Source organism: Nicotiana tabacum, chromosome 7 (genome assembly GCF_000715075.1).
Source record: "Nicotiana tabacum cultivar K326 chromosome 7, ASM71507v2, whole genome shotgun sequence".
NCBI lineage: Eukaryota > Viridiplantae > Streptophyta > Magnoliopsida > Solanales > Solanaceae > Nicotiana > Nicotiana tabacum.
The window spans coordinates 127,774,259-127,846,347 of NC_134086.1; the positions used below are offsets into that span (position 1 = coordinate 127,774,259).

Genomic DNA, 72,089 nt, shown 5'->3' on the forward strand with positions numbered 1-72,089 from the left:
AGATGAAGACATGATAGTACGAGGAAGAAGCAAACAAAAATTCAAGAATTGAATATTCAGAGAACTTTATGTGATAAGGACAAAGGCGAAAAACTATATTTACACTAAGAAGCAACCGTCAAAGGAAAATGTGCAATGATGGAAAAGTCATAATGAGAATTGCCGCCTCGTAATTGGTGAAACTATAAAAGAGCCTTAAAAAGCGTTGCAAAGTCGCAGAACCAATAAAAAAATGCCATGTGTGATAAGCATTAAATGAAAGTGACCATTGAAGCGTCGATTCTACAATAGCATTAATGGCGGCAAAATTCCTGCTTTAATAAAATCCACTTCCCAAATATTCAATTGATGAATAAATGGCAAGTGGGGGGACTATCTGTATTGGAAAAAATTGAGTTTACATATTGAAGTGATGGAAAGATGACGTGTCATGACACAAAGGCTGGTCAAAGAATGATGATTAGCAAAGATACACGAGTTGCAACAGATACGAGCAGAGGTACAAGTAGAGGCACGAGCTGTTATTCAAAAAACTCAATGCTCGTCCCTATTTATACCCAAAAATCAAGAAGAATGAATCTGACAATACAAGAGAGTATAGATACAATATTTAATACTAAAAACGTTAGAGAATCTGTATTAAATTACAATGATTATGTAACGTAACTTTAATGCCTTTAATTGTCTATAATGGCTTTATTATGACAAAGGCAAAATGTATATCTTTGAGATAGCTATAAAAAAGGAGAGAATGGATCATTTGTAAGGACATCATCTGAATATACTGGTTTACTTTTTTTCTTCTGTCTATCTTATTGTTAGCAAAATCACTTTCTTTTATTCAGTTTTGATTATCAGTAACCCGTATTCTTCTAAATTAAAGCTTTGACCGAAATTACACTTTTTGGTTAAACACTAACTTCACAACAATAGCACATTGGGTTTGTGGTGTTGTTATGAAGTTAGGAACTCACTCTTAAATTTATTTTGAGGCTAAAAAACGTTTCATGCCTTACAGGAACTTTGTAAGCCTCTTTGCCTTACAAGAATTATTTCATGGAGTCGAACTTTTACATTATAAAACTATAAAGTGATATTTGAAAACAAGTCCTCAAAAATAGTGTTACAAGTTGTTGGGCCCGTGTATCTAGTTTATTTAGAAACGGGAGAGCCTATATTATTATAAAAGAATGAATATAATATTAATAGATCAAAATAGCCCTAAAATATTAAACAGAAGAACTCATAGGGAAAGGATATAATTGTAATAACTTATTTTTTTGGACTATAATAACTTCTATGTTAATTTTTTTAATATTTAAGATTTTAAGATTAATACAATCTTGTCTATTGAATTCTTATTAAAAATATGTAGGAAGGTTTTATAAAATCAATTTCATAAGAATCCTCCATATTAGTAATACATTACCAGTCTATAATATTTAATACCAAAAAAATAGAATAAATGCTAAATGGGCAGTATAAAGCGTTAAAATTGAGAAAAAAATTCCTACGATAATATATTATTATATTTGTCACGACCCAAAATCCACTAAGGGCCGTGACGGTGCCGGACACCGCTGTCAGGCAAGCCAACCAAAATACTTAATTAAATTCTCGTTTTAATAAATTTTAAAAACTATGATTTTCCTTCAATTTCAATAGCCAAAGATAATCATTTCAAATCAAATATGAATGTTAAGAAGTTAATACAAGATACCCCATAATCATCCCAGAACCCGGTGTCACAAGGGCATGAGCATTTACTAGGGAATGAAATAAAATACAGTAACTGTCTCGAATACAAAGTGGACAGAAATGAAAATACAGTAAAATACTCTGAAGGGGACTCTGCTGGCTGCGGGTCGTCTCAATAAATGCAGCTCGCCTAAGTCTCTGTATCAACCTTGCCGCTACGCCACTAGCCACATATGAACCTGTGCAACAAAAAGGCACAGCAAGTGTAGTATGAGTACGAAAACAACGTGTACCCAATGAGTATCCCATCTGATCTCGAAGAAGTAGAGACGAGAGGTCGACTCGACACTTACTAGTGGTCCAATGATAATGTAGTACAAGTGTGAGAAATTCATGGATTTCATAAAGCAAAATTAAACTCATAAAGCCGGAAAACAGGTAAACAACTTTTCAAATAATAAAGGATTTCCAAAGATTTACTTTTCATTATCTTTATCAATTTATCACTGGCCAGAAAGGGCAATTATCAGCATTTATAAATCTCAAGCAGCAATCCAAGCATGCACATATCATGCCGAGGTCGTACGACCGATCCAACATAAATGTAAAATGTGCACTATCGAGGGTCGAACGGCCCGAACCATAGATGCATCTATTACCCCGCTCGCGAATTATACATGCGACGCGGTCAACATAAATAAACAAACACCCTGCTCGCGAATCATACATGTGACGCAGGTACACATACAAATACATGCTCACACAACAAATGAAGAATTTATCGGGGAATTTTATCCAAATAAAAGCCGATTTTCTTTTAGAGATTTAAGAAAATGAATTTTAATCCTTTTAGAAATTCATTTACCAATTCGATAAGATTTAAGCAGTTCAACTGCCAACAAGATTACAGATATTCCAAGTATAGCATGCTTTTGGGTCCTAGACTACCCGGACTTACACATATTAGCAGCTACGCATAGACTCTCTTCACATTGTACGTACGTAGCCCCCACAAATAGGAGCACATAACCAATTATTTCACCTACGGGGACAATCCCTCTTACAAGGTTAGAAAGGAGACTCACCTCGCTCCGAAGATCCATAACCGGCATTCCACACTCTTCCGAAGACTCGAATCGATGCACAATGCTCCAAAACTAGCCAATAATTATGCAAATCCATTAATATATGTTCAATTACTTATTACAATCCAATTTATAACAATTCCTAACCCCGATCGAAAAGTTGACCAAATCGCCCTCGGGCCCACGTGCCCGAATTCCAAAACTTTTTGAAGATTAAATTTTCCCATAGCCTCACAAATTCAAATATATAATTTACTCTCAATTTCATACCCAAAATCATGGTCAAAATCCAAAATATTCATTTTCTAGGTTTTTCCCCAAGCCCCAAGTTTCTTCCAAATTTTCATGCTCAAATCTGAAACAAAACCATGTATTTAACGTCTAATAAGTGGGAACAACTTACCTTGACATAGATGAAGAAAATCTCTCTTCCGAAAGCTCCAAAATCGTCCAACCCGAAGTGAAAATGGGTGGAAATGAACCAAAACTCGATTTTTAAAGAGAGCTCACTGCCTCAATTCCCTTCTTACCTGCAGTCTCTTGACCGCTTCTGCGCTCCCGCAGGTGCGGACCAATTTCCGCTTCTGCGGTCCGGGGTTCCCAACCCATTTCCGCTACTGCGCTCCTTCTTCTGCAGGTGCGGTCCCACTTTTGCGGTGACCTGACCACATCTGCGGTCCCAGCCTTCACCCTTCACCACCGGTTCTGCGTCCTTTTGGTCGCTTCTGCGCCTCTACACCTACAGCCAAAACTTTGTAGGTGTGGTTATACCAGATATCAACTGATTCAGCTATTCTTTCCAACCCCAGTTAAATCCGTTAACCCCGTCCAATCATACCAACCAGCCCCAAAACAAATTACGGACTTGTTCGAGGCCTCAAATCATATCAAACAACGCTAAAATCATGAATCGCCTCAAATCCAAGCTTAATGAACTTTAGAATCTCAAACTTCTACATTCGATGCCTAAACCCGTCAAATCACGCCCGATTGACCTCAAATTTTGCACACAAGTCATATTTGACATTACGGACCTTCTCCAACTTTCACAATTGGAATCTGACCCCGATATCAAAAAGTCAAACTAATGTTCTAAACGTCAATACCACACAAGAGGGGGTGATTTGTGTGGTACCCAATTTTTCGATCTAGAAAAACCTGGTTCTTCTAGGTGTTCTAACTACTACTGTTGCGGAATTAAAAGTACAGAAAATAAAGAACACGGAGATTTTTACGTGGAAAACACCTGGCTCAAAAGGTGAAAAAAACCATGGCCTACTACTCAGTAGGATTTTTCCAAACATCCACTAAAATCACTAAGCCAAAACAGCATTTACAAAACCTCTTTGTAAACCTAAGGATTAACTCTAATCCCTGTGTAGCACACAACCTCAACTGTTGCGACAACTTCAAGTTAGCCTATAACTTGAACACTCAAAGTACCTATTTCAAATGCTTCTATGAAAGCTGAAAAGGTACAACTTTAAACCATCTACTACAATTGAACTAGAACAAGAATAAACACAACGGAACTGGTTCTTCTATATCGTTCAAGTAGCTTCAGGTGTGCACACTTAAATCTCACATAAATTGCTCGCAAAATTGCCTTGCTCGTTTGCTCTCAATTTAGGTTAACTTCTGCGTATGTGCAACACCTGTAAAAGAAAACAATCACTGTTATTTAATGAGTTAGTAATCAGAGTTTGATTGAGACCCAATTGCTGATCTTCCATCGAAGTTGAGTCCTTGTACAATACAAACTCCAACCCTATCCTTTATCCGGATTGTGTCCTCTTCCCATCAGGATACTTTCTCTTCTCATCCAATATGCAACCTTTTCGATCAGTTCAGGAGATATTGCTGCTTGATCACTGAGACTTATCTCCTTCACGTGTATCTCATATGTCTAGGTTGATAAATATTGTGCCTCACATGATGGACCTGATCCATGACTGAGTTCATTTGTCATTCTTCAAAACTTCACCTGAACTTGGGCCAACAAATTCCCCTTTTTTGATGTTGACAAACTCTATGCTTTTACTAATCAAAGAACCTGTAGGAACTCAGTTTGACCATCAACACATTAACTTAGAATTTTAACTTATCATCAAGGACCAGGTTTAATTAGGTTATAAATATCACATTATTCAGAATAAAGAGTAAAGGACAATATCTCTTCCCCCTTTTGGCATTATTGAAAAGTTGCATACATTGTGAATCCCAGATTTTAGTAATTACTCATGGCCACTTGGGCAACCGCAAGTGAAAACATGGATGAAATCATCAATAATCACCAAACATATTCAAACTATTAAGAGTAGAATCTTCATAGAACAAGAGAAACAACAGTTGTCATTGATAAGATATGTTTCCACCAACAAACCACAAAAAGAAAGAAAAACTTCCAAAATATGAGAAAAAAACAGAAAAAGTCCCTAATCTGGGTCCCTGGGGGTACTAGACTGGTTCAGAAGACAACAACTGGACATCCTAAGGTTTGGAGGAACTAGAGGGCTGGGTTTGGAGAAGGTTGAGCATATTCTGAAGCATCCCATCACTCTTCTCCTTTTCTTTTGCTAGCACAGTTCTGAGGCCATCTCTTTCAGTTTCCAGTTCAGCTACACGAGCCTGGAGCCTAGCAATTTCAGCATCCTTAGATCCACACTCTTGAACCAAAGCCCTAACCTTGCTGTTCACAGGTGTCTTCAGAGATGAACCAGGTTCAACTGGGGTGGCATTGACTGGATAGTCACAAGCCAGAAGAGTCTTGACGCCAAAGTGTTCCATGCTTGATGCCATCTCCCATTTCTTCAAAGGCACATTTAGCCTGTCCAGAACAGTAGTCAATATAAACCCATATGGGGTGGCATGAGCCTTGGAGCCATTTATGACCCTGTCCAGTAATTTGACAATAAAGGCAGGCCAATTGATTTGCATTCCTCTCACAAGGCACTCCATAAGAACCAGGTCCATGTAGTTGGCAGTGTGCCTCCTCTCCTGTCTGGGCAGCAGGCACTTGTTAACAAATTCAAACAAGACCTTGTGCTCAGGCCTCATCTCACTTTTATGCACAAACTTGGCTTCAGGCACATCTTCAGCAGTTGCGGCATCACAAAAATTCCTAGTGATTTGAAGAGCAGTAGGGAGAGAATCTAGACATGGACACCTTTGTCTTGTATAATCATCATACCCCACACTAGGTATGTCTAGAATCTTACCCAATTTGAGTGCATCAAACTGCACCCTTACTCATTTCACCAGACTGGTGACTACCCCATTCTTCATTGTGGCATTGGCCATAAACTCAATCAATTCTTTCCTAGCCAGCCTCCCATCCATTTCAAGGACCATGTCCTTCCAACCTTGTGCAGCTAAGGCATCCACCAGTCTTCTCATTCCTAGCTCATCCAGGTCTTTCAACAGTCTTCCTTTCAAAAAATTTCTTCTGCCAAAGATGGCAAACCTATCTTGTTCCTTTTCAGATTCCTCTTCTTCTTCTTCTCCTTCTCCACTGCATTCTTCTTCTTCCTCAGTAATGTTTACTTGCTTAGCTTTCACTGCAGATCGGGTTCTTTTGGCTAAAGAGGGTTCAACAGATACAGGTTCAGAGGAAGACTTCTTGGAAGAAGCCTTGGCCCTTTTTGGTTTGGGTGTAGGAACTTCCACAGTTGTTCCCCTTTCTTGATGGACCAGTTCTATCTCCTCTTCTTCTTCTTCTGCAACCTCAAAACTCTCCACAACCATTGCTTTTCCCTTCTCCTTCTTTTTCTTCTTGCTTTCTTCCAGAGCTTTCTGTAACTCAGCTTCACTTTGTTTGACCCTACTTCTAGTGGCTCTTCCCTTAGGTACTGAAGGTACAATAGGTTTTAGGGATGACATTTTGATTTTCTTTGTTGGCTTGAAAGTAGTTGGAGCCTTTTGTGTGGAAGCTTTATGCTTCTTTGGATCATAACTGGCCCCAACCCTCTTCAGAAGATTAGCTAGTGTTTTCTCAGCACATGAACCAGGTTCACCTTGTTGCTTGCTTAGATGTACAAGCCCTTCAGCCGCCTCCCCAGAACCACTTCCCCCTGACTTGTTGCCACCTTCTTCAACACCTCTACAGATAGCCAGCACTTTTTGTTTCCTATTTTCCCGCTCATCACCACTTGCTCCCTCTATCTCTTTTTCTTTCTTTTCACCTCCACTTCTACTAGATTCAGCCCCCTTTACATCTTTGACAGGACCAACCAAGACAAATCTATTTTCTATATTTTGAACCACAATAGAGAATACCGCACAAGAACTTACCTCACCAGGGGTTTCTTGAATTTTTTCAGTATCAGAAGACCCATGTTCTTCACCTTCGCTAGCAGAAATAAAAGCTTCAGACTCAGAGCTTGAGTCAGATTCTTGAGTAGGACTTTCCTTCCTCTGGCTAGCCTTCAATTTCTTATTTAGACCTTTTCTTAGAGCTCCAGAAGCTACAATTTTTCTGGCCAACATTTTCTACCTATGAAACGTAGGTTTTGGGTTTCACTAGGGGGTGTAGATGAGGATGTATTAGAAGGGGATACTGGTGGGGGAGTTCCAGGATTATCTTGAGGGTTAGTCATGGTGGATTGTTTCTTGATAAAAAATTGGGAATTTTTGGAGAGAAGAAGGGCGATCAGAACTTGAGAAGAGTTTTGACGGTTATGGACTAATGAAGAAGAGGTGTGGTGTATATTTAAAGATAACTAGAATTAAATGCAGTAACGACAGCTTTTTCAGAGGTCAATTAGAAGTCTAATCAAGGTATAATTCCTGTCTCTTAGTGATTATTAGGCATTGCTAGATTTTAGGCAAAAGTCCCAGTTTTTAGAGTTCTAGGGGAACGAAACTGGTTCAATGCTCAACGGATAGAATTTCTAGGAATTTGATGAATGTAGGACTTCAGCTCATGATTGGAAAAATAATCTTTCTAATTGTGCAGAGTATAGAAAACATACCTGAGCTTTTCATATGAACACATACTGATGAACCAGGTTCTTTATATAGAACTCTCTTGAACATGCCTCAAATGCCAAAATAGAAGAAACTTTGTAAGAGATCAGTGAGTCATATGTCACAGGAGTATACTAATTAAAGTATGAAACTGAGTAAGAATTGATCTAGATATTTACACAAAGTTAGAACTCCTAATCAAAAATTTTATTTTTTTATTTTTTTTAATATTGTGCATTCTGAACTGGACCTATTAGGTGATCTTAACCATCCCTAATTTCAACTTGTTCCTCTCAAAATTTTTTCTACTCAGTGATTTAGTGAAAGTCTCAGCTATTTGTTTATCAGTAGTACAGAATTCTATTGAAATCAATCCTTTTTCATAGTTATCTCTTAAGAAGTGGTGTCTAACATCTATGTGCTTAGTCCTTTTATGATGAACAAGGTTCTTTGTCATACTTATAGCACTAATGTTATCACAGAATATTGGAATACATTCCACTTCAATTCCAAAATCTACCAGCTGTTGTTTGATCCATAACAATTGGCACAACAAGAAGCAACAACAACATACTCAGCTTCAGTAGTAGATAGGGCCACAGAATTTTGCTTTTTGGTAGCCCATGACACAAGACATGAACCAAGGAAGTGTGTCATACCTGAGGTGCTTTTCCTGTCCACTAAGAAACATGTATAAACAACATCAACATATCCTACTAGATCAAAATTACTACCTTTAGGATGCCAAAGACACAGATCAGTGGTGCATTTCAGATATCTCAGTATCCTCTTTACAGCAGTCAAGTGGGACTCTTTTGGATTTGCCTGAAAATAAACACAAAGCCCTACACTGAAAACAATGTCAGGTCTGCTTGCAGTAAGATATAAGAGTGAACCAATCATACCCCTATACAACTTTTGATCAACTGATGAACCAGGTTCATCAATATCTAATTTAGTGGCAGTTGCAATGGGTGTATCTATTTCTTTAGAATCCTCCATTTAAAACTTTTTGATTAGCTCTTTTGTATACTTCTGTTGATGGATCATGGTTCCATTTGGACTTTGTTTGATCTGCAAGCCTAAAAAAAAAGTTAAGCTCACCCATCATGCTCATTTCAAACTCACTCCCCATTAGTTTTGCAAAGTCCTTACTCAGCCTATCAGTGGTAGCCCTAAATATGATGTCATCCACATATATTTGCACAACAAAGAGATCTTTACCTTTTTTCCTTAAAAATAAGGTACTGCCAATTTTACCTCTTTTGTAACCATGCTCTAGTAGGAATTTGGATAGTCGTTCATACCAAGCTCTTGGGGCCTGCTTGAGACCATAAAGAGCCTTGTCTAACTTGTACACATGCTCAGGACATTCCTTGCTCTCAAACCCTAGAGGTTATTTCACAAACACTTCTTCCTTTAGATAGCCATTCAGGAAGGAACTTTTGACATCCATCTGATGAAGAGTGAATTCCATGTGTGCTGCAAAGGCTATGAGGAGTCTGATTGCCTCTAGTCTTGCAACTGGAGCAAATGTCTCATCATAGTCTATGCCCTCCTCTTGGCTGTATCCTTGTACCACCAGTCTTGCTTTGTTTTTTGTAACTGTTCCATCTTCATCAAGTTTGTTTCTGAAGACCCATTTTGTACCAATGACTGATCTGTCCTTGGATCTCGGAACTAGATGCCAAACTTGACTTCTTTCAAATTGGTTGAGTTAATCTTGCATTGCATTCACCCAATCTGCATCCTGCAAAGCCTCAATAAAAATTTTAGGTTCAATAAGAGATAGGAAAGCATCAAAAGCATAAAGATTCTTTAGCTGTGATCTAGTTTTGACTCCAGATGTTGGATCGGTAATAATGTTCTCAATGGGATGAGAACTTTGATACTTGTGAGGTTTCACAATCAACTGGTTTCTTCTAGATGTCTCTCTTATGTTTTGTTGCTGAGGAACAGGTTCCTCTAGAGGGTTTGATTCAATTTCTCCTTGATTAGTTCCCCCTGTCAGGTTGCCCTAATTTGAAGGACCTATTCCATCGCATGTTCCTTCTTTTGATGCCACTTTGACTTGTGCTTGGGATTCAGTCAATTCCTTTACCAATCCTATGACTTCATCTTCATGTTCCTGTCTCTCAGAAAGAATGTTAGTTTCATCAAATACTACATGTACACTTTCTTCTACACATAGAGTTCTTTTATTAAACACTTTATATGCTTTGCTATGTGAAGAATATCCCAAGAACACTCCCTGATCATTTCTGGCATCAAACTTACCTAGGGAGTCTTTTCCATTATTGTGCACATAGCACTTGCAACCAAATGCCCTAAGATGGGATATGTTTGGTTTTCTCCCTTTAAGTAACTCATAGGGAGTTTTCTCTACCAGAGGTCTGGTCATGCATCTATTGATTATGTAACATGTAGTGTTTACGTCCTCTGCCCAAAAGCTGTGGGGCAATTTACTAGAAAGCAGCATGGTTCTAGCCATGTCCTCCAGAGTTCTATTCTTACTTTCAACTACTCTATTTTGTTGAGGGGTCCTAGGGTCAGAGAACTTATGATCTATACCATTTTCATCACAGAATTCAGCAAACTTGGAATTTTCAAATTCAATTCCATGATCAGACCTAATGGATGCAAGTTGATTTCCTAATTGTTTCTGAGTTTTTCTAACAAATGCAATAAACATGTCAAATTATTTATCTTTGGAGGTTAGAAATAGAACCTAGGTAAATCTAGAATAATCATCGACAAGCATCATTACATATTTCTTTCCACCTCTGCTCATGGTTCTCATTGGACCACATAGATCCATATGGACCACTTTCAACAACTTGGTTGTACTTACCATTTTCTTGCTTTTGAAGGATGATCTTACCTGCTTCCCCCTTGCACATGCCTCACAAACTTTGTCTTCCTTGAACTTGATATTAGGTAACCCTATCACTAAGTCTTTGGAGACTAATTTGTTTAGCTGATTTAGACTTGCATGACCAAGTCTTTTGTACCACAGGAGGGGATCATTAACCAACACACTTAAGCAAGTGAGTTCATTTTCTGAGAGAGTAGACAAATCTACAATGTAAATATTGTTAACTCTTTTTCCCTGCAAAACAATCTTGTCAGTGGTAAGGTTAATCACAAAGCATTTGGTAGAGGTAAAAGCTACAAGATTACCTCTGTCATACAATTGTGACACACTTATTAGGCTATATTTCAAGCCATCTATCAGGTAGACATTCTCTATGGGATGAGAATCTGTTTTACCTACCTTTCCAACCCCAATGATCTCACCTTTCTTTTCATTACCAAAGGAGACATTACCTTCTTTTAAGTCCTCAAGTGAAAGGAACTGGTCCTTGTTCCCAGTAATATGTTTTGAGCAGCCACTATCCGTATACCATATTTGGCTCCTCCCTTTCACTTGGACCTGCAAAAAGAAATCAGGGGTTAGTCTTAGGAACCCAAACTAGTTTGGGTCCCTTTCTATAGGCAAAATGATGAATCAAATTCCTTCTTGCCCACCCAGACAACTTGTTTTTCTCTTGAACAAAGATTTTGTTCTTTTGACTGCCTTTTCTTTTGCATTACATTCATTTTGTAATGGCCAGTCTTGCCATAGTGTGTGCAGATTTTATTTTCAGGAAGAGTGAGGTACTTGCTTTTAGGGTCCCATTTTGGAGCTTGAGTCCCATAACCAAGTCCTCTTTTGTTACTATTGTGATGCTCTTGCAGCCAAGAGAGTGCATCAGAAGCCTTGTTCCACTTGCAAGTTCTGTCTAGTTCATGTTTCACCTTTCCTAGATCTTCCTTTAGGACTTTGATGAATTCATCTTTCTTATACAATTCATCTTTCATTTTTCCCAAATTTTCTTCTAAAGTGAGATATGTGTGATCAGCTTTCTTCTTTCCTGTTCCTAGTTTCAGTTTTAAGTTTTCAGACCTAAGTTCTAGGACACTGTTATCAAGTTCAAGAACCTGGTTCTTCAACTCAGCATTTGTGTTATCACTCTCATTAGCCCTAGACTCTAGACTTTTGCATTTTGCTTTTAGGATCACACATTCCCTAGACAGAACTTCCTTCTCATTGTTAATTATCTCAGACTCATCAATGAAGTCTAGTAATAGCTCAGCCAACTTTTCTTTAGACAAAAATTTAATTTTATCTTTGAGATGAAGGATACTTACCTCTTGTTCATCATCTGATTCTCCGATGGCCATTAGTGCTTGCTCTTCTTCAACTTCATCTTCTAAGTGTTTATCTGAAGTTTCTCCCCAAGCAGCAACCATAGCCTTGGTTGAACCTTTGTTCCTTTTTGGTTGAACCTGTTCCTTCTTCATGTTCCTTCGTTCAGTCCTTTCTTTATTTCACTCGATTTCCCATTAAGGGCAGTTCTTGATCATGTGATCAGTCTTACCACACTTGTAGCAACCTTCATTGGTCTGTTTCTCAGGAGCTCTTGACTTGTTAAAGGTTGTACCTCTTGAAGAACCCTTTCCTCTCATCAGGTACTTTTTGAAATCTCTAGTGATCATAGCCATCTCATCATCTTCCAGATTTGAACCTTCAGCAATTCTGAGAGCTAGGCTTCTCTCCTTCTTGGGTGTATCCATCTTCATGGTTTGCCTTCTCAGTTTATAAGCAGTAAGATTTCCAATCAGTTCATCCAGTCTGAGAGTAGCAATATTCTTGGATTCCTGAATGGCAGTGATTTTGCTTTCCCATGAGACTGACAGAACCCTTGTCAGGATTTTCTCAACCTTGTCTTCCTCAAGAATAATCCTTCCAAGAGACTTAAGTTCATTTGTCAGTGTAGTGAACCTAGTATACATCTCTTGGATAGTTTCTCCTTCCTTCATAGTAAAATTCTCATATTGAGAATACATCAGTGTTCCTCTGGATCTTTTCACTTGAGGTGTTCCTTCATGAGCCACTTGCAAAGTATCCCATATCTCCTTGGCAGTAGTACAGCTTTGGATCCTACTGTACTCATCTGGACCTAGTCCACACACAAGCCATTTCTTGGCCTTAGCATTTTTCTCCCACTTCTTTAGGTCTTCAGCAGTGCAGTCAACCCTTGTCTTTGGCACATCCACTCCTTCCTCATTTTTCATTGCAGTTGCCAAAGGGCCATCGGTGACTATGTTCCAGAGTTCATAGCCTTCTCCTATAATGTGATCCTTCATCCTGTTCTTCCACCAAGAGTAGTATTGTCCATTGAACAGTGGAGGCCTGGCAGTGGATTGCCCTTCCCAGTTCCCAGGTGGTGCACTCATGTTGATCTTTTTCGAAGGTGTTAACCTCTTCAAGGATAACCTGCTCTGATACCAATTGATGTTCTAAACGTCAATACCACACAAGAGAGGGGGGTTATTTGTGTGGTACCCAATTTTTCGATCTAGAAGAACCTGGTTCTTCTAGGTGTTCTAATTACTACTGTTGCGGAATTAAAAGTACAAAAAATAAAGAACACATAGATTTTCATGTGGAAAACACATGGCTCAAAAGGTGAAAAAATCATGACCTACTACTCAGTAGGATTTTCCCAAACATCCACTAAAATCACTGAGCCAAAACAGCATTTACAAAGCTCTTTGTAAACCTAAGGATTAACTCTAATCCCTATGTAACACACAACCTCAACTGTTGCGACACCTTCAAGTTAGCCTATAACTTGAATACTCAAAGTACCTATTACAAATGCTTCTATGAAAGCTGAAAAGGTACAACTTTAAACCACCTACTACAATTGAACTAGAATAAGAATAAATACAACGGAACTGGTTCTTCTATCTCGTTCAAGTAGCTTCAGGTGTGCATACTTAAATCTCACATAAATTGCTCGCAAAATTTCCTTGCTCGTTTGCTCTCAATTTAGTTTAACTTCTGCGTATGTGCAACACCTGTAAAAGAGAACAATCATTGTTATTTAATGAGTTAGTAATCAGAGTTTGATTGAGACTCAATTGTTGATCTTCCATCGAAGTTGAGTCCTTGTACAATACAAACTCCAACCCTATCCTTTATCCGGATTGTGTCCTGTTCCCATAAGGAGACTTTCTCTCCTCATCCAATATGCAACCTTTTCGATCAGTTCAGGAGATATTGTTGCTTGATCACTGAGACTTATCTCCTTCACGCGTATCTCACATGTCTAAGTTGATAAATACTGTGCATGATGGACCTGGTCCATGACTGAGTTCATTTGTCATTCTTCAAAACTTCACCTGAACTTGGGCCAACACAAACTCTCAGTCAAACTTCTCAAAAACCTTCAAATTTCTATCTTTAGCCAAATGACTTCAAAATGACCTACGGACCTCCGAATTCACTTCCGATCGCGCTCCCAACTCCAGAATCACCATATGGAGCTACTCCCAGACTCGGAATCCCAAACGGACATCGATAATACTGAAATGCACTTCAACCCAAACTTATGAAATTTCTTCCAAAATGCTAACTTCCACAATAGGTGCCAAAACGCTCCCGGGTCATCCAAAACCCGATCCGGGCATACACCCAAGTCCGAAATCATCATACGAACCTACTGGAACCTTCAGATCCCGATTTCGAGGTCGTTTACTCTAAAATCCAATCTTAGTCAATTCTTTCAACTTAAAGCTTCCGAAATGAGAATTCCCTTTCCAAATCAACTCCAACTTCTTCGGAATTTAATTTCGACCATGCGTACAAGTCATAATACCTGAAGTGAAGCTGCTCATGGCCTCAAACTGCTGAACGATGCGCTAGAGTTCAAAACGACCGGTCGGGTCATTACAATATTATATTTGAACTGCTTTCCTACTCAAATAATATTTTTTTATTATTAATTTTTCGTATAATATAGAAAAATATACCCAATTATTAAAGAACAACTAAAAAAAATTAAGAATATAAATGTGTGAGAAAAGAAAGAAAAAGATTGGTAAGAGCCAATACCACTAATGATTTTGCAATCATAAAGATCTAAAAATGGAATGCCATATCAATCTTTTTATTCTTTGAAAATGAAGTTTATAGTGGATAAAATTATAATTACGGTTAAATATTCAAACATGAGATGAACTAGTATTAAGAATCTAAATCAACAGAAAATAAATTATATATAATATTAAAACTTAATAATCAAATCTTTCAATTAATTATTTAGCAAGAGAATCTAATTAAATTATTTTTCAAATTCATCATACGAGTAAAATTATTTTTCAAGTAAAAAAAAAATTCAGGATACATAAATTTATTCCATAAAAATAGTATTAGAAATTAAAAAAATAGATTACAAAGTAAAAAAGATTAGTATAATATTAAGAATGCCATACAAGTGTTTGAGGAAGCACAATCAAAGCTAAATCCTGAACAAGAATAACCTTTCAAGACTATATTATAAAAAGTCGACTCTGGTATAGCGAGATTATCCTTTGTAGATGCCTCCGGCGGAATCAAAATAATATTCTTATGCCATACATTACTTGCAAATATCAGATCAAGAGGCATGATATTGTTAGAAATAAGAACAAGTGGTGTACCAACAACGATTTTATTATGAGGTCGTACAACTCACTTTAGATTTGATATACCTCTTCAAATTTCTGAAATAACCATCACAAATATATCAAAGCAGAACAATTATACTAAATTTATAGGGAAAGCAAAAGTGATAATATGGTATGAAGTGTTTTTGGCTAAGCGTCAAACGATCGAAACAATCGCCCAGAGTTTTAGAGATATATTGGATATCGATGAACCGTTTGGTGGAAAAGTAATAGTTTGGGAGGTAATTTCTGTAAAAAATGATCAGTAGTTTCAAAATTGACCAAAGTAGAAATTGTAAAATCTAGCTTGCCAAAATTATGCTTATGACCTCAAACAAAAAATATTCAAATGACAAGAAATATAAAAGTAAGAACAGATCCAACATTTAGTGACTTCTTGCTTTGTGTCGGAAACGAAGAAGAGCATCCAATAAAAGATGATTTGGTTCTTCTAGAACACTTGGTTATCAACCTCACTGATAATAGTAGTGCATTTAATAAGAAAATATTTTCATCATTAGATTAAAATGCAATTTATGAGAATTACATGATAGAAATTAAAGAGCTATCTTAGTTAGTAGAAATGAATTTATTGATCAACTAAATAAAAGGTTGATCGCTAATTTTATGGTAAAACAAAATATTTTTTAGTTTTGACTCAGCAAAAGATGATACCAACAATTACTACCAAGAAAAATACTTAAATACTTTAATACCAAATGACTTTCTACCGTACATGTTTATTGTCAAGTTCATTATTTCTTACGGATATTAGTGTGACCATATATATAATAGATTAAGTTAAAATTGATCTTTCATTGCATATAGGTTGATTTTGAAGAAAAATATGCCCCTCATGCTACTGAAAACTTAGATCTGCTGAATAACTTATGTAATAGTACACATATGGTATATAGAAGTTTTAATGATAACGTCATATATGCGGAACTTATCATACTGGTCAATGTGCTTCTAAGTGTCTGTTTATCCCCGAATTCAACTTTCGTCTTCCAAAACTAAAGAATATTCTTCTAAATTCATGTGAAAATAATTTTCAGTATGTTTATGTTTTATAGTTATAATAAATAAAGCACACGGACAAACATCCTAAATATTGGACTATATTTACTATAATATGTTTTCTTACGTGAATAACTATATGTTGCACTTTCAAAAGAGATATCAATATCGACAACAAGAGTTCTGGTTATGGCAGAATAACCAAAGTATTATAAGGAAACATATACAAAAAATATTGTCTATAAAGAAGTGTTCGGTAAGATACCATTACATTAGATATCTTTAAATTACAATACATAATTATCTACTTAATATGACTAAAATTGATCATTTATGTAAGTTTTGATGATGTCCTTTCATTTTGAATTCACATATTATGCTAATGTAATAATATTTTTCGGCATTTAGATGATTGTTGTAGTAATATATATAAAATTTCTCTATTAATTAAATTTTATTATTCCTTCACGTAAATAAATATTTAAACCATTATGTGGCATTAACACGTTTATACATACTAGTTTTATATAATATTATTAATACACTAAACTGAAAAACTTTAGGGCAGTATTGATAAATGTTAGGGGAAAAAGTTCCCTCAAATGACAGTAAAGTTCCCTCTTGGTCAAATACCTTTGCTCAGTTCATCTGGCAGAATCTTCCGACGCCATCGATTCATCTCCATCATGGCGAACCAAAGAAGCTACTTTGATTCAGCCACAGCGGCAAACACAAACTACCCAATTCCATTATCTCCGCCAATGCCTGACATATCTAAGGAAATAGAGCCGCATAGAGCCTTAACTGCTTCTTCAAAATCCGCTCTTTTTACTCTTTCTAGAAGCCATGTTATCTTTGAAGATGAATGGCTCATTGCGGTTAATAAGCCCCAAGGAATTTACTGTGAGAGTGTTTTGTCTTCACTCCCTGCTTTACTTAAAGACAATGGTGAGATTTCTTTCATCTTTTTATTTTTTTATTTTACGCTACGGTTAATATTTGGTTGTTTTCTGTAATATCTGGAGTTTGAAGTGGAGAAAATGAACTCACGGATAACATTTGGATTAAAAAAGTTTACAATTTACTAACATATTTATTATTTAGCTATTCTTTATTAAAGACCGATTCCTCGGTGAAGTGGCGTATGCCTTCAATGCCTTTGTTTAGCGCATTAAAGCGCTATCTAAGCAAGACAAAGTGTCTAACTTGGGCTTCACCTAGTTTCAAGGTCTTACCGCGCCTCAAGAGAGGTTTGATAACAATGACGCATTTGCAGATTTGATAAAGATAATCTAGAGTATATATCGGTTATGGGATTGTTTTATTCACTAGACCATGTTTAATCACATAGGTTAGAATTGAATTTGTTTATCCGTAAAACGGTACAGTTGAATTTATAGCGTGATTTATAGACAAGCGAATCGATTTGACCCAAAAACAGTAAGTAAATGAAAACATACATAAGATTATCAAATGAAATCAAAGAAGATAACAAGCCTGACTAAGGACTTTAGCCTTTTCCGGTGGCAAGGATGAATATAATGTTCAAGTGTTAAAATTGAGTATATGGCGATAGAGTATAGCCTTTTTTGTACAAGAAATTTCATGTGTCATAATGGATGTTAATCTTCCTATTTCTAGCTTACTTAGGCAGACAAGATCCTAAAATCATGCTCCTCTTGAATAAGAATAAAATCGTCATTGATAGATGCATAACGACTGGTTTTGAATGATGATATTTTCTGTAACGGCGGCTCATTAAATGCTATTCGATATCATATCTTTGAATCTTAATTCTCAGCTCACATTCTCTTCGGGATTCATCCTGCACCAATCACACACCCGCATCCGGTGACAGCTATGTGTTGGTTCACTTTCCACTTGCCTTTTGTTCCACGTGTAACCTCACCATTCGACTAACTGTCATCAACCAATTTTACCCCATACAAAATTAAAACCTCAAGACTTGTTTGGTTTGTCATATAATAGAAACTAATCTGACCATAAAGCTTTATGAAAAATTGGTTTTTAGTAAAAACTCTACATTTGCTAATACTGCTCTTCATTACTAAAACACGTTTTGGTCTCTAATGTAAAGCTTTGTATAACTTATATGGGAATTTGTTGTTTTACACAAGATAGAACGTAGAATAAGAATGCACGTATATTATTCCTTATCAACAAAAAAAATGCGCGTATATTGTGATCTCCACATAACAATACATGCATTCTTATATATCACATAGCAATCCATGTATTATTATTCACCTCATGAGAATCCATGTATTTCTATGTAATGATCCTTCTATTATTATTTGTCGTATAATAATCGTTTTATTAAATATTATAATCTCCGTATAACTAGTTCATGAACCAAATGGCCCCTAAGAGTCTCCACCTATTCCCACTCCGGAAAGATAATATAAGAACCACCTTTCTGATAGAATTAGTTACTTTGCTTCTAGTCCTATCCTATCTAGTGTTATCACACAAGGTACAGGGAATCTTGTTATCAAAACTATTTATACAGTGGCAACAATGTGCTGAAGCTCATTATATGAAAGAACTAGGCATTGAGTTTGCCTACCAGTAGTGAAATATACTACCAGTTCAAAAAGAAAAGGTATTGAAATATTTTACCCCGTCCTTTCTTATCCAGGGAGGAAGGAAAACAGATGATTTAGTTGTTTTTCTGATGAATGATATACATAATAAATCCTTGCTTGATAGGTATAACTCTTGTACTTCTGTTTATTCACCATGTATAATCAAATAGAGGCTTTTAAATGCCTAAAGATGGTTTTAGGAGAGAAGAGGAATGAAGTTCATGATAGGTATAAAAGATGCTTGATAGGTATAACTCTTGTACTTCTGTTTATTCACCATGTATAATCAAATAGAGGCTTTTAAATGCCTAAAGATGGTTTTAGGAGAGAAGAGGAATGAAGTTGATGGTCTTTCAGGGACTTATGGATGTCCATAACTTGTACTGTGAAACAGACATTTTAATCATCTTATGTTTAAGTGAAGAAATAAATTGACAAATGCCACTTGGGTACTTCTGAGGTTTCCTTGCGTTTTAACCACCACTTTTAATATCTTCAGGGGCTAATGTTTCCGAGCTTCATTTAGCTAATAGACTTGATCGTGATACGAGTGGTGTGATGTTGATTACTAAGTTGCACAAAGTAGCAGCTAAGTTTGTAAAAGCATTTACAGACCATAAGGTACGGAAAACATACCTGGCTTTCTGTGTTGGGCTTGCTCCAAAATGGGAAAAAATAACTGTTAAATCAGGTCATGGCCGATCAAAATATGGAGCTTGGCGTGTTTATGCTGCATCAGATGTGGGCAGGAAACTGCCAGGTGGATCACTTGTTAAAGACATGGAGACCACTTTTGAAGTATTATCAGTGAACAGTGGTTTTAAAGAGGTCTCTGACTTACAAAAAGATGAAGCTGTAGTCATAGTTCAAGAGAAATCAGTCATTGGTTGTGACTTGAAGAACGATGAGATTTTGGTCAGGGCACGCCCTCGAAGCGGAAGAACACATCAAATTCGCTTGCATTGCCAGTATCTTGGAATTCCTATACGAGGAGATGTACGATATGAAGGTGTCTATGATTGGAAAGGCAGCAGATATGATGGTCATGATCTTCATGCAGAAAGTTTATCTTTTGAGCATCCTATTACTGGGAAACCAATCCTGCTTCAGGCACCTCCACCTTCGTGGGCTATTCAACCTTTAAGGTCTCAGTTCGAGTAATGATTGAGCTAGCAGTTTGAAAGCATTTTGGGCTCTCTTAAACAAATGGTAAGATCTTTGCCTTTCGTAACTCTGTTAAATTTGATAGTTCTTTTGCCTCTGAATTTTTGCTTCTTGAAATTGTTATTGACAATGCTTAAAATTTGACCAGTAATTTGTTTTTTGTACACCTCAACAGATTTGGAGCAAGACAGACCAAGAAAGAGTTAAGTTCATAATGGCTATGAACTTAATTTATTCTGAGCTTTTGGGGAGATGTTCTTTTTTACCCTGTAATTAGTGACCTCAAAGGCAAATGGCAATACACTGGCATCACTTTGCAAGTTGTTCCACAAGGGATGGAGTTGCAGAAAAGAAGGGGTAGTTGTTATTTTGGGTTGAGGTGTTTAAGTGGTGAGGGGGTTGCCAGTTGGTCAATTCTCACTATTTTCATTCATGTTTTAGGTTTCTGATTTTCATTAACAGGCTAAGCTTTGCCCTGGTCACTCCATGCAAAAAAGGGTTGACAAGGATTAGTAGATGACTGCAGAAATTGCTGGAGAGTAAATATAAGAAATAGTTATTCGCATATGGCGTTTGTACCAAACCAAGCAATACTTTACTATATATTAGAAGTGAGACTTTGGGTGTACGAACACTGCAATTTTAAGTTGTACAAAAGGCAGTGTGCATAATACTTTATAGTTGGGCTTACCTCATTAGTGATTTTACACGTGTACTGCATCTTTGTTGTGCAATAAACCATGTTTACTTCACTATTTCTGATATCTCCACGGCTCTCTGCAATTTTCCTCATGCTTCGCTACTTCAAGAGTTCAATGTATCATCTTTCTTTGGGTGAATTTATCGATTTTTATGGGCTTTTCTTTCTTTTTCCCTTTTTTAGTGTGGGAATTTATATGTCCAAGTGTTCTCCTGTTCCTTTTTTCAGAATTATTTCTTGAATGCTCGCTCTTTCTAATTTTATAATCTGCTAGCTATTAATTTTCTAGCTTCTGTTGTGTTTTGTTTTTATATTCTTTTGAATAATTTCTTGCTAGATGTTCTTCATGCATGTCTGAAATTCCATCTGATTTTGATATGCATGTTTGGAAATAAATACCTAGGTGCATATTTTTTGTTCCTAATTTTGGTTGTGTAGATGATGTTTATAGTCTGCAAATTTTATTCTTTAAAGGTGTCCAGTCCATTGACAGTGAATTGAAAGCGTGTGTTTTTCTGCTTTATTTTTAATTTGTTTTCTTCCTTCTTAAAAAAGCGGATCTGAAGTTGTGTGACGGTTATGTTCTCGGTTTTCGTTCTCTCTTGTGAGTACTTTGTGTAATATGTGATTCCTATAAATGACTCTCACCATTACTCTGCTATTGAAGGGTGATGCATCTAAGGTGTTTGATAAAAAACGTTTTGCAAAGCACTATTTGGTTCTTAAACTCTCATTATTTCAATATAATGGTCAATATTTCATGCATTGCAACAGAACAGGGCGTGGATCGTCTGTTTGTAACTGTGACAGGCTTGAACCAATTATCTGATCAAGAAAAAATTCCTCTGGCAGATTTGAGAGGAGCTGGATCGATAAACATGGGAACTACTATCAATTGATAGGTGATCGGAATACACTATTAGTGGACAATGAACCATATGGTAAGCATCAAAATGTGTAAATGTCATGAATCTTATGTTATGTTCCACATGCCTATGTGATCTTTGGTGATATTTAGGGAAAATATGACCAACTCATATGTCGTTGGTTAGTCTTATTGAGCAAGAAGTTCCTTCTACTTATTTTAAATTAGATGTGAGTATACTTCTCGCCTTACATTTATGTTTATATATCTATCATTTCCCTGCCTGGAATTAAATCTCAGATTGATGTTATAGCATAAAAATGCGAGGATAGTCAACAAGTCATGCCCAATATACAGGATTGTGAATAGTGTCATGGTTCAATAACTATCTGTATTACAATTTATAGAGTCATGTGATTGGCTTAACCGCAACAATTTGGTGGTAAATTGAATTCGGAATTTATATGTACTGCAGAGTCATGTGATTTTATGTGTTTTATCAACTTTTTGGATTATCAGTATTAGAATGTTATTATTAATTAATCTTCATATTATGTGATGTATGAATTCATGTTTATTTGTGTTATCTTCTTCTTCTTTTTTTGGTTAGAAGGGGGGATTGGTTAAATTAACAACTAAAAGTTAAATCAGATACATCAGAGAGGTAATTTGTATCCCCTGTAGCAGCCATAGATTGTTCCATAGTATCACTATCACAGTCCAAAATGGTTCTTGGAAAAATAGTTCCTATTATCATGTCAACTGCTTCTCCTAAAATGCGAAGTCTACCTTTTGATCTATATAGTGAATGGCCTCTATTTTCTGCTGCAGGTCAATATGTCTACTTCTGGCCAACAACATTCCGTTGCTAAAATATGTAATTTTGGTGGCTGAGTGTTAATGCTAACAGTAAATATATGTTAAAAAGATGACTCATTAATACATGGGAATCTGATTATATTTGATGATCATACTTGAATACTCTCAGGCGGTACAGTTCCTCGGTAGACATGCAAAGTTCGTGCTACTTCTCAATTGGAAAGCAGCTGATCAGATGTTGCTTAATCCACTGATTTATCGTTAAAGAAATTTGAGAAGCCTAAGAAGTCAGGTACAGTATCTACTGGATGCGGTTCTACTTATCATTTAATAATTGTAGGTTTGCATGGATATACTTGATGGTATTCAGTTACCTTGTAGGTAACATGTTGGTAATCTGAAAGCTACTGCTTTTAATGTTTTCTTCCTAGGTCGGAGACTATCTAGAAGGTAATTCAAAGATTTTTTCATATTGTTCCTTGCTCAGAAAATGTTCGTGTAATACTTTTCACGACAAAGACTGGTATTTTGAACAAAAATATTCTTACTTCTACTATAAAATACAAGACATTCCCAATGTTCAAAACCTTTAGGCTTAATAATGTATTAAAGAATTGATTTTTTAGTATTTTTCACGTGAAGTTTCACATATATTTCTATCGTAAAACTTACATTTACTTTATCAGGAGAAAGGAAATGGAAAATCGTTGAATGTACCTTATATTTTGACCATGTTGCAGCTACCGTGGCTATTTGTCAAGTTTGTTTTGTTTTTCAATAAAAAGCTTTCATATCTTTTCTTCATTACTCTATTCTTTTATACATCATATTTACCAGGACACTGAAGTATATCTATATGAACGTACTATTTTTTCTCCTCCATTTGATATGTTAACTACCTTTGGAAAACTAATGAAAATGTCATTGTTATTGGATGTATAATAGTTGAAATAAAAAATACATAAACAAAGGAAAATTGAATTTGCTTCAAGGAAATTAGCAGTTACTTTTGTGATTCATCTTCACAGGATGAACCTTTATAAGGTCATTCTAATGATCTCAAGTACATTCGAGCTTATGGCGTGGTATGAATGTAATTCTATGCTATTATTAATGAAGTGCACACCAATCCAGGTAAAAGGTGATGTGGGTGATTAATCTGGCGTTTAGACACTTGGAGATGCAAGAAAATGACCCAAATTAGGACCTCCCTCAAATTGACACATTTATATCAACACAAGTGTCTTCTTTGACATTCCCTTAGCTTGAAAAGGATTTGACCCTTCAATTCGTTGGAGAAGAATCAGGAAGAGAAAAATCCAAGATTTACCACTTGCTCACCTGACTTGTAAAGACCAAATTAATAAGATGGATAAGTCCCATTCCATCCCACTTTTTCTTCCCCTAACTTTTGTAAGTGCCTTAATTATTCCTATACTATCTCTTTCCCTTGCCATTTGTCTTGCCGTTTACCAATTAATGTTAAAATCCAAAGACTAAAATTTAGCTTTAATTTGACTTGAAGCAGTCGATTCTTGAGTTTTCAACACATGCAGCTTTCAAAGTACAAACGTTATTCCAAGTTTCTTCGTGGAAAAAGATTTAAGCTCATACTCAGCGATTGATTTCATTTAGTCTTATTGGTGTTATTCCAAGTTTCTTCGTGAAAAAAGATTTAAGCTCATACTCAGCGATTGATTTCAGAAATATGCAGAAATACGGGATGATTATGTTGAGCAGTTGCTATTACCTTCCAGATCTGTTGCATCAAGTAAGACCCGAACCTCAGTATTTCGGACGTTGTTAGCAAGAAAAAAAAGATAACTTTTATTAGAGTCACGACAAGTCTTGAAGTAGGGGCATTTGTGGGCATATAAATTTTGTTGAAATTAAATTCATTAAATAATTTGGACTATATTTTAAATTCAAGATATATTGGTCCAAATAAATATTATAGGCTAATATAATTGAATTAATTATTTAAGTCCAATAAATATTGACTGGGCTAGCCCATTTAATTGGGCTACAAATGATGAGCCCATCTCATTAGGCCCAAGAAGTCATCTTCCTAGAGGCCCAATGCCACGCGTCAAATGACGTGGCACGCCAAGTCAAACGAAAGAGCCAATAGGATCGTGCCATGTGTCAAAATGACAAAGCATGCCCAGTCACACTAAAAGGCCAATAAAATCACGCCACGTGTGCAAGTGACATGTTCTGGCTAATCAAATGCGGTCATGTCACATTTCAATTTGATTGGTCAGAAAGAGTTTGTTCTTATCACAACTCCTCCTTTCCACAACTATAAATAGGGGCCTTCATAACTCAGAAAAGACACCAGAAGTTATAACAAGAAGCAAGAGAGAGCTCGTGGATCAAACGCCGCAAATTTCTCTGCAAGTTTCAAGCTTCAAGCAATCAAGTTCAAGAAATCAAGTTCAAGCTCAAGAACGAAGAACAATTCAAGTATTCAAGATCAAGAACGAAGTCAAATCAAATCAAGGTGTTCAAGATCAAGGCTACTTGTTTGTGATAAAATTCGTGGCAACAATCAAAGTGTTCGTGACGGATAAATCAAATTACAATTCAAGATCAAGCTCAAAGGCCCTTGAATTTATACTAGAAAAGTAGAATCAGAGGAATCATAGAGATTGTAACACTCAAATATTTGAAATAAAATACTACGATTGTTGCGATATTTTTCGGTCTTGATTTTATTTTCTCGACCCAAATTTATTGTCTACAGATGTATCATAGATAAAATGCTGCACTTATTATTATAATTATCTCCTTATGAGGCCTTTTCTAAGATTTAGATACATGATTCAATGATAGAGTTTCAATATTCAAATATCCAAAGAGTACAAATAAGGGTATAGTAACATTTTGAAGGATGAAATGTAAACATTTAAAGCAATAATGACAATGCCTTATGATATCCGCAAATTTGTCATCTTTTCTCCACTCCCTTTTTGTGAAAAAAAGTTTCCTATAATTTATGGCTATTTCTCTGATGCAAAAACAAATATGAGACTTAAACTTTACAAAGATAAAGCTTTATTGTCTGTCACTTCGACTCTATAGGGACAAATGTTGTAGCAGATTACTATTTGTAAATCTTTTTCGACTCTTGGAAGTGACTCTGAGTAGTCAATATCCTTCTTGCATTTTTCTGATTATTAAATATAGTGTTGTAAGATAATTCCTTTTCTCTCCCCATGCTTGATTCCTCTCTGTCCAAATACCTTGTCTCAACAAAAAGAAAGTCTTGCTGTCCACATTCCTAAAAGCTTCTGCTGATATCAACTTCTAAACATCATCCTCTACATATATGTGTTTTTCTACTAAATTGTTTCTGCATCAGATAGACTTCAGCAAATCAGATTGATTAAAAGAAAAGCTATTCAGTAGAGAACTTTAAACTATGGAATCAAGATTTGTATTGCAAAAACTTGAATTAGAATAATGCGGAAAAGAGCAACATGTCGAGACACTTTCAACTCTTTAATGAGAATAATGCGCTTTAACTGCTTGAAAAAGTGCACATCAGTTTGTTGCATTATATTTTGCAATTCAGTCCTTTTCGAGTTCGCCCTCTACATAGGGAGAATAGGAAAAATATAATTCATGACTTCAAAGTCTAACATATTTTGCTACATGAAGTACTTTTCCTAAACTAACCTAACTATTTTATAATAGACATAACTCTGTAATGGATTGCCTTAGTTGGTTTTAAATTCCGGTAACAACACCAAGTTTAACTGAATTTCGTGATACAGTTTCTGCAAATATATTAGATAGATTCTAAGCTACTGTGCAAGACGTTCTCTATTAGTTCCTTCCTCAATTATTTTGTGGCTCTACAGTCCTTTGACGTTATTTTACAATAATGTCTATTTGCTTTCTTTGGACACTTTTGGTAATGTAAATTTCGTTCATAGACGATAAAATAATTCTGAATTAAATTGTTTTACCTCTTCAGGCAAAGTTTGAATTGAAGCAGAACTTAACCCTTTGCAGGTTGATTAATCATTTCGTTTGCAAGCTTTATATGACCTGATCTACAATCTCTAAATATTCTGGAGATGTAATCAGAAAATTAACAAGTGGAGGAAGGGTAAATGAATCATGTCAAATGTCTTGATAGCTGCTGCTTCGATATTTGCTGATTGACTAGCACAACCACAACCATAGAAGACTAATCTTTAGTAGCAATCTTAGAAGCACGGTGATGGGTACTTCAGTTAGCCACTTAAAATGTCTTCACTCAAAGTTACATCGCTCTTAAATATCTACTTATTGCTGCAGAGATTGAAGCAATGCAGAATAAAATTATTAAATTTTTTCAAGCTTTCTCTTTCTGAAAAAAAGGATGAACATATCCTTTGCAGCAAATTATACAATACAAGTAAATGTTGATGTCACATTAAATTAACTTTTTTACTGAGATGCCATACTATTACTCCGTCAGACTGAATTTTAAAATTCCCGAACAATCCACCGTAAGTTGCACAATCAAGGCGTCACATACCAATTTGCTAGATGGGGCTCGTATTTTTCATTGCTCACCTTGAGCGATTAATACTATCAATATTGAACAAGACAGAACACCAATGTCGGGCATAGCCCGTGTTGCACGGGCATGACATATCTAGTTAAAGAGAGATTTGTATATCATATAACCGAGATTTGACTTCTAATTTCTATCTTGTGAATTGCAATGATGTAATATGCTTCTATTATACTTTTCTGTTTTCCAGTTTTGGGTTTGGTAGAACAAAGAAGTACCACTTTGTGCATATCGCCCATTATTTGTCATGGCTCATACAATAATTCAAAATGTTAAGCTAGTGTTTGGACATAAACTTGATTGAAACTTGAAAAAAGAACTTCTGAAATTGTGTTGAATAATAATTTTTGAAAGTTGAAGTGTTTGGATATGCATTTTATTTGAAGAGAAATTGAAGTTTTGTGAGTGGAAGAAAAAATTTCACCAAAAAGCTGGCCTAAACCGCTTTTTGAAAACTTGGAATTATTTGAATTTTTTCCCCAAAAAACATGATCATATTTCATAAACAACAATATTTTCATTTTTTTAATGTTTTTTTGTTGAAAAAACGAAGACAAAATCAATGGCCAAATGGGAACTAAACAGCTGATGGACATGGCGTTCAATTAGGCTGAATAATCTTGTATTTGTGATCGTCACTGAGTTGAAACAAAAATCAGAAAAATGTTAGAAGAATAAAGAAATATATAAAATAGTAAAGAATCAGAAATATTCCGAGTCCACAATTTTCTTGTGCGTCCTTAAGGAATTTTAACCTCCTCACACGTTGCCAAGGTAATGGATTAAATCCTCCCAGGATAAAACGGAATAAACCTTCCTGCAACAGTGTCAATACAAACTGCAGGATACCAACGAACTCAAAGAACGGAGCAAAAACACACTTACGAATTTGAGAGAGAGAGACTGCGAATTAGGATGCAGTATATTCAGAAAGAAAGAACTTCTAGAGTGTTTTTCGTATATGGAAGATGCAGCCTTGCCTCAGAATTTATAGGCAAATATCAGAAGATGTGTCTGGAAAGGTGCCTTTTCAGAAAATACGCGGCCAGAGAGCCTCTCTGAATCTGACTGCCGCGATTCCACCGCGGTCGCGGCAGAACCGCGGCCAGCGAGGCCCTCTGAACGTTCAGCAGTAATTTGGCATTTAATTAATTATTAAATAATTAAATAAATTTTGTCCAAAAATAATCTTATCGATCATTTGACAAATCCAAATCCAAATCCAAAGCCAAAGCCAAAGCCAAAGCCGAGCCGAGCGAGCGACGACGACGGCGCGAGGGTTCATTCTCTTCAACTCCTTTTAAGAGCTTTAAGAAGTGAATCTATATATAAGCACATAAATGTGATTGTCCCTCACCAATGAGGGACAAAGTGCAAGACAAAAGTTCACTTCTTCAAATTTTCATTTTCCAATTCACACTTCTTCTCTTTTAAAGACCAATGGCTTAAAGTCCAAATCCGAAGCCGAAGCCGAAGCCGAAGCCGAAGCCGAAGCCGAAGCCGAGCCGAGCGAGCGACGACGACGGCGCGAGGGTTCATTCTCTTCAACTCCTTTTAAGAGCTTTAAGAAGTGAATCTATATATAAGCACATAAATGTGATTGTCCCTCACCAATGAGGGACAAAGTGCAAGACAAAAGTTCACTTCTTCAAATTTTCATTTTCCCTCCATTTTATTTCCCTCCATTTCCAATTCACACTTCTTCTCTTTTAAAGCCCAATGGCTTAAAGTCCAACAATCCCCCACATGAATGGGAATGGTTGTATCAAGAAAGATCATAGATGAAAGCTATGTGATTTTGCAAGTAAGGATTAATTGCATCTTGATAAGTAGGTTTCCCTTTGAACTTTCCGTAGTGAACATATGTCGGATATACTCGGTCAATCGGTAGATTTGATATCTTTGAACCGTCGAACTTTAGTGTATACCTAGACAGCCATATGTCACACAACCAACCCTTAACTGTCTTTTGGTTCTCATTGTTGTGTTCGTTTTAGCCATGAACACCGCCTGGTTTCATAAGTGCGTAGAGAATTGGCCTTACAGAATTCTCATTGAAGCGGCTTCTACTTCACACTTACATAGGTGATTCCTAAACGTGTAATCCTTTAGATTGACACTATTTGATAAATACCTCATCAAACTTAGGTAATCATTAAAGAACGTGTAAAGTTCTATCCTTGTTACTGAACATTGTCTTCATCACGAGAATGGACCAAAGTTTTTATTTTGACAATGTTGAACCGTTTAATCATAACTTTGTTTGAGCTTTTGAACCTAGATCTCGGAACAACCAAAATTCTAGGTAGAGTTACCGCCATGTTGACTTATCCTCGGCCATAGTCCCATTCCCTTGGATGATTTCTCAACTCCCTCTCTAGTTAAGCCTTTTGTAAGTGGATCCGCAACATTATCCTTTGATCTTACATAATCAATAGTGATAATTCCACTAGAAAGTAGTTGTCTAACGGTATTATGTCTTCGTCGTATATGACGAGACTTTCCGTTATACATAACGCTCCCTGCCCGTCCTATTGCAGCCTCACTATCGCAATGTATGCAAATAGGAGCCACAGGTTTCGGCCAGAACGGAATGTCTTCTAAAAAATTCCGAAGCCATTCAGCTTCTTCACCGGCTTTATCCAATGCTATAAACTCTGATTCCATTGTAGAGCGAGCAATACATGTCTGTTTGGAAGACTTCCAAGATACTGCTCCTCCACCAATAGTAAACACATATCCACTTGTGGACTTTGTTTATGATGAGCCGGTTATCCAATTAGCATCACTATATCCTTCAATAACCGCAGGATATTTATTGTAGTATAAAACGTAGTCTTAGGTATACTCCAAATATCCCAGAACTCATTTCATAGCCACCCAGTGATGCTTGTTGGGATTACTTGTGAATCGACTAAATTTACTTATTGCACAAGCTATATCGGGTCGTGTACAGTTCATGATGTACATTAGACTTCCCAACACACGAGCATACTCCAATTGAGACGTACTTTCGCCTTTATTCTTCATAAGATGATGGTTTAAGTCAATTGGAGTCCTTGCACTTCTAAATTCCAAGTGTTTGAATTTTTCAAGTACCATTTTCACGTAATGTGATTGAGACAAAGCTATACCTTGAGGAGTCCTCTGGATTTTAATTCCTAGAATTACATCGGCAACTCCTAAGTCTTTCATATCAAATTTACTAGCAAGCATACGCTTAGTAGCTTGAATGTCGGCAATGTCTTTGCTCATTATTAGCATATCATCAACATATAAACAAACAATGACTATATGATTTGGAACGTTCTTAATGTAAACACATTTATCACATTCATTAATCTTAAAACCATTTGACAACATTGTTTGGTCAAATTTCGCATGTCATTGCTTGGGTGCTTGTTTTAGTCCATAAAGAGACTTAACAAGTCTACACACCTTCTTTTCTTTTCCCGGAACCACAAACCCCTCAGGTTGGTTCATGTAAATTTCTTCCTCAAGATCACCATTTAAGAAGGCTATTTTTACATCCATTTGATGGATTTGAAGATCATACAAGGCGGCTAACGCTATTAGCATCCGAATAGATGTAATTCTTGTTACCGGCGAGTATGTGTCAAAATAGTCAAGACCTTCTCGTTGTCTAAATCCTTTGACAACAAGTCTTGCCTTGTATTTGTCAATAGTACCATCGTCCTTCATTTTCTTCTTGAAAATCCATTTAGAACAGTTTTGTTACCTGGAGGAAGATCAACCAATTCCCAGGTATGGTTGCTCAATATGGATTCTATTTCACTATTGACAGCTTCTTTCCAATATTGTGCTTCTGAGGAAGACATTGCTTCCTTGAAGGTACAAGGCTCATTTTCTAACAGAAAAGTCAGAAAATCTGGACCGAATGAAGTAGATATCCTTTGACGTTTACTTCTTCTTGGATTTTCTTCATTAGGCATACCATCTGTTATTTCCTCCCGAGGTCGTTTTGACTTTTGGCAGGTCACTTCACTTTCCTTTTTATACGGATAAATAGTTTCAAAGAATTCAATATTATCTGATTCTATTATTGTATTAATGTGAATCTCAGGATTTTCTGATTTATGAACCAGAAAACGATATGCCTTGCTATTGGTTACATATCCAATAAACACACAATCAACCGTTTTTGGACCTATATTAACCCTTTTAGGTTTAGGAACTTGTACCTTAGCTAAACACCCCCACACTTTGAAGTATTTCAAGCTAGGCTTCCTTCCTTTCCACTTTTCATAAGGAATGGACTGTGTTTTACTATGAGGTACACGGTTGATTATCCGGTTAGCTGTAAGTATAGCTTCCCCCCACAAGTTTTGTGGTAAGCCAGAACTTATTAGCAATGCATTCATCATCTCCTTCAATGTTCGATTCTTCCTCTCCGCAATTCCATTAGATTGTGGAGAGTAAGGGGCAGTTGTTTGGTGAATAATGCCATTTTCCAAACAAATTTCTTCAAAAGGAGATTCATATTCGCCACCCCTATCACTTCTTATCATTTTGATCTTTTTGTTTAGTTGCGTTTCAACTTCACTCTTGTATTGCTTGAAAGCATTAATTGCCTCATCTTTACTATTAAGTAAATAAACATAGCAGTATCTCGTGCTATCGTCAATAAAAGTAATAAAATACTTTTTCCCACCGCGAGATGGTGTTGACTTCATGTCGCAAATATCTGTGTGAATTAAGTCTAAAGGACTTGAATTCCTTTCAACGGACTTATAAGGATGCTTAGCATACTTTGATTCCACACATATTTGACATTTGGAATTAATGCAATCAAATTTTGGCAATACTTCTAGATTTATCATCTTCCGCAATGTTTTGAAGTTTACGTGACCTAAACGTGAATGCCATAAAGTGTTTGACTCAAGTAAGTAAGAAGAAACATTCACTTTATTGATAGGAACTGCTATTACATTTAGCTTAAAAAGGCCCTCACTTAGGTAACCTTTTCCTACATATACATCGTTCTTACTAAGTACAACACTATTAGAAACAAAAATACATTTGAATCCATTCTTGACAAGAAGTGAGGTAGACACAAGATTCTTGCGAATTTCTGGAACATGGAGGACTTGATTTAGAGTCACTATTTTTCCCGACGTCATCTTCAACGCAATCTTGCCAACTCCTTCAATTTTGGCCATAGATGAATTTCCCATGAAGATTGTCTCGTCGGGTCCTGCGGGGGCATAAGAAGAAAATAACTCCTTGTTAGCACAAACATGACGAGTGGCTCCAGAATCTGTCCACCATTCTTTTGGATTTCCTACCAAATTGCATTCAGACAACATGGCACATAAGTCCTCCATTTCATCTTCAACCATGTTAGCTTGATTCTTTTTCTTCTTATCATTCTTGGGCGCACGACAATCCACGGCCTTATGCCCAGATCTTCCACAGTTGTGGCAATTACCCTTGAAATTTTTCCTGCTTGGGTAATTCTTTGGTCCGGAAGCCTTCTTCCTCTTCTTATTTTGTGGCACCTCCTCAACAACGTTTTGCCCCCATTATTGTCGAGTTTCCACGTGACTTCTTTTCAGCATTTTTGTTGTCTTCTTCTATCCTCAGACGAACAATCAAGTCTTCTAGTGTCATCTCCTTCCGCTTGTGTTTAAGATAGTTCTTAAAATCCTTCCACAACGGAGGTAACTTTTCAATGAAAGCAGCGACTTGAAAGGCCTCATTTATGACCATACCTTCAATAACAAATTCATAATTAATAATAAGATAAATCTTATTAATAAAATTATTGATTCGGGTCATACCTTCAGCAAGGAGGTCATGCACAATGACTTGTAATTCTTGGACTTGAGTTATGACGGACCTAGTGTCAATCATCTTGAAATCCAAAAACCTTGCAGCCACGAATTTCTTAAGTCCGGCATCCTCAGTCTTGTACTTCTTCTCAAGTGCATTCCATAATGCTTTTGAAGTTTCCATGACACTATAGACATTGTACAAGTCATCTTCCAAACAACTCAATATGTAGTTTTTGCACAAGAAATCAGAATGTTTCCATGCTTCAGTTAGAACAAGTCGTTCATCATCCGGAGTATTTTCAGCCATGACCGGAGGATCCTCCTTGATGAAACGTTGCAAACTCAACGTAGTAAGATAGAAGAGCATCTTCATTTGCCAACGTTTGAAGTCAATACCGGAAAACTTTCCGGGTTTTTCTGTCGGTGTCATAGCATGAGCAGGAGTAGAACGGCTTGTAACAGCATCAACCGTTCCCGCAACACTTCCATTAGTTTGGTTTTCATTCGTCATATTTCTGTAAAGTTGAAAACAATACAGAACTTGTTAATCAGTGAAGTTTTTGATATCTTCAAACTGAATACCAAACCAACCATACAACACGTAACAATGGTGAAGTTTTTATATACTTCAAACCCGTACGTTTATTATTCCGGCAAAGTTTTTATGTACTTTAAACCGGACAGAAACAATTATAGGAGTAGAAAGCAACAAGGCTTTAGTCTCCAACAAAGTATAAAGAAAACAGTTTAATAATCAACACAGAAACGTAAGTAAATTAAAATTCCTTAAGCTTGTGATCGTCACTGAGTTGAAACAAAAATAAGAAAAATGTTAGAAGAATAAAGAAATATATAAAATAGTAAAGAATCAGAAATATTCCGAGTCCACAATTTTCTTGTACGTCCTTAAGGAATTTTAACCCCCTCACACGTTGTCAAGGTAATGGATTAAATCCTCCCAGGATAAAACGGAATAAACCTTCCTGCAACAGTGGCAATACAAACTGCAGGATACCAACGAACTCAAAGAACGGAGCAAAAACACACTTACGAATTTGAGAGAGAGAGACTGCGAATTAGGATGCAGTATATTCAGAAAGAAAGAATTTCTAGAGTGTTTTTCGTATATGGAAGATGCAGCCTTGCCTCAGAATTTATAGGCAAATATCAGAAGATGTGTCTGGAAAGGTGCCTTTTCAGTACCGCGGTCGCGGCCGAACCGCGGCCAGAGAGCCTCTCTGAATCTGACTGCCGCGATTCTACCGCGGTCGCGGCAGAACCGCGACCAGCGAGGCCCTCTGAACGTTCAGCAGTAATTTGGCATTTAATTAATTATTAAATAATTAAATAAATTTTGTCCAAAAATAATCTTATCGATCATTTGACAAATCCAAATCCAACGACGACGACGGCGTGAGGGTTCATTCTCTTCAACTCCTTTTAAGAGCTTTAAGAAGTGAATCTATATATAAGCACATAAATGTGATTGTCCCTCACCAATGAGGGACAAAGTGCAAGGCAAAAGTTCACTTCTTCAAATTTTCATTTTCCCTCCATTTTATTTCCCTCCATTTCCAATTCACACTTCTTCTCTTTTAAAGCCCAATGGCTTAAAGTCCAACAATATTAATTAGTGAAAATCCTAGGGAGAAGTAGGATATTTGATCAAAAGAATAGTTCAAAGAGATTTTAACATGAACTTGATTGTTCACACTTTTCCTCCCTTAATTGCTAAGTAATTTTCCCCTAAGACTATTCTAAACCTGCTTTACTTGCATAGTTTCAAGATGACGGCTGACTTAGCCTTATTTCACAAGAATGCCTCTGATTTCCATGAACCCGCAAGAAATTGGAGTTTGAATCCATATAGAAAACTATTAAATGCTAGGACTAGCGATATTAATATGACTAATTTTTATTTTAAGAAGATAAACAATTGACGGATTTGATGCCAAGAGTTTCATCTTCAAAAACAAAAACAAAAAAAGCTTTTCTAAAGAATGATATGACAGAATTATGAGCTATTCATAACAGTATACTATATAATATCTCGTTTACGACATAGTTGAACCTAATGACGTTAATCACATAGTTAAACTCTACAAATACCTTATTAATGAAGTAATTTGTACTCCATAAATAAAATTTAAAAAGGGAATTCGGTGACTCTTGACTATTTAAACCATCTAATTCTAAAAAATTTGAAGACTTGACATTTTTATGATTAAGCAATGGTTAGTCAAAATTGTAAATTTAATTAATACAGAATTTGATGTGCACAAATTCTCCTATCGATATTGATTTTGATTTACCTGTCAATTGCTCCTTGCATGAAGTATTTATCGGACAGGTGGATTAAGTTTTCTAAATCAAACTAACCAATTTAAAGTCCTCCACCTCCCCCCCCCTCCCCCCCCGGGTTTCCTTGCATGCAAAGCTACCAAAGAGCAATTTTCTGTTCCACGTTACAATTTCTTTGTCAAGTTGTCAACAGTAGTTGCAGGTTTTGGACTTGGCACATACCATATATTAAACTCCATTTGGTTTTGACCTATATACGCAAATCAGTGTAAAGAATTTTATATATCAGTGTATTAATGTATTTTGATCTGTTGTAGCAAATAAACTATCTTTTTCGGGTTACTAATCTCGCTTGTTACGAACGGTAACCAATGGCTGTATTCTAGGTGATTTGACCATTAATATATAAATGTTAAACTCCCTTTAGAAGGTCAGAATACCTGAGCACACCCTTTTTGTTGTGGCCTGTGTGTGCTTATATATAGCCGCAGAAAGAGAAGATTTTCAAGAAAAGTAGCTTAGTTTTGCTGTGGTGCTGTTGAAAAGTTTGAGATGGGGTTGATGAGTGAGGCCTCGACACAGATTCTGATACCTGTAGCTGCTCTTGTTGGCATTGGTTTTGCTCTGCTTCAGTGGTTTCTGGTCTCAAAGGTCAAAATCTCTGGCGGGTCGGAATTGGAAGATGGATGCAATGACATGTTGATTGAAGAAGATGTACAAGAAGAAGGCATTGATTCTGATGCGACTGTTGCCAAATGTGCTGAGATTCAGAAAGCCATTTCTGAAGGTGGGCTTTTTTTCACTCTCAGCCTAAACCTGTTCCATTTTAATTTGTTTACAACTTTATTTTTACTTTCTTTAATAACGGTTGTGTTTGGGAAAGTTGGTGCACACCTGGACTATTCAATCTGTACCTGTTACTTCCCACCAACATAGGTATGAGAAGCTTAGGCAAATGAGAAGAAATCACCTAATATATATATTTTTTTGGTTATGTTGGATTTGAATTCTGTTCTCCTATGATTTTCATCCACTTCATTGATCGATAGGCTACGCGCCTACGCTGTTGGGTGCAAAGCATGAACTTATTCTCCTTTTCCCTTTGCTGTAATTGTTAAAGGTTCCATGTACATTTATAGTTACTTTTATCCATGGACTTCTCCATGTCAAGTGTCCTTTATGTTGGAAGATTTTTAGGCTGACCCACATTTTGTCTTCATCAAGAAGATTGTTTGAATTGTTGTATTCGAATCCATAAACTGCATGCTTAAATGAACTGTTTTCCATGTATCTTCCAATAGTTATTGTCTTGTAATCTTAGTATGATTATCTATTTTCAAATTTAATGCTTATCATATCGATTGATAGCTGACAACCAAAATAAAATCCTGATGTCGAGGTATCCTCAGTGTGGTTTAAGGATGCAAAGAGATACTTGCATTTCTGACATAACAGGTTTCCAGTTACCACTTTCATGTCCATGATAACTCTGCTAAGTCATCAATATATACCAAGCGGGAGGGGGAGAGGGGGGGGGGTTGCAAAGGGAAAATAGAGATATCTTGAAAGAAACATGAATTAAGGAAGAAAATCCTAGTAGAGACTCCTACTCCTGTCAACTCTGTAGAGCTCCTAGTAACCTAATTTAGCAATCTAGTTGAGTACTAGTACATATTCAACTAGAGCAACTAAATATGTCGAATGGCATAATTTAATCAACGCGTTAATTCCTTCTCACAGCATGATCAATGAGGAAAAAGAAGGGACAGCATTGTCCTGTTACTTTTATGTTAACTATGTTGAATGTTGGCAGGGGCAACATCCTTCCTGTTCACGGAGTACAAATACCTCGGCATATTCATGGTGGTATTTGGAGCAATCATTTTTCTCTTCCTTGGATCAGTAAAAAACTTCAGCACAGAAAGCCAGCCTTGCACTTTCAACAAAGAAAATCTTTGCAAACCAGCCTTAGCCAATGCTATCTTCACCACCATTGCCTTCTTTCTGGGGGCCCTAACTTCAGCCCTCTCTGGTTTCCTTGGAATGAAAATTGCAACATATGCCAATGCAAGAACCACTCTGGAAGCAAGGAAAAGCATTGGGAAGGCGTTTGTTACAGCTTTCCGCTCTGGTGCAGTTATGGGATTCCTACTTGCTGCCAATGGTCTCTTAGTTCTTTATGTCTCAATCAACTTATTTAAGCTGTACTATGGAGATGATTGGGAGGGTCTATATGAATCTATTACTGGTTACGGTCTTGGAGGATCTTCAATGGCTCTCTTTGGAAGAGTTGGAGGAGGTATCTATACAAAAGCAGCAGATGTTGGCGCTGATCTAGTTGGAAAAGTTGAACGTAATATTCCTGAAGATGATCCGCGTAATCCAGCTGTAATTCCTCCTCTAAACTTTTTAGGTTCCCCTATAGCCTATGCCTTAATGTCACTTCTGCTCTTTGCAACATTCTTTATACTATCAGTGTATATAAGTTTAAGCCTTATATACTTTGTGTTACATTGCCTTTGGTTGATCACAGGTTATAGCAGACAATGTAGGTGATAATGTAGGGGATATTGCAGGAATGGGCTCGGATTTATTCGGTTCCTATGCTGAGTCATCATGTGCAGCATTGTTTGTTGCATCCATTTCATCCTTTGGTAGCAGCCATGACTACTCAGCTATGTCTTATCCTCTGATTATCAGCTCAATGGGAATTATTGTTTGCCTCATAACTACTCTTTTTGCAACCGATATGTTTGAGATAAAGAATGTGACTGAGATTGAACCATCTTTGAAGAGGCAACTTGTCATCTCAACTGTTCTGATGACCGTTGGAATTGCTTTTGTCAGCTTCTTCACTTTGCCATCAGAATTCACTATTTTCGACTTTGGAACGGAGAAAGTAGTGAAGAACTGGTACTCTTCTTCTTGCTTCACATTTTCTGCACTCTTCTACCTCTTGTCTATGTTTCTAATTTAGTATGATAATTTATTTATTGCTCCAGGCACATATTCTTCTGTGTTTCAATTGGTTTATGGGCTGGGTTGGTCATTGGTTATACTACTGAATATTACACGAGCAGTGCTTACAGGTTGGTAATTTCAGTTGTTAAATTGTGAATGGATAACTTGATTATTATGCAAGGTTTAACATCAGTATCACTAACTATAATATAAGTTGCATAGCTTGCCATTTTTCAAGCCATATCAAGAATTATTTAAACAGTCTTTCTCAATCGAAAAGAAAAGAAGGGGAAACAAATGTCAAGCTAAACATGTTATGAAAAATAGCTTCGAAATGGAAACAAGAAAATAGTCATTAATTGGTTACTTTAAAGAAGCTACTAGAGATTGTGATCTGTGATGATCGAACAAGCTATCAAGTTTTCCTCTCTACTTCTTAGTAATTAGTGTTTCATAATGAAATAGAGAAGAAGGGTGTTTCTCTACCAGCAATGAAGCATTGTGTATATGCCTGTTTTTCCTCTCCTCTTTTTTTTGGGGGGGATGGGGGTGGGTGGTGGGGGGTGGGGGGCGGTATTCAATATCTGATCTATGTTCTTAAGGTCTTCTGTTGCAAACTTGCAGTCCAGTTCAGGATGTGGCAGATTCTTGCAGGACTGGTGCTGCGACAAATGTTATATTTGGATTAGCTCTTGGATATAAATCTGTTATCATTCCCATATTTGCCATTGCCGCTTCTATATATGTGAGCTTCAGCTTGGCTGCTATGTATGGCATTGCAGTCGCTGCTCTGGGAATGCTTAGCACTATAGCCACAGGGCTCGCAATAGATGCTTATGGCCCTATCAGTGATAATGCCGGTGGTATTGCAGAGATGGCTGGCATGAGCCATAGCATCCGTGAAAGGACTGATGCTCTCGATGCTGCTGGAAACACAACTGCTGCAATTGGCAAGGTTAGATAAGTCTCTTTCTAATCTATAGCATAAACCTCTTTAATTTTGTCCAATTAAGCTACAATGTGATTATAGAGTCATAAATGCTAAATTGACTGTTTCTTAACGTCCATAGCAATTATATCCAAAAATATGAGTCCTTTACACTTCTAAACTAGAAAGTTTCCACCAACTTTTAATGATTAGATTTAGGTCATTGGTAAGTTATGTGAAAGAGAGTTGCTTTAAGTGACTATTCATACTGGTACTCTTTATACCATGTTAAGTGTTACTCTACATCACTACATGAATATGTAACAGACATCATAGTTCTGTAGCACATATACCTGATAAGCTACATTTGCACATTATCAGGGTTTCGCGATTGGATCAGCTGCACTTGTCTCTCTTGCTTTATTTGGTGCCTATGTGAGCAGAGCTGGTATCAAAACTGTCGATGTCTTGGCACCAAAGGTCTTCATTGGGTTGATAGTAGGGGCTATGCTTCCGTACTGGTTCTCAGCCATGACAATGAAGAGTGTAGGAAGTGCAGCTCTGAAAATGGTTGAAGAAGTTCGTAGGCAATTCAATAGTATCCCAGGATTAATGGAAGGAACAGCAAAACCAGACTATGCAACTTGTGTTAAAATCTCAACAGATGCTTCCCTCAAAGAGATGATCCCACCAGGAGCTTTGGTCATGTTAACACCTCTTATTGCTGGTACCTTTTTTGGTGTTGAAACACTAGCTGGTGTGCTCGCTGGTTCGCTCGTTTCTGGTGTTCAAGTATGCAACTCTTAGTACTTCTCCCTATCCATTCAACCTTCTACTTCATTTTCACTTTGCAACATTCATGTCTCTTTTCTTGTCCATAATATTGGCCTTACATTTCGATTATCGTTCCTCCCTGCATTTCATAACCTCTCTTAAAATTCGCAATCTTATAGTAACTTACTCACAATTTTGGATGACTTTAGGTTGCAATTTCAGCTTCAAACACAGGTGGGGCATGGGATAATGCCAAGAAGTACATAGAGGTAATTAACTTATAAGGTCTCAACTTCAAGAATACTGACATATTACAATATGTTAAGCCAGTGTATTTGGTATCAGTGGCGGAGCCATGATTTTTACTAAGGTGCGTCAAAATATGAAAAGTTAAACACAAGGAGAAGCGAAGGGGATTCAACATATAGTATATATACATAAGTTTTTTTAACCTAACTACACTATAATTTCCGGCAAAGGGGTTACAAGTGGCTCCGCCACTGTTTGGTATGACGAAAGTCATTTTCTAGGAAAATATTTTCCGCCTGAAATAAGTTTTTTTTTTTTTTTGCAGGCTGGTGCAACAGAACATGCTAGAGCATTAGGACCAAAGGGATCAGATGCTCACAAGGCTGCAGTTATAGGAGATACAGTTGGTGATCCTCTAAAAGACACTTCAGGTCCATCATTGAATATACTGATCAAGCTCATGGCTGTTGAATCTTTGGTCTTTGCTCCTTTCTTTGCTACTCATGGAGGACTCCTCTTTAAGTTACTGTAGAATAAAGCTCTTGTACAAGCAATCAACCATATTTTTTCTCCAAATAAATAGAGTTCTGCCTAAACAAAATTTTTTACTAGTCATTTTTGAGAAGTGAGCACTATTGTCACTGAAATTTAATCAAGAAAATTTAATTTCAATAAGAATGTGCATTGAGCATTCACATGTTCACATTGCCTTATCATAAATTTACTTTTCCATCATTCCTCATACATTATTTTAATTCCATCTTTAATAATTTCACTTCCTCTAACAAAGTCTCCAGTTTTTCTTGCTTTGAAAAGTTATTCCCAAGTTTAATTTTTCTAATCTTCTGGTTGCCATTTAGTAAGATAAAGAAAGAAAAGTGATTGATAAACACAGAGAAAAAGAGTAGGTGACTAGGTTGAATTGAAGTATATTCCTTTGCATATGCCATCTTTCTTTTTGCAGATACTTTGGCACTAATAACCAATAAGGTTACTCATTTCCCACAAATCAAATTAGAAGGAAAAAGAATCAATTACTAAAAAAACAAAAGGAAAAACTAACTGATTGTTGAAAATGTCAGAAAAGAAAAATAAACAAAAAGGAAAAAAACAAGATTTTAACAGTAATTAACTGACAGAACCATTACTTACATTAGGTGTACTATAGTGTATGAGCTGGATGTAAGGAAAATCAGTGGATAATATTGACTAAGAACAACAAGGAAAGAAGACTACAACTTATCAAAAATATTGTGTTGTGGCAAGCCATTACCTTGAAAGCGATTTCTGCCCGACTGGGTGCAAATCGTTAAGGCCGGTCGCTCCCCAAGGTTCCACAGCACCTCCAAACACGTGCACTCGTGGCTGGAAGTTTAGAATTTGCACAAAACAGTTGCCCGAGAAAAAGAGAAGATGAAGGTATTTTATGTGTTAGATAATTCACAAAAAAAAGACTAGGAAGAAAGGAATGATTAACTAAATAATTCTTGGTTAAGAATTAAGTGATTATGATGGCCAATTCATTACCTAATTATAAGAAATTAAGGAGGTTGCATGTCTGACAAGTGTCGAGAGATTTTTTACACTTGTCCCATTATGTTAGTCCACTTGGCTCCAATATTGGACAAGTGTATCTTGTTTTCCATGCATGAAGACATATGGTAGATTTGCATAACCATTTGTCAAAGTCATTCAACACTTGGCTTTAAGGCTTTATGCAAGAGGCCATTTGAAAATAGATAAAAAAAACTCATGGCTATTGGTTGTAAATGGAACTAGTATTAGTACCCGCACGATGTGCGGATAATATTATGATCCTACTAAATTCTATAAATGAAAAAGAATAAATTATATGAATAACTATTAACATAAACTTAAATATTATAACCTCATATAGAGCCGGTGATACAAACAAATAAAAACACAATATGATTCAAAAATAAATATTCCTTCCCTTTCAATTTACATAAAATATTTTTCTTATTAGTTTGTTCCAAAAGAATGACACATTTCTGTATTTGGAAATAATTTAACTTTAAATTTTTTATTTTACCCATTTTACATATAATGAGAAGTTTTTACACTCATGCAAATATTATGGCCCCACAAAACTTAAATGATCATAAATTTCAAAAGTTTTCTTTTTTGTTCTTAAATTTCGTGTCAAGTCAAACTATCTCATCTATATTGAAACCGAGTGAAGTCATACTATATAGAGTAATAACAAATAAAAATACATTTAGTAATATCTTAATTTAAATTATAAAAATATATTATATTATTATCTCAACATAATAAATTCTCACATCAACATCAACTTCTACCAACCAAAAATTATATAGTGATAAATTAATATATACATACATGATAATTTATTAACAACCAAAATATTCTAACTTTTGGGAGTTACCAACTTATAAAACAGTTGGATGGTAATTTGCTCAATATTGCTAGTTACTTCAATTTTAACCACACAATTAAAGTCACATTATTTTTAATAATTTAAATGTACATTTGGGATTATGATTAATATATTATAATTAAATAAATATTAACCTACTTTAAATATTTTTCTTCTATGATGCACATGTACTAAAAGAAGATTTGTTCTTACATGTATTTCTTAATTAAATGAATTTTACCTTATGATTTTATGATTCATTTTATTTTGTGTAAATAGCAATCCCAAATAGTGCAATTATATTTATCTATGTGTTTACCCTATCCAAATCTAGTTCATTCTAATTGACACACACATACACACACACAATATATATATATTCGACCCCATCGGTTGCTCGATCAATTGGCTCATACAATTTGAGAGAACATAAATATCAACAACGTGCTAAAAAGTCATTGTCCATACCTGAGCCATTAGAGAAGAATCTATCCTCTTCTTATATATTTTAGCATAGAAACTGCTAGCACTAATAGAAAAATAAAAATAAAAACAATAAAAATGTATGTATTTCTTCCAAACAATTGAGATATAAAATAAATTATAAAATATTAGATAAGTAATTTTACCGTAAGGCAACACAATTGACATTTGTTTAGCCAATGTCTGAGTCGATTCATAGTTAAACATTATCCCTAAGGCAGTTACGAAAGTTAAGTTTTGGTCCAATAACTCTGTAATTAAGATTATGGATTCGAACCTAGATTTTTTAGTCTTATTTCTAGTAACAAACACGTTATTATTTTTTTTGTTATTTTTGTTGTGAACTCAAATTTCAAAAAACTCTTTCTCATTATTTGGAACAATTCGCCTCAGTCATTGAGCCTCCCGTTTGAATTGGAGCATTTGTGTGTTGATTAGCTTTCCTAATTAATTAATCAATCAATTCAAATTTAACTTTCTTTCTATTCAGATTCAAAAGAATATTATTTAATATCTAAATATCTTGTCTTTCAATTTAAATTAAATACTACAACAAATATTGTTATAATTTGCCAAGTGGCTTTATATTAGCTTGCCACTTGGCTTAACCATAATGCACATTTGCTATATTGCCATGTGACTTTTTATTAGTTTATGGCGTTACTCATTGCTCTACTTTTAGTATAATACAATGAATATAGTTTTGTATTACCCTAAAATTTAATTTAACTTTGTTCTATTATTTCGTAGCTCCACTTGTTTTGGTTAAATTTATCAATAATATTATTTTTCCTATTTAATTATTTTATTAAATAAATTTAAAGTGTAGACTCCTTCACATTACTTCTATTCTCCTCTCTCTATATTATTTTCTATCATATAATATTTTAATTATTTTTTACATTTCGTGTTGTATCTATAATATAACAATATCGTATTATTTTTCTAATTCTTTTGAAAATATGCCAAAGTTTAAACGAAGAAGTTCTTTTATTATTTTCTATAAATCTACACTTTTAGTAATTATTATTTAGTATTATGTGCAATAAGCAATTAACTTTTTTCCTTTTATTTTCGTATAGAGTTTTGACTTTAATTTTTTATAACTTAACTACATGACAATTTTAATTACATCTTTATATTGTTAATTTTCTGCTTGGCGTTATTTCATTGTAAATGTTTTAAATTTTAGATTTATAAAATATGTTTTCAATTACGTGATATTATCCATATAATATGTTTTTTCGTAATAATTCAAAAAGTTTTCTTATATCAAATTTAAATGTCTAATCCTTCTATATATCTACAATTATATTATTTGTTTACAAAAAAAAATTCTCTACTTTTTGTTTCTTTGTCTATTATTATTGTGTTACCCGTTACTTAATATGGTTACATTTATTACTTAACTTTTTATTAGCTTGTCATCTACTTTATATCCCTACCTGCTACTTCTATTATAATATACTATAATCAATATGATTTTTCTTTCTCTTAAAATAATCTTTTTATTTATTTTTAATCTTTCTCTATATAATATTTGAATTTATCAATAATATTTTTGAGTATTAATTAATTATTTATTTTATTGTATCATTTAAATTAATTCAAAGTATAAATTCTCTCACACTATCTTTATCCCACTCTTTCTAAATTATTTTCCCTAGTAAGTATGATATTTTATTTAATTTTTTCATTTAGTATTTTATTCAATAATAGACAAAAATAAAAGTGCATATGATCAAACTATATAGTACTTCACGAAAATATTACAGTATTTTTATTATTAAATTTCTAGTAATTATTATTTTTGTTGAAGCTTGTCGCCTTTAAAAAAATTATTTTTATTGTATACTTGCTTAAAATTCAGAAAATTTAGTCTAAAATAGATACTTTTGATTATCCATTATGAAATAAATAAATTATTGATTACATATACATTATGAACTTTAGGTTAAAATCTTAAAATATATTCTTCAACTCATTAAAAAGTATTGAATTTTTAAAATAAAATAAAATTGCATATTAAATTACGGTAGGATATATTCTTCTCACTCGATATTAGAAAAGGAATTCAAATACTATTGATATCAAAATTCTTTACTTTCCAAATAAAAAATTTCAATTAGAAAATATTAGTACAGTGATTGAACTTTATTTTTTTTAAAAAAATTCTTATTTCAATTTAATTTTAATAAATGGAATTCCATATATAGTTCTTATGTGATATTTCCTTATTTCATGACAATCTCCTACAAACTCTTTAATATTGCTAAGTAGCTTTATTGTAGCTTGTCACTTGGCTTAACCACAATGCAAACTTTCTTGCTTTAATATATATAGATATTTTGTTACTGATCAGGAAATTCTGGAGAGTCTCAAAGCTATTGGAGATGATAAGGCACCAGGTATTGATGGATACAATGATGTCTTCTTCAAGAAATCATGGAGCATTATCAGTAAGCAAGTTACATATGTTATTAGGGAGTTCTTCTTAACCTCTAACATATATATAAGCCGATGAACTGCTCCACCATCACTCTAATGCCTAAAGTTGCTAAACCTACCACAGTCAAAGAATACAGGCCAATTGCATGTTGTACAGTGTTATACAAAATAATCTCAAAGATTCTAGCTGCTAGACTTCAAAATATCATGGCATACATAATCTCTGAATCCCAAGCTGGTTTTATTCCTGGTAGGAAATTTGCAGATAATGTGATATTGGCCCATGAGCTAGTAAAGTCATATACTAGAGCACAAATCTCTCCTAGGTGCATGATTAAAACAGACTTTCAAAAGGCCTATGATTCAGTTGAGTTGATTTTCTTACAACAAGTGATGGAGGAGATTGGTTTTCCTGATAAATTCATAAAGTGGATCATGGAATGTGTCAAATCAGTTAGCTACACAGTGATAGTTAATGGAGAAACTACTAAACCTTTTGAAGCTGCTAAGGGTCTTAGACAAGGAGACCACATCTCACCTTTCTTGTTTGCTATAGTTATGGAGTACTTGAGCAGATCACTCAGTGAAAGGAAAAAGGATAAGTTGTTCCAATATCATCCTAGATGCAAGAAATTGAGCATAACTCACCTGCGTTTTGCTGATGATCTTCTCCTTTTTTTCCAAAGGTGATCTTCTTTTTATAACCACCCTATACCAATACTTTACTCAGTTCTCTAAGGCATCTGCTTTACAAGCTAATATGGGTAAAAATGCAGTATATTTTGGGAGAGTGAAACAAGATGTAAAACAACAAATTTTGAGTTATCTTGGATTTGTACAAAGGGAGTTGCCTTTTAAATACTTAGGAATTCATTTGTCCTCCAAGAAAATTGCATTGATCCAATGGCAACACTTAATTGATAGAATCACAGGAAAGATATCTTCTTGGACTGCAAAAAAGCTTTCTTATGTTGGTCGTATACAGTTAGTCAAATCTGTTATTTTTGGGATTCAAGCATATTGGGCTCAACTGTTTATTCTGCCTTCCAAAGTGTTAAAGATGATAGATGCTATGTGTATGTGAGCACGTGATTTTTGCTTCACGAAAACTACTCCAAAAGAAATCGGAATAAAACAAAATGCTCTTGGTGTACAATTTTTAGGATTTGCGTGGCAGTTTTTGATGATTATTTGTGTTTTGTCCGTAAATGTCTACCTTGTTGTAGTTAATTAAAAAATACAAAAATACATGTTGCGTGCATATTTAGGATTTAATTATGCATTTAGGAATTAATTAAACCGTCATTTGGCTCTAAGAGGAAAATCACAAAAAAATAATATATATGCGTTTTATTCAATTTGTTGTCACTTTGTGATTTTATTTTAAAGTTTTAATTTGTGTGTTAATTGTTGTAAGTGTTAATTAATATTTGTGTAGTTATATTTGGATTTTACAATTTAATTAGGAATTGTGTTAAAATTAGGAATTAAAGAAAGAAAAGGAAAAGAGTTCAAAAATGAATAAAACTCGGATTGGGCCACAAGGTTTAAAATGAAATTGGGCCCAAAACAATACCAATGCATGACCCAATCCATTGTCTGGTCTCAGATAACCCCAAACGACGCTGTATTAGCGTCTCAAATCTGAGCCGTTGATCAAGCTGGATCGAACGATCCAGTTCAGCCCCTGCATGGTTAAAACGGTGTTGATCTAAACCGTTGATCTCCATTGATCCAACGGTCCCAAGTTTCCCCCACGACCCGATCCACTTCACCCCCGGGCCAACTCATTCCCCAACTTAAACCGAACGACACCGTTCAGTTAAATGAGTTGATCCAGGCCGTTGATCTTGCCTGATCTAACGGCCAAGATCAGACCAACCCTCCCCTATATAAACTGAATATCCTACCCCAGCCCCTCCAAACCAAACACCCCCTCGTCTTCCTGTTCATCATCGTCCCTAAGACGATGCCCCCCCAAACCCTAACCGCCCTAGCTCCCCCTCGCCTGAAACCCGGCGGCAACTACGCTGCCGGTCACCAAACCAACACCCTAAGACCACCTGACCACCCTCTATCCAAATCTGGTAACCGTTTAGCTCGAATCTTCCTGGAGCTTCTCGAATCTTCATTTGAAGATTCGAGCAAAACTCAGATCTAGACCAACCAGTCCCTAATTAACACCACAACACCCCCTAACCACCCTCGTTATAGATCTGTTGGTTGTTCACCTCGAATCACCCTACAGCTTCTCGAATCTTCAATCGAAGATTCGAGCATAACCTAAACATACCCCAAATTCATACCAGTTACTCCCCTGACCTCACTTGTAACCAAACCAAGCTTGGTTTGGTTCGAATCTGCCTAGAAATGTTCAAACCCTAAATCCGAAAAAAAAACGGAACCCTAAAATTCCAAATCATGGAATCTGCCCGATTAAATGAAGGGTTGGGGTTTAATAGACCTTAATCGAGGTATTCTCAATTGAGAATACTTCGATTAAAGTCCGTTCGATCTCAAAGAGGTCAAATCCGGTTCAAGACTGGGACATTTATGTCTTTAAGATTCAGAGGTATTTTTCCTTTCTTTTTTTTTGTTCATGTATTCTATATGTATCTCGTTGCTTGTTTTAGTAATTTGTGTGATTTTTCTACTTTTCTTTTAATTAATTCTGTTTCATCTTCAATAGACCTTTTTATTTGGTCCAATTCTGGCATTGCTTCTGTTTGCTGTAATTGTTATGATGTTACAATGTGTGTAATCGATTCGACTAAGTTCGTCGATTAGTTGTTTTATTATAAACCCTTGTTCCTGTTAATGCTGATTGAAACTGTCTGATTGTCTATTTTCAGATTGATTGTTATCATTTGTTGTAGGTAATCAGTTAATTAGTTTTCGTCGATTAATTCGTTCTTGTTTGTTAAATCAATAAGTTCGTCAAATGTTGTTGTGTATGTTTGATCTGTGGCCACTTAGTTTCAGGGCATTGTCATTAGGCTACAATGAACCTGCATTCATGTGCATATTGATTCAATGTTTCAATTTCAGTTTAAATGATTCTGTTAAGTTCTGTAAATTCAGTTCAGTTTGTTTCAATTGGGATTCGACCTTAGTCATTTAGCTATCAATAAAGTTTGGTTATAGCTGTTAGTTAGATTTAGTTTTAAATTTTTGGTAGTTTGAACAGATTTCAGAATTAAAAGTTTAAATACAATTGAATAATTGTATTAGGGGGCAGTAATATTAAGGGGTTTCAGGGATGATTTAAGAATGAAATAGTTAGGATTATATTTTAGTGTTAGTGCTTTGTTAATGGGGTATTAATTAATACACTAATGGGGAACCAAAGGGAGTGGAGGGGCTGATAATAAGGAAAAATTTGCCTTAGTGGGATTTAAAGTGAAAAATCAGATTTTAGTGGAAAAAAAATCTGATTTGAATAAGAAAAAGGGCCGGGAACTAAGTTTGAAAGGGGGTTTGGCTGTATAAAAAGGAGTTTGAGGACTGATTTTAAGAGAGAGTAAGAATTAGAGTAAGAATTACAGAGGGAAAAGATTCTGGAACAGAAAAGAAATTTTTTTTAGAGTTTAAGTTAAGAAAGAACTGATTTTTCAGAACTAAAAATTGATTCTTTGAGAGTTAAAAACTAAAAGTGAAGCTTTTCTTTACGACTGAAAATCAGAATTCTGTTACTGCTTCCATGGTTTGCATTTGGTACTACTGATTTTCGGATTGGCTTTCCTGGTTTTTCTTTTGGTTTTGGAGTGTTGTTTCGTTTGAATTTCTGGGTTTCTATTTGGTTTTCAAGTTTTCTGTTTGGCATCTGAATCTGGCTCTTGAGTTTCTGTCGCTATTTGTTACGGAGTTGTTGTGTATTCCTGCGCTGTTGATGTTGTTGTGTTGTTTACTGTTGTCCTGCTGATCTTCCTCTTCTTCTCTTTGCTTTCCAAATACCAGGTACATAAATTTGATACACTGGTTCTTGTAGGCTGAAACTTGAAGCATGAATACAAAGAAATGAGGAGTTGAAGTTTTAAAATTCAATATAGTTGTCTATTTGCTTGTATGTACATTAGAATACCTTTCTTTCATTAGAGTCATGTAGGTGTTTGTTTATGTATAACTAGACATGCCTATTCTATAGTAATTTAAGTTTTAAAATTCCCCCCCTCCCTTTTGTATGTTTTTAGTTAATAAAGACTAATGATGTAGTAGTAATGTTTTGTCATTTCAGTCTATTTTGTTTAAAAGCATGTTCCAAACACACATCAGGCCATAGGTTGATTATTCAATAGTTTAAATTATTTCAGTTAACAAATTGCTTATCTAATTTCGTAAGAATAAGTTCAATTGGTTAATTTCAGCATCTAAGTGGTCTAGGATAAAAAAAAATCAGATTTTTCAGGTTCATTCATTCTAGTAGAATATCACTTTAAATTGGTAGAAATTTGTTAACAAAAATGATACCATTTTTAGTTTGGCAAATTATGAATATGTATAGAAACCAGTAACTAAGTCCAATTTGAAGTAGTATGGCCCAGGTCCGGTTTTACCCCTTATATGTCGGACCTGGGCCCATAACTGTCAAATAGATTGCTCTTACTACGTTCATTTTAGATTTAACGAATCATGTTTGAAACTCAACTATAGTAACTCGTAAGTATGTAAATAAAGTAGGACCTTTTTCTTCATTTACTTTAGAGACAAACGAAATAGAAAACATAGTCATTATAGGACGACCTTTAAAATAAAAATGAGATGAGATCAGCCGAATAAACTATAAATTGCGGGGCCCACAATAAATATTGTACTAATTTTTAGACTTCGGGATGGGCTGTTTTAGTGAATTTCACGGTCTTTCCCAAAATAATAACGCATTAGTCTCTTTAGGGCACGCCTTTAAATTTATCTTCTTAAACTCGGGTGCACATTTATGTGACCCAAATCCAAATCTCAACGAAGTCGAAATGTGTCGATAACCATGAGTACATTGATTGTGACGTGGTTCGAGATACGTTTTCATAACGTTGCAATTCTCCGTAAAATAATAACAATAATAATAAAATTGATAAAAGCGGTTCAAAGTTAAAATTTGCACATAGACTCATAAATGTTAAAATCAGATAATTTACGCCAAAAATGATAGTTGAGCGACCGTGCTAGAACCACGGAACTCGGGAATGCCTAACACCTTCTCCCGGGTTAACAGAATTCCTTACTCGGATTTCTGGTGCGCGGACTGTAATACAGAGTCATTCTTTTCCTCGATTCGGGATTCAACCGGTGACTTGGGACACCACAAATCTCCCAAGTGGCGATTCTGAATCTTTAAATAAAATCCCGTTTCGATTGTCCTTTAATTGGAAAAACTCTCTTTACGCCCCTTAGCGGGGGTGTAGGTGAAAAAGGAGGTGTGACAGCTCTGGCGACTCTGCTGGGGACGTAACCCAGAATCTCTGGTTCAGGGTTCAGAATTCGAGCTTAGATAAATTGTTATATTTGGCTTTATTTATTATCTGATCTTATTACATGTTCTGGCGAAATGTGCAAAATGATGCCTTTTACTGCTTTGATATTATTTGAACTGTACATATAAACTGTGCCGAAACCCTTCTCTCCTTACCTCCGGGGATGTGCTTACTGGTTGAGACTCCCTATTCTGTTAGCGTTATACCCTAAATAAAAGAGGCTCGGAAAGTTTCTAAGCCGGCTGGCCTTTTGGTTCCCGGAAAGGAGCTCCTTCCTCAACTCGAGTTGTCCGCTTGGGTACACTATCTAGAACATATACCCAGGTCGAACCTAGAATAACTTGACTTCATGCCGGATCCCTAGTAGGAACGTTTATTTGCATCATGTTGCATTTGGCTTTGAGGACTCAACATAGGGGTTGGGTCCGTCTAGGACAAGCAACCTGAAATGAAAAAGACCATCCTGCTGCATCTTGTTTGTTTTGCACATTTATTTGCTTCAGATCTGCATGCTGACCGGCTTCTGAAATCGGGAATTTTTGAAAAATTGTGAAAAAAAGGAAAAAAAAAGAGAAAAAGAAAAAAAAAAGTATATAGCAGTGTAGGGAGATAACTTCTTATTTTAAAAAAAAAAACAAGGGCCAAGTAGTGTCAAAACCCTGCCAAAATTTTGTAATTTTTTTTAGTTTGATTTATTAGGAAAGAAAGGAATATTGTTTACAAAGTTCAGTTTATGGGCGAACTACGCCGGTTTGATTCTCACAGGGCGTGAAATACGTAGGCAACCCTCGTCGGGTCCAACCTCCCATTTTGCAAAAATAGCCCAGAAAAATGTCAAAATTTTAATTTTTTGCCATAGAGTCGGGTGATGCCGTTTTTATCAAAAATAGCCGAATGTTCCCAAAAGGAACGCCGGAAAGCTGACTTTGTATAAACGGCCACTTCTGTCATTTATTTTTATTTTTATTATTGACTGCTTAACTCGCACAACCTTAAAATCTTCGTCCCTGAAGTGCTGAAAGGTCGTGTTCGGAAGATCTGTTTTTTTTTTTAGGAAAAATGATCAAATCGTTTGGAGTCAAATAAATTTTCTTTTGTTTAATCATATTAATAAATGTGCAGAATGAGCACGACTCAAATTGAACCTTTTTCAATCATGAATAAAATCCCCCTCCAGTTGCAGCTATGGTGGAATGATTTAGGCAAAGAAGGGCATGACGAAATCAAGAAACATCTGAAAGGTCTCACGAGTTTGTTGGGTATCAACCCTCGAAGGGATATTATAAGGGCACTGGTCCCTTACTGGGACCCTGCGCACAATGTCTTCCACTTCTTGGACTTTGAATTCACCCCAACTTTAGAGGAAATAGCAGGGTACATCGGCAGTGCTGAAGTTCCGTTGAAGCATAAATACCTGGTTGCTCCAAGAGCCGTAGCAGTGCACCAGTTTTTGGACTCGTTAAAGATAGTTAGAACAATCCATAACCCTGACTTGGCAAAAGGTTTTTGCACTCTGAGCTTCATATACCAAAGATACGGCCACATAGGAGGATTCGACAAGCCAGAAAACAAGTTGTGCAACAAAAGTAACCGTCGAAAGTGGGATGAACATAGACGGGTTGCTTTCATGATAACCTTCTTAGGGCTTTTAGTGTTCCCAAGAAAAGACGGGAATATTGACATAAAGATAGCTGGGGTCGTCAGTACTTTGCTCACTTAAAAGGATAGCACGCTTGTGCCCATGATTGTATCTGATATGTTTCGGGCTCTTACGGCCTGCAAAGCCGGAGGGAACTTTTTCGAAGGGTGTAACTTGTTATTGCAAATGTGGATGACCGAACACCTATGTCACCGAGCCCAGTTCCTGAGCCATGGATCTTCTGAGAAAACCTGCATAGAGGAGTTCTACACCAGAATTAATGAGGTCCGCCTACCTGAAGGAGTCTCGGCATGGACCTCATATTTCCGGACCCTCAACGCCAATCAAATACAGTGGACACTGGGATGGTTACCGATCGACGAAGTCATATACATGCCAGTAGCTAGGACCCATTTTCTCTTGATGGGACTTAAGAGCATTCAACCTTATGCGTCATATCGGGTTTTGAGGCAACTTGGAAGGTGTTAGATAGTGCCGAAAGATGAGGATCTAAGCACCCAAGTGATTGAGATCAGTTCTGATGGTTAGTTTCCTGAAGCAAGGGTCCGCCAGATTTGGAGCCAATATCAATACTTAGAGGCAAATACTTGTGTACTGAATTAGGCAAGGGGGGAAGTTTCACCCGGATATCAGGCTTGGTACAAAGGGGAAATGTCGTCTGGAAGGCCGGCTAAAAGACCTCACCTTCAAGAATTTGCCAAGTCCTCACAAGAGCATTGGGACTGGTTGGCAAAGGAAAAAGAATACATGGCCACAATAGGCAAACTGAAACAGCAGGTCATAGATCTTCAGTTTGAAAAAGAAGTTCAGACCGCATCCAATGAAGGGGACAGAAAGAAATCAGCCCAAGAGAATGACTCCCTTAGAGCTCAAAACCGACAAGTCATAATGGATGTTGATAACCAACGGAGGAGCCAGTCCGATAAAAGGTTGATAGCACGGTTAAGGAATCAGGTCATTAAAAGCCGAAAAGACTTGGAAAGATCCGAGGCTAGCATAGCAAGAATACGGGCCAGATGGGCAAAAGGTACAACAACACGGAAAAAGCACCTATGGCAAGTGAGAAGGGATTATGAAGGGAGCATTGCAATATTGAGAGAAACAAATTCCACTCTCAGAGATCGGGTCCTTAAACAAGCCCGAGATGCTAGAACAGATAGGGAGCGCTGCTATGATTCAATAGCCCGAATGGAAGAACAAATGGAGAGGTTCCAAGATCAGCTCATTGACAACACTCAAGTATTGGGACTAAAGAATCAATGAATAGAACAGCTGTGCATAGAAAGGGATAGAATCAGGGGTAGGATCGATGAGATTGGGCGCTACATCACCACGAAGTGCCTAGCATGTGAAGAAATGCCTCGTGATACCCTTTTTGCCTCAGTCATGGGTTATGTCCACCGGATCATGGAGGAATTAAAAAGCTTGCAAAGAGGCCTGGCACCAAAGCCCGCGGAAAGGCCGAACGATGCCTCGCGGGCACCAAAATTCAAGGCTTTAATGTATCCCTAGTTCAAGTCTGCACTTGTTTGTTTTTAAGAGTCTGTTGCCTACCCCTTTGTTCTCTTTTCATATCAAACAATGTCAATAGTGTGGAGTCTGTATTTCGTTTGTCATTTTTCAAATGATAGCTTGTAATAGCATATTTTGGTAATAAAATGCAAAATTGTGTCTTTATTTTACTTATGGCAGAACTACGCCCGGTCTGATTCATGCAGGGACATGATACGTAGGCAATCCACATAAGATTCGACCACCACTAAAAGATAAAAAGAAGAGGCAAAGTGAATAAAAGGACATAAGCCGGAATGACGCATGCAATCGAAGCAAAAACATGTTAGAAATGGTTAAACTGCCTAGGAACATTGCATTCCCCAATGTAAAATTGCAATATGTGTTAAGCTCTAACGCTAACAAGTTTGTTGTTTATACCAGAGAAAGAGATTTCAAAACAGTTAGCTTGTTAGAACGGTCTGGCAGATTACCTTTACCACACAAGATCAAAAGGGCCCATTCCGAAAAGTATGTCTGGTTCGGACAAAAGTGCTGAGGAAGAAAAAACGGAGATGCAAATAATGAAGGAGGAAGTGGATAGGTTGAGACAAGAGATTGCTGGGATGCACCTAGCCTGGGCTAAGGGACAAACACCACCAATACTTCCCACTACTCCTACCCTTTCACCAGCTCGGACTCCGGAACACCCTTCCACTGGTCCATCAGCGAGCTTCCCCATTGCCCAATACTATCAGAAGGAAACTTCCTATAATCCCCAAGCTTCACCACCTAAACAAAACCCTCCTCCACCAACTGTTCCTATTTTCGTGGCACCTCTACCCGCCACATTGCAAAAATCACCTGATGAACCAGTGTTTCAGGTTCAAGACAATCAATACTATCCTCCTGAACTCACCTTCAAAGCACCCGAGCCATACACTTACACCCCTCACCTTCAGTTCCCAACAGAAACTGAGAGGCCAGCTAAGAATCCGGAGCAGGATGAAGTACTCCGTAAAGTGAAAAGCCTGGAGCAATCCTTCAGGAATATGCATGGATTGGGCAGCCAAGTTAGTGTGGCCTACAAAGATCTGTGTCCCTTCCCCGATGTTCAATTACCGGCAGGTTTTAAGATGCCAAAGTTTGACTTATATGAGGGACATGGTGATCTCATGGCACATCTACGAGGTTTTTGTAGTAAGATAAGAGGGGCAGGTGGAAAGGATGAGTTGTTGATTGCTTATTTCGGTCAAAGTTTAAGTGGGTCCGCATTAGAATGGTACACGAGGCAGGATCCCAGCAGGTGGTATACTTGGGACGATCTAGCACAAGCATTTGCAGGTCATTTTCAGTATAACCTTGAGATCGTCCCCGATCGTCTCACACTGTTAAAACTTGAGAAAAAGCCCGGAGAGAGCTTTAGGGAATTTGGATTTCGTTGGAGAGAACAAGTAGCAAGAGTCAATCCGCCAATGATGGAAGGTGAAATGGTGGACTACTTCTTACAAACGTTGGAGCCAACTTACTTTGGTCACCTGGTGACGTCAGTTGGTAAATCTTTCAATGAAGTAGTAAAAATGGGCGGCATGGTTGAAGAGGGACTCAGGTCCAATAAGATAATGAGTTATTCGGCGATCAAGGCCACAACTCAGGCTATCCAAAGCGGCACGGGAGGTGCGCTCGGGAAAAAGAAGAGAGATGAGGTCGCAACAGTCGAAGCAGGTACTTGGTCTAGATCAAGAGGTCCAGCCCCTCGCTACCAAACCAGACCCCATTACCCAAATTATCCACACAATCCATACAACCCTCCACAACCCTATTATCCACCACAAGAGCCTCATTTCTCTGTCCATCACACCCAAACTTACACCCAGCCTCCGGCTCGTCCACAATGGCGTGCGCCGGCTCCCCAACACACATATCCACCTCCAAAAAACACATATCCACCACCAAGAGCATACAGGAATCCTTCAGGGCCAAGCTTCCATAGAAATTAGGCTTTCAGGAATGAAAGGATGCAGAAGCCGAGAACATTCACTCCGTTGGGAGAAACCTATACTACTCTGTTCCACAAGTTGAGACAAATAGGCTTATTAAATCCTATTGAACCCAAATTGCCAAATCCCCTTCCCAGAAATCTGGACCATTCAGTAAGCTGTGAATATTGTTCAGGAGCTCCCGGGCATGATACTGAGAAGTGTTGGAAGTTGAAGACTGCCATACAAGATCTTATTGACACAAATAGGATCGAGGTTTAGGCACCAGAGGCACCCAACATCAATGAAAACCCGTTACCAGTGCACCATGAGGCCCACATGATCAAACTAGTGCACGAAGGAGGGAAACTTAAAACACCCTCACAAACGGTAATGATGATTCGTGCCAGTCCGAATGAAAAATCGACCAGTGAAAAGGCAGTGGTACAGTTGGGAAAGGTAGATGACAAGCCATTTGTGGTAATGGGGAAAGGTTCGTCTGTTGCTACGAAGAAGCCAGAGACAGCCAAGGCAGTGCTGCAGGGAGTATCAAGCACACCAGTGTTGGTGGTAAAGGGGGTCCATGTAGAACCAGTTGTTATCAGACCAGTCATGCAGTTGCCGGTAACAAGTGAGAAAGCTGTGCCGTGGAGCTACAGTCAAGTGACAGTAATGCATAAGGGAAAGGTGGTGGTGGAAGAAGTATGTGAAACTCAGGGACTAACTCGTTCGGTAAGGTGTTTTGTTCCCGCAGAATTGAGAAGGGTCAATCCTGTAACAATAAAGAAGCCAGTAATGGAGGAAGAAGCAGAGGAGTTTTTAAAAAAGATGAAGGCACATGACTACTCAATTATAGAACAGTTGAGCAAGACCCCGGCCCAGATTTCGTTGCTATCTTTGTTAATCCATTCAAGCGATCATTGTCAGGCTTTAATGAAGATTCTGAACGAAGCCTATGTCCCGGACAAGCTCTCAGTGAACCATTTGGAGAAAATAGCGCACAAAATCTTCGAAGTAAATCGAGTGACATTCTCTGACGATGAGTTACCGGTAGAAGGTACTGAACACAACAGAGCACTCTACCTGACGGTAAAATGCGAAGAATCGGTGGTCACTCGAGCACTAATTGATAATGGGTCAAGTGCCAATATTTGTCCTTTGGCCACTCTGAACAAACTAAAGGTTGTTGATGATAGGATCCACAAGAACAACGTTTGCGTTCGAGGTTTTGATGGAGGCGGTACTGACACAGTAGGTGATATCGTACTGGAATTAATCATTGGTCCAGTCGAGTTCACCATGGAATTTCAAGTGATAGATGTGGCGGTGTCGTACAATCTTTTGTTGGGATGACCCTGGATCCACGCAGCTAAAGCAGTGCCTTCTACACTACATCAAATGGTCAAATTTGAATGGTATAGACAAGAGATTGTGGTACACGGGGATGACGGCATACATACCGTCAGTGATGCTATTGTGCCCTTCATAGAAACCGACGATGACAAGGGCCCATGGGTTTATCAGGTTTTCGACGCAGTCTCAGTAGACAAAATTCCTGAGGGTGGGGGCCTTCCACTTCCCAGAATCACAGCTGCAACCTTCATGATAGCCTCAGAGATGTTGAATAGTGGGTTTGTACCAGGGAAAGGTCTGGGGATTGATCTGCAGGGAATGATCCAGCCAGTTTCCTTGCCTAAGAACTTGGATACTTTTGGGTTGGGATTCAAACCTACCGCAGCGGATGTAAAACAGGCCCGCAAGTTGAAGAAAAGAGTCTGGGTCCTTCCTAAGCCAATCCCACGCCTGTCTAGATCATTTGTCAAAGCAGGGTGCAGAAAGTTGCCAGTCCCGGAAGTTCTTGGACCCTTGATAGGGCCAGATGGAGATTTGAATAAAGGCTTTGAAAGAATGTTCGCAGATGTCAACATGATAGAAGCTGGAGAGGGTTCCAGTAAGGCAGACATATAGTTTGTGGGTCCTAAGGCCAAGGTCAACAATTGGATAGCTACTCCTCTTCCTACTCGGAGGGAGTCCTGGTAGTTGGCTCTGATTTTCCTTCTTGTTTTCTGGATTATTTCAGGGTTGTAATCCAGATTCCTTTTTATTGTGTTCAATGAAGTGTGAAACCTTGTTATCCCATAATTCAATAAAACGAAAAGTTTCTTCTTTATTTCTTATTTTATATGTTATTTTTAATTTTGTTTCCTTCGTTTCTTTTTCTGAACAGTTCTTTTCATACTGGTTCTAACGACATGGCATGCACAACGGATCTTCAACCTAGTCTAAAAGATCAATCTCATTCCGAACTAACTATACAAGAGGTCGATTATGATAATGAATCGGAATACGATGAGGATGAAGCCTTCGAGGAGATAAACAGGGAGTTAAGCCAGTTTGAAGAAAAATCCAAGCCCAACTTAAATGACACAGAAGCCATCAATTTAGGGGATGCCCGCGATATCAGAGAAACTAAAATAAGCATCCACATTGTACCAAATATCAGGGAGGAATTGATCAAAACACTTAATGAGTTCAAAGATGTTTTTGCATGCTCATATGATGACATGCTGGGGTTAAGCACAGATTTAGTGGTTCATAAATTGCCCACTAACCCGGCATGCCCTCCCGTCAAGCAGAAATTGAGGAAGTTCAAAACGGATATGAGTGTGAAGATTAAAGAGGAAGTAACTAAGCAGATGCAGGCAAAGGTTATTCGTGTCACTCGATATCCTGATTGGTTGGCTAATGTGGTGCCGGTACCGAAGAAAGATGGAAAGATCAGGGTGTATGTCGATTACCGCAACCTGAACAGGGCAAGCCCAAAGGACAACTTTCCTTTACCCAACATTCATATCTTGATCGACAATTACGCCGGACGTAAGATTGGATCTTTTGTAGATTGCTATGCTGGGTATCATTAGATTTTGATGGATGAAGAAGATGCGGAAAAGACGACATTTATCACGCAATGAGGGACTTATTGCTACCGGGTAATGCCATTTGGTTTGAAGAATGCTGGGGCAACGTACATAAGAGCAATGACCATTGTGTTTCATGACATGATCCACAAAGAGATTGAGGTGTACGTAGACGATGTGATCATAAAGTCCATGCATCAGGAAGACCACGTAGCAGACTTAAGGAAGTTTTTCCAAAGACTTCAAAGGTATGATATTAAGCTCAACCCGGCCAAATGTGCATTTGGTGTTCCATCTGGAAAGCTGTTGGGATTCATCGTCAGTCAGCGAGGTATTGAACTGGACCCATCAAAGATCAAATCTATCCAAGATTTGCCCCCACCAAAGAACAAGACAGAAGTAATGAGTCTGTTGGGAAGGTTGAATTACATCAACAGATTTATTGCTCAACTCACAGCGACTTGTGAACCCATTTTTCGGTTACTAAAAAAGGATGCTTCGATAGAATGGACGGTAGAATGTCAGGAGGCATTTGACTAGATCAAAGGATATTTATCAAATCCACCCGTATTGGTTCCACCTGAGCCAGGGAGACCATTAATTCTTTATCTAACGGTCTTGGAAAATTTGTTTGGCTGCGTGTTGGGGCAATACGACATTACAGGAAGAAAGGAGCAAGCCATCTATTATCTCAGCAAGATGTTTATAGTATATGAGGTTAAGTACACTCAACTCGAGAAGACATGTTGCGCCCTAACTTGGGTGGCCCAGAAATTGAAGCATTATTTGTCCTCATATACTACTTATCTCATTTCCCACTTGGATCCACTAAAGTATATTTTCCAGAAGCCTATGCCCACGGGAAGGTTAGCGAAATGGCAAATATTACTCACGGAGTTTGACATCGTCTATGTGACAAGGACAGCCATGAAAGCCCAAGCGCTGGCAGATCACTTGGCTGAGAATCCTGTTGATGAAGAATACGAGCCGTTGAGGACGTATTTTCCTGACGAGGAAGTAATGCATATAGATGAGTTGGAATTACCTGAGGAACCAGGTTGGAAGCTTTCTTTTGATGGAGCCGCAAATGCGAAGGGTGTTGGAATAGGAGCGGTACTTATTTCTGAAATAGAACGTCATTATCCTGTTACAGCTCAGCTGCGTTTCTATTGTACCAACAACATGGCTGAGTATGAGGCATGCATTTTGGGTATGCGACTAGCTGCAGACATGGATGTCCAGGACGTTTTGGTCTTAGGAGACTCGGACCTATTGGTGCATCAGATTCAGGGTGAATGGGAAACACAGGATTTGAAGCTCATACCATATCGACAATGTTTGCACGATCTGAGCAAGCGATTTCGATCAGTGGAGTTCAGACACATCCCGAGAGTTCACAATGAGGTTGTCGATGCATTGGCCACTTTAGCATCGATGTTGCACCACCCAGACAAAATTCATGTTGACCCATTGCACATCCAGGTTCGTGATCAGCATGCCTATTGCAACATGATAGAAGAAGAAGTGGATGGCGAGCCATAGTTTTATGACATCAAGGAGTACCTCAGAATGGGGATATACGGAGCAGGCCACCGGAGATCAAAAAAGAGCTATTCGGCGATTGTCAAGTGGATTCTTCCTCAGTGGAGGAGTGTTGTACAAAAGAACCCCAGATTTAGGATTATTGAGATTTATAGATGCCAGTCAAGCCACGACAGTTATGAGAGAGGTACATACTGGAGTTTGGGGGCCACATATGAGCGGATATGTATTGGCGAAGAAGATTCTTCGGGCAGGGTATTATTGGCTCACTATGGAGCGTGATTGTATCAGTTTCGTGCGGAAATGCCATCAATGTCAGATACATGGAGATTTGATTCATTCTCCGCCCACAAAATTGCATACAATGTCAGCGCCATGGCCATTTGTTGCCTGGGGCATGGATGTCATTGGACCTATTGAGCCGGCAGCTACCAATGGTCATAGGTTCGTTCTGGTGGCCATCCACTATTTTACTAAGTGGGTTGAAGCTAAAACTTTCAAATCGGTAACCAAGAAGGCAGTGGTGGATTTTGTTCATTCCCATATCATCTGTAGATTTGGGGTCCCAAAAGTGATCATCACGGATAATGGTGCTAATCTTAATAGCAATTTGATGAAAGAGGTATATCAACAATTTAAGATTGCACACCGCAATTCCACCCCATATCGTCCCAAGGCGAATGGAGCAGTTGAAGCAGCCAACAAGAACATCAAGAAGATACTGAGGAAGATGGTAGAAGGGTCCAGACAATGGCATGAAAAATTACGATTTGCATTGTTGGGTTATCGCACTACCGTCCGGACTTCAGTAGGTGCAACCCCTTATTTGTTGGTATATGGAACCGAAGCAGTAATACCTGCGGAAGTTGAAATTCCATCCCTTCGGATTGTCGCTGAGGCTGAGATTGATGATGATGAGTGGGTCAAAACCCGTTTGGAACAGTTAAACTTGATTGATGAAAAGAGATTGGCAGCTGTGTGTCATGGCCAGTTATATCAAGAGAGAATGGCAAGAGCTTACAACAAGAAGGTGCGCCCCAGAAAATTTGAGGTGGGGCAGCAGGTGTTGAAACGAATCCTGCCACATCAGGCCGAAGCGAAAGGCAAATTCGCCCCGAATTGGCAAGGACCGTTCATTATAACTAGAGTGTTGTCCAATGGCGCGTTATGTTTAACAGATATCGACGGGAAATGCGTCGACATGGCTATCAATTCTGACGCAGTTAAGAGATATTATATATGATTTCTTTTGATTGTAATTATTGTTTGTTTGTGATTGGCATTTATCGGAGAATGAAATGACGGAGGCAATTCTTTCTTCTATCCAAACACTTTATCCTTTGTTTCCCCTTTTGAGCCTTATTTATTCTTTCATATCCCTCTTTTTGAATCAGAGGAAAAGAAAAAGAGAAAAATAATGATAATAAAAACAAAAGAAAAGTCACAAGAAAAACAAAGGAATTGGGAACTACGTTTGACCTGATTCCTCAAAGAAGGATACGTAGGCGCCTCACGGCTCGGTCATAGTGTAACAAAAAAATAAAAATCCCTCAAGCAAGAAAACTGGGGCAGAAGTTATGTTTTAAAGTTTCAAAAGAGGTTTGATTCCAAGAGTTGTAATGTTTCACCCATCAAAATTATTTTTGAATTTTTGATAGCCTTTTCTTTTAGCCAGACACGAAAACCCATATTTGATGTCCAAAAAAGACCTCTTGATCAGTATCTGAGAATTGCGAAGTCATGCAAACGGAAGTCGGGGATAACCCCCCGATCCCCAGCAGAGAAGAGGACTATAAACTGGAAATGAATTGATATCCGAAAAGAATCCCCAGCAGAGAGAGTCATATCGGCAACACTCCAATCCCCAGCTGAAAAAATAAAATAAAATGAGAGAGTCTTATCGGTGAAAACCTTCACAGGAACCATAAGGCGACGGGAGTTGAGAGAAACGAGAGAGTCTTATTAGTGAAAACCCCTCGAAGGGCACTATGAGGCGACAAGACAAGATTGGCGGAAAGGATCCGCGGTTGGCAAAGAGTTGAGTGTTTTATTTATCCCCGGCAGGATGAGGCTATCCGAAAGATTGATTGATACAAATAGATTGGGTTGATTAATCCAGAATGCACGACATGATCATTGGTATCGGTTATATCTTTCAGATAAGTTATTTTCTTTCTTTTTCCCCAGCATTTGTTCAGAAAGACTTCTTCTTTTTCTATTTTTTGAAATCATCACTTTTTCATTTCTTGGTTTAAAGACTTTACCTCCCCAGCAGTTTGTTTTTGAAAACGATTTTTAGAGCTTACTACCAGTTGCCAAAATGGTGCAAAGCAAAATACGAATAGGACAGGCCAAAGATAAGGCGACAAAGCAAAAAGAAGTTGGACGCAAGACCAAATGATGAATGAGTCTAGATCCCAAGAGGACCAAATTTCCAGGGGACGTTGGAGAAAAAACGGAAAAGCAACAGTTAAAAGGTTATGAGGATCCCCAGCAGATTTGCGAGATACAGGAACAACTCCGACAGATTCTCGACCAAGTTCCACAATGGTCGGACAACACACAGTGGGGAAGGAAGAGAAAAGAAAAAACCATCCCCAGCAGGAATATCATCCCCAGCAAGTTTTGTAGCAAAGCAGGGAAAAGAAAAAGGGAAAAACCATCCCCAGCAGAAGTGGCACGACCACTCACCACGTTTTAAACTAACAAAATTTTCTTTGATTTAAAGTAGGGAAAGGAAATATTATTGACCACAGGAAGACAGGGTCACAAAGAGGATTATTAAACTGGGGCAGAAAATTTTCTCTCATTACGAAAATTTTCTGGAAATCAGATAGCCATTTGGGAAAGAGAGAAGATAACACAAGTTTTAAAGAAAATAAAATCCCCAGCAGTATACAAGAAGGGAGATACAAGTTTTAAAAGAAGAGCAATCTTGGAAGAAGCAAGATAACCCAAAGTTGTAAAAGCAATGACCTTTGAATCAATATCATACCCACCATTGTTAAAAGAAGGAAGATAATTCCCCAGCAGTGTTATTCCCGGCAGGTTTCAGGGAAGTGGAAGCACTAAGCTTTAAAGGAAATAGTCTTTGAAGAAGGAAAATGACTGTCACACCTCCTCTTTCCGCCCCCGCGAGGGGTGAAGGAGTTTTTTCCAATTAAAGGACAATCGAAACGGGATTTGTTTGTTTATTTCAGAGTCGCCACTTGGGAGATTTATGGTGTCCCAAGTCACCGGTTGAATCCCGAATCGAGGAAAAGAATGACTCTGTATTACAGTCCGCAAACCAGAAATCCGGATAAGGAATTCTGTTAATCCGGGAGAAGGTATTAGGCATTGCCGAGTTCTGTGGTTCTAGCACGGTCGCTCAACTGTCATATTCGGCTTGTTTACCTGATTTTGTACAATTATAAGCTCATGTGCAAGTTTTAACTTTTAACCGCTTTTGTCATTATTATTATATATTTTTTTATCAAGAATTGCAACATCATGGAAATACATCTCCAACCACGCCACATCAATGCACCCGTGGTTGTTGGCACATTTCAACTCTGTTGAGATTTGGATTCGGGTCACATAAATGTGCACCTGAGTTTTAAGAAAATTAAATTATTAAAGGCGCGCCTAAAGCGACTAGCGTATCATTTACTTTGGGTAGGGCCGTGAAATTTTGCTAAATGGTCCATCCCGAAGTCTAAGCAATTTTAAAGCATATATTTACCGAGGGCCCCGCAATTTTGTATTTTTATTCGGCAAGGCTCATCTCATTCTTCTTTTTAAAAAAAAAAAGAATTTGCAACGTCGTGGACACGCATCTCGAACCACGTCCAAATCAATGTACCCGTGATTAGAGATACATTTCGACTCCGTTGAGATTTGGATTTGGGTCACATAAATGTGCACCCGATTTTAAGAATGCAATTTAATTAAATCGCGTCTAAAGAGTCTAACGCGTTATTATCTTTGGGGAAGGCAGTGAAATTCACTAAACAGTCCATCCTAAATTCTAAGTATTTATTGTGACCAATTATTGAGGGCCCCGCAATTTGCATTTTTTATTGGGCGAGGCTCGTCTCATTATTTTTTAAAAGGATAATCTTAGAATGACTACATTTTCTATTTTTCGTTCTCTCTAAAATAAATGAAGAAAAGGTCCTACTTTATTTACATACTTTCGAGTTATTATAGTTAAGTTTCGAAAGTGAGTCGTTTAAAGAGTTTACATGGGCAGCGCATAGAATGTTCTACATACAGACAGTAAAAGAAAGAAAAGACTACATTAAACTACAACTTCAAATCTTTCTCATTTTTTGCATTCATGCTTCGAGTAGCTTACAAGATGAACCAGTGTATCAGTTTGTGTACCTGGTATTTGGAAAGCAAGGAAAGAAGATGAAGATCAGTAGAAGCAGCAGTGGTGTAAATACACAGTAACAACAGGTTCAGCAACACAGCAAAACCAGTAACGACCAGTAGAATAACTCAGTAACAGATTGAAAAATCAGCAATACCAAAATGCAATCGCAGTCAAAGCAGAAGAGAGACGGATATAAGATGCAGTAGTTTACTGATTTTGAATAACACTCAAGGAAAGGCAAACGGAAATTATTCAAGTAAAAGTTCAAATTGTCTTTCTCTTTTGCTCTCAAATTCTGATTTCTCAAAATTCAGTCAACTCTCTCAACTTTTTTCTTCTTCTAAAAGTCTCTTCCTTTTTTTTCTCTAAGTCCAAGTCCAAAATGACTCTTATTTATAGCAAGACTTTTGTCTTGAACCACTAACCCGAAATATTCTTTTAATTGCATGCTTTGTTCCCACTACTTAATGTTTTTCTTATTTAATTCTCTTGTCCCACATGCCTACATGTTTTGTCCCCCACTATATTAAACAATTATATCAACCCCACCATTACATGTCTTGTCCCCCACCTTGTACTATTGTAATATTATTAATGCCTAGTGGGCGAAGCACTCACATTAAATAATTGTTCAAATTTTTAATTCCAAAAATACCCCTCCGACATTACTGAATTACCATTTTACCCCTGAAAATACTGCAATTTACCAATCTACCCCCATCAGCTATAACTAATTCACCTAATCAATTCCAACCAAAATACAACAAATATAACCAATTCCTAAACAAATTCAAACTAAATGATGAACAACAAAGGAACAACTAGAATTATCTTGACTGAACAATATTTTTTAACAACAAACCTACTTTCAGATTCAATAACAATAACAAATTGATCATAACAAACAAGTAGATTCAAATCACTAAACTCAAAAATCAATTGAACTTCAAATTAAATCTAACAACATTATAACAAGGATGAAATAATTCAAACTAAAATGAACACTCGACATTAAATCACGCGACGAACAACTAACGATCTTCAAAAACAGACGAACATGAATTATCTTTCATAGAAACAAAGACGTGGGTTCGAATTCAAACCAAACCATTGAACACAAACACAATCAGAGAAAGAAGAAAAGGAGCGAAAAAACTAAAAGAAAAGAGAATGGAAACTTACTAGTTTGAAGCTCGGGTTTGAAACGGAACCTCGACGTACTGTTTGGTTCCTTGGTGGAGCAGCTGGTAGACGTGGAGATGGTTATGGTCATTATGTGATGGATCTGGATGTCGGGTGGTCGAAGAAGAAGGAGATGAAGCTGGTTGTTTGGACGAGCTACTGGTGGAGGCGATGTCAGTTGAAGACGATGTAGCGGCCATGGTTGTTGGAGGCCGATGAAGAAGCGACCATGACTAAGAATGAGAAGCAGCGATGTTTGGCTTGTTTTGTCACCAGCTTGGTGGTTGCTCAGAAGCGATGGGGCTGGCTGGGTTATTGGTCGTCGATGCAGACGAAGGAGAAGGCAGCCATGGCCGTTTGGGATGAGGGGTGAAGGGGACGAGGGGTAGGGCAGCCATGGACACGGTGGACGTGAGGAGACTCTTGGTGGTCAGCTGGAGGACGATGAAGAAGGAGATGAACGTATCCATAGGATGGTTTGTTTGGGGACGACGCAGCAGTGGGCGAGTGGTTGTTTTAGGGTTTGGAAAAAATGAAAAGTGAAACATGGGAAGGGGGTAGCTTGTTTGGTTATAGGGCGAACCGGATAGAGAGATGAAGAGTTATATACGGGGTGGGTGGTTTGATCCTGGCCGTTGGATCTAGTGAGATCAGTGGCTAGGATCTTTTCGTCAATGGGAACAACGTCGTGTGGTTTAATTGTGAGACTGGGTCGATCTCAAACTGGAATGGGTCGGGCTATGAGGCGTGTTTTGAGACCGTTGGATGAAGGGAGATGAATGACTCGGATCTAAGACTTCAATACGGCGTCGTTTGGATTTACGAGAGGCTGGGTCATGGACTAGGTCAATGTATAGCTTTGGGCCTGACTTTCTTCGATTTGACATGAGCCCAATCCGAATTTCCCTTAACTTTTCAACCTTTTCTTTTCCTTCTTTAACATTTAACAAAATTCCTAAAAATGTGAAACAAAAAATTAAACTATTAACTAACACATAACAACAATTAACACGCAATTTAGGACATTAAAATAAAATCACACAATGACAACAGATAGCATAAAAATGCATATTTTTGTGATTTTCCTTTTAAAGCCAAATTAAGGTTTATTTAATTCCTAAATGCACAATTAAATCGTAAATGCGCATGCGACACATATTTTTGTATTTTTCTTAATTAAAGTAGAAATAAACATGCACAGACAAATACAAACAATACAAGAAAAATAACACAAAATTCACAACAATTGCAAACAATCAAAAAATTGTTTTATTTTTTGGATTTTTTTTGGAGTAATTCTCATATAGGGCAAAAGTCACGTGCTTACAGCTGCCCCTCTTTGTCCGAAAATACGAAGAGTTTTCATGCAAAGATAAAGTGAGCGATTTTTGCCCATCTGAGTACTCTGTGTGAAGCATTGTTTTTTGAAAAAGATTTAACCGAACCTTTGCTTCAAAGGTTTCCTGTATATCCCTGGCTAAAGGGAAATCAGGTTAATGTAGTTCGGGAAGTTTTGGTAGTTGGGACTACCGTGAGACTGTGATTTTGCTGTTACTGCTACTGTATGCTATTACCACTGCTTACCGATCTCCTTGTTACACCGGGCTTAAAAGAAAACAAGAAGCTAGGCTAGACTACGGATCATAAGATCTCATCTATTTTCAACTTGTTCTTGTTGCCTTGCTTTCTTGTCGGCTTGTGTTTCTTCCGGTGCTTTTCTTCCGAGAACTTGGAGATGACACTGGCCTTTTGCTTTTCTGAATACCAGTTTTCATCATTTTGTTCGGTCCGCTGGGGATATGGCTTCCTTCATTAAACTTTTTGGCGATTCCACTGGGGATACGACTTTCTTCATCAAAATTTGTTATGCCGGGGATTTTTTGTTGTAACCTTCTGCCTTCTGGTGGGTTACTGATTTCAAGACCTGAAGTATAATACTGAAAAGTATTCCTCTCGTTATACAGGTGGGCGCCTGAATGCAAAAATATGAAATGTATTCCCTCGTTATACTGGTGGGCGCCTAGGACATGAAATGAAAAAACAGAAATGTATTCCCTCGTTATACTGGTGGGCGACCTAGGACATGAAATGAAAAAACAGAAATGTATTCCCTCGTTATACTAGTGGGCGCCTAGGACATGAAATGAAAAAACAGAAATGTATTCCCTCGTTATACTGGTGGGCCCCTAGGACATGAAATGAAAAAATAGAAATGTATTCCCTCATTATACTGGTGGGCGTCTGAGACATGAAATGAAAAAACAGAAATGTATTCCCTCGTTATACTGATGGGCGCCTAGGACATGAAATGAAAAAACAGAAATGTATTCCCTCGTTATACTGGTGGGCGCCTAGGACATGAACAGAAATGTATTCCCTCGTTATACTGGTGGGCGCCTAGGACATGAAATGAAAAAACAAAAATGTATTCCCTCATTATACTGGTGGGCGCCTAGGACATGAAATGAAAAAACAGAAATGTATTCCCTCGTTATACTGGTGGGCGCCTAGGACATGAAATGAAAAAACAGAAATGTATTCCCTCGTTATACTGGTGGGCGCCTAGGACATGAAATGAAAAAACAGAAATGTATTCCCTCGTTATACTGGTGGGCGCCTAGGACATGAAATGAAAAAACAGAAATGTATTCCCTCGTTATACTGGTGGGCGCCTAGGACATGAAATGAAAAAACAGAAATGTATTCCCTCGTTATACTGGTGGGCGCCTAGGACATGAAATGAAAAAAACAGAAATGTATTCCCTCGTTATACTGGTGGGCGCCTAGGACATGAAATGAAAAACAGAAATGTATTCCCTCCTTATACTGGTGGGCGACCTAGGACATGAAATGAAAAACAGAAATGTATTCCCTCGTTATACTGGTGGGCGACCTAGGACATGAAATGAAAACAGAAATGTATTCCCTCGTTATACTGGTGGGCGACCTAGGACATGAAATGAAAAACAGAAATGTATTCCCTCGTTATACTGGTGGGCGACCTAGGACATGAAATGAAAAACAGAAATGTATTCCCTCGTTATACTGGTGGGCGACCTAGGACATGAGATGAAAAACATAAATGTATTCCTCTCATTATACATGTGGGCGCATGTTCAACTACAACTTTGAAAATAAAATGTCATTCCTTTCTTTAGGTTGGCGATATTCAATATCCTGTTTGAGGGCGGATGAACCCAAAATATCCTATCCGCCCAAAATATCCTATTTGAGGGCGGATGAACCCAAAATATCCTATTTGAGGGCGGATGAACCCAACATATCCTATTTGAGGGCGGATGAACCCAACATATCCTATTTGAGGGCGGATGAACCCAACATATCCTATTTGAGGGCGGATGAACCCAACATATCCTATTTGAGGGCGGATAAACCCAACATATCCTATTTGAGGGCGGATGAACCCAACATATCCTATTTGAGGGCGGATGAACCCAACATATCCTATTTGAGGGCGGATGAACCCAACAGATCCTATTTGAGGGCGGATGAACCCGACAGATCCTATTTGAGGGCGGATGAACCCGACAGATCCTATTTGAGGGCGGATGAACCCAACATATCCTATTTGAGGGCGGATGAACCCAACATATCCTATTTGAGGGCGGATGAACCCAACATATCCTATTTGAGGGCGGATGAACCCAACATATCCTATTTGAGGGCGGATGAACCCAACATATCCTATTTGAGGGCGGATGAACCCAACATATCCTATTTGAGGGCGGATGAACCCAACATATCCTATTTGAGGGCGGATGAACCCAACATATCCTATTTGAGGGCGGATGAACCCAACATATCCTATTTGAGGGCGGATGAACCCAACATATCCTATTTGAGGGCGGATGAACCCAACATATCCTATTTGAGGGCGGATGAACCCAACATATCCTATTTGAGGGCGGATGAACCCAACATATCCTATTTGAGGGCGGATGAACCCAACATATCCTATTTGAGGGCGGATGAACCCAACATATCCTATTTGAGGGCGGATGAACCCAACATATCCTATTTGAGGGCGGATGAACCCAACATATCCTATTTGAGGGCGGATGAACCCAACATATCCTATTTGAGGGCGGATGAACCCAACATATCCTATTTGAGGGCGGATGAACCCAACATATCCTATTCGAGGGCGGATGAACCCGAAATATCCTATTCGAGGGCAGATGACCCGAAAATATCCTATTCGAGGGTGGATGAACGCAACATATCCTATTCGAGGGCGGATGAACCCGAAATATCCTATTCGAGGGCGGATGAACCCGAAATATCCTTTTTGAGTGCGGATGAACCCAACATATCCTATTTGAGGGCAGATGAACCCAACACATCCTATTTGAGGGCGGATGAACCCAACATATCCTATTTGAGGGCGGATAAACCCAACATATCCTATTTGAGAGCGGATGAACCCAAAATATCTTCAACACTTGAAAATGTCTTACCTCAAAACTTGCTGGGGATTATTTTGCTGGGGATGAATTTTCCCTTTCTTCCTTCCCCACTCTGAGTTGTCTGACCCTCTTGAAACTTGGTCGAAACTCTGTCGAGGATGCTTCTACATCTCGATGATCTGCTGGGGATAATACTACTGAGGATAACTCTGCTGAGTAAAATATGTTATCTTACTCCTTCCAAAACTACTTCCTTTTAAGTAGGATGTTTCATTCCTCTGCAAACTGTTTCCTTTTGCAAAACTGGTTTATTTATTTATTTATTTATTTTTTTCTTTGTTTTGCTAGCTTCTTCCTTCGAAGACTACCTCCCTTAAAACTCATTTTGTCTTTCCCCGAAAAATCGCTGAGGATACCAATTTTCACCAAACTTGTGTTGGACTCCTCGAAAATTTTTGAAATGAACGAAAAATTTCTGCCCCAGTTTGACAATCTTTCTTGCGGCGCATCTTTCTGTCATCGGTAGCATTCCCTGTCCCTGCTTCAAATCAAAGAAAATTTGGTCAGTTTAAAACGTGGCAGTTGGTTGTAATACTCCTGCTGGGGATGCCGTCAACCATTCTCCATCTTGAAGCTTGGGCTGATACCTTCCGCCCTTCTTGACGATTCATTATTCCCAAACCTCTTAACCATTTTCCTGGTCTCCTTATCTGACCTCACGCATTTCATGACAGACAATGTAACTTGAAGATCGTGCATGTTCATTGAGATGATCTGCTGGGGATAACACTCCAAATCTCTGTTTATTCGTGTCACTGAAAGCAACCTTTTCTGTTGGGGATATCCCTCTTCTTTTGCGGCATAGCAAGTGGAACTGACATTTCCCCCGACCTTTTAGTCTCATATGAATTTCCTAAATCATGCCCATTGCTCTTCGCATTGTTCTTTCTTGATTTAGTCCATTTGGATGTTCTAATCGGATCTGGTCTTGCATAATTGGAAAGCTGATGGCAGATTTTGAAGTCATTTCTCACTTGTTCTGACCAAACAGACTCTACCGGGGAATTTTTCTACGAAAGGAGAAAGATAAACAAAAAGGGAACCGAATAAAAGACAAAGGAAAAAGATGACTCTTTAACAAGAGAAACTATAAGTAAAAGTCTATCAAACGCAGATACCGACTCTAATAATCATGACATGAACATGTGGCCTATCCTCTGCCGTCAATCGTCTTTCAAGATCTTCCCTTTGTGATTCCCCATCTGATTCTTAATCTTATTCGACTTGTAGTGCCCGAAGGGTTTTCACTATCAAGCCTCTCTCATTTTGGTTTTCTCTCAGCTTTCATCGCCTTATAGTGTCCGTAAAGATTTTCACCGATAAGACTCATTTGTATCACTTTCTAGCTGGGGATTTGGAGTGTTGCCGATATGACTCTTTCCGCTGGGGATTCTTTTCGGCTATCAATTCATGTCCAATCCATGATCCTTTTCTCTGTTGGGAATCGGGGTGCTATCCCCAACTTCCGTTTGTATGACTTGGCATCTTTCGAAGATTGGTCAAAAGGTCTTTCTTTGGACCGTAATGTGGGGTTTTGGATAGGGCTAGAAAGAAAAGGTATTAAAGGCTCAAAAACAAAATAAATTTGGGGTTCAAAATTACAACCTTCGGAACCATATTTGCTTACAACAAGC

The 72,089-nt window shown here is 37.4% G+C and overlaps 2 protein-coding genes across 4 annotated transcripts; both read left to right on the top strand.

Annotated features, from left to right (window-relative positions):
• The first annotated feature begins 16,864 nt into the window (after nucleotides 1–16,864).
• Nucleotides 16,865–24,085, top strand: LOC107811777 (RNA pseudouridine synthase 1). Of its 3 annotated transcripts, none has more exons than XR_012693527.1 (6): nucleotides 16,865–17,252; nucleotides 19,410–20,119; nucleotides 20,250–20,464; nucleotides 21,627–21,715; nucleotides 22,471–22,750; nucleotides 23,593–24,085. XR_012693527.1 is itself a non-coding variant. In XM_016636767.2 (3 exons), exons 1-2 carry the CDS (start codon nucleotides 16,907–16,909, stop codon nucleotides 20,069–20,071), a joined length of 1,008 nt encoding a protein of 335 aa, XP_016492253.1. In that variant the 5' UTR covers nucleotides 16,865–16,906; the 3' UTR covers nucleotides 20,072–20,119; nucleotides 20,250–20,825. The 3 variants fall into 3 exon arrangements, 1 of the variants encoding a protein (XP_016492253.1); XR_012693528.1 differs by having other exon boundaries at nucleotides 22,628–22,750; nucleotides 23,593–24,083; XM_016636767.2 differs by lacking the exons at nucleotides 21,627–21,715; nucleotides 22,471–22,750; nucleotides 23,593–24,085 and having other exon boundaries at nucleotides 20,250–20,825.
• An 11,302-nt stretch (nucleotides 24,086–35,387) lies between these two features.
• LOC107791856 (pyrophosphate-energized vacuolar membrane proton pump-like) lies at nucleotides 35,388–40,713 on the top strand. The gene is made up of 8 exons (XM_075217609.1): nucleotides 35,388–35,911; nucleotides 36,938–37,512; nucleotides 37,658–38,037; nucleotides 38,127–38,213; nucleotides 38,710–39,040; nucleotides 39,395–39,805; nucleotides 39,997–40,056; nucleotides 40,362–40,713. The coding sequence occupies exons 1-8, from the start codon at nucleotides 35,677–35,679 to the stop codon at nucleotides 40,566–40,568; spliced, it is 2,286 nt and encodes a 761-aa protein (XP_075073710.1). The 5' UTR covers nucleotides 35,388–35,676; the 3' UTR covers nucleotides 40,569–40,713.
• Nucleotides 40,714–72,089: the final 31,376 nt, after the last annotated feature.

What these genes read in the sequence shown, in the direction of transcription:
- LOC107811777 (XM_016636767.2), top strand. Translation starts at nt 16,907, where the DNA reads ATGACAGTAAAGTTCCCTCTTGGTCAAATACCTTTGCTCAGTTCATCT. An exon ending in TGCTTTACTTAAAGACAATG is followed by an intron (nt 17,253 to 19,409) that starts GTGAGATTTCTT and finishes TAATATCTTCAG; the next exon opens with GGGCTAATGTTTCCGAGCTT.
- LOC107791856 (XM_075217609.1), top strand. Translation starts at nt 35,677, where the DNA reads ATGGGGTTGATGAGTGAGGCCTCGACACAGATTCTGATACCTGTAGCT. An exon ending in TCAGAAAGCCATTTCTGAAG is followed by an intron (nt 35,912 to 36,937) that starts GTGGGCTTTTTT and finishes GAATGTTGGCAG; the next exon opens with GGGCAACATCCTTCCTGTTC. An exon ending in GAGAAAGTAGTGAAGAACTG is followed by an intron (nt 38,038 to 38,126) that starts GTACTCTTCTTC and finishes TTATTGCTCCAG; the next exon opens with GCACATATTCTTCTGTGTTT.